The sequence below is a fragment of the Mesoplodon mirus genome (assembly GCF_964341445.2).
Source record: "Mesoplodon mirus genome assembly, contig: SUPER_3_unloc_7, whole genome shotgun sequence".
In the NCBI taxonomy this organism is placed as follows: domain Eukaryota; kingdom Metazoa; phylum Chordata; class Mammalia; order Artiodactyla; family Ziphiidae; genus Mesoplodon; species Mesoplodon mirus.
In genome coordinates this window covers 293,019-365,107 of record NW_028295713.1, presented here as the reverse complement: position 1 = coordinate 365,107, position 72,089 = coordinate 293,019, and the positions used below count along the sequence as shown (strand labels likewise).

General features: G+C 38.0%; 1 pseudogene across 1 annotated transcript; it reads left to right on the top strand.

Annotated features, from left to right (window-relative positions):
- Positions 1–17,784: 17,784 nt before the first annotated feature.
- Positions 17,785–60,566, top strand: LOC309801733 (ferritin light chain-like; annotated as a pseudogene). Its single transcript has 2 exons — positions 17,785–18,047; positions 60,042–60,566. The product of its transcript is annotated as a ferritin light chain-like (transcript).
- Positions 60,567–72,089: the final 11,523 nt, after the last annotated feature.

Sequence of the window (72,089 nt, the reverse complement as noted above, 5' to 3'; positions counted from 1 at the left end):
TATATTTACATACCAAATTAAGATTCCTAAACTTGTATTACAATTGATGCAATGTTTTTATGAAATACTACCTATATAATATTTCATTAAAATAATAAAATGAGAACAATATAGAAATGTCATAAATGTTTGTGTCCTAGAAAGGATTTAGAGGGAATTTCTGGTAGTATAAATTAATACATGATTAATCATATTACTTTTATTTATAAAGCATCCAAACATACACATCTGTAATCTTATATGTCTTTACCATCAAGAGAAATATATTTCAGAATTAATTTTAAAAACACTGCTTTTACTGTGCTAATGTTTTCTAGTTGAGAAGTCTGGACTTTAAGCATTTTTAAATTATAGAACTCATCAGAAAGCAGGAGGAAACCAACAATACAACTGATGGCATTTGTTAATATAAAGCTTTGTGTAAAAATGTTATGAAACTAAGAATGGAAAAAGAATAGAATTATTAAGCAACAAATGGCTGTTTTAAAAAATCTAGTTAATAGTATATACTACCTGGGTTATTCTTTTACTTGAAAAAATTACAGTATATTAGGTTGTCCTAATTTGGAACTATGTAACTGCCACTCTCATGTTTCTAGTTTTACTAGAAGAGTGCCTTTTTTTGGTATAAGCGTAAGAAAAAAAAAAAAAACTGGAACGTTCCATACTGCAGTTTCCTTCCTCCCTTTCCCCAACAGAAAAAATAAGAAATACTGTACCTAACCAACAGATCTGATGATTCCAAAAGGGACAAGTCTCTATTCTGAAACACTATTCAAGTCAGAACATTCTAAATTATGATTTTGTGAGACACTGGAAAATTATGGCATGAAAAATTGAAGAATATTTCTAATGCACTATAAAATGTATTCCTCAAAGCAAAAGAGCTAATGGAAGGCCAGAGCACTTAATGGATAAAATATAATCAAATGAAACAGAAGCATGTTCCAAGCTGAAAGGCAACAATCTCACTATTCTCACATAATTGGATAGTAGACATAACCCAGTAAGATCAGGTTTAAAAACATTTAAATATATATAAATACACATATGTATAAATAACATATATAGCACCTGAAGTAAATACATATTCATATTCATATATTAAAGAATCACTTTAAAATTTAAAAATATTTTTTTAACTATTGAAAAATAAACAGCTAGTGAAAAAATAAGTTTTCTTTGCAAAACTTGACTCTGGAAACAAAGATTCTTCAAATGCTTCTCCAAGAACTTGTCTGTTTATTTTAAATATAACCAAAGAAAAAAAATAAAAATAAATAAATATAATCAAATATTTGAAATAGAAGGCAAATGTTCATGAAAGCAGACATATATACATGCATATATATGCATATATACACATAATTGGATAATATAATGAATATATATAATACACATAAAATACAGATCTTCCTTAACTTACTATGGCATTGCATCCTGATAAACCCATCATCAATTGAAAATATCATAAATTGTAAATGCTTATACTACACCCAATCTACCAACTGTCATAGTTAAGCCTAGTCTACCTTAAATGTGCTCAGAACACTCACATTAGCCTAAAGTTGGGCAAAATCATCTAACACAAAGCCTATTTTATAATAATCTGTTGAATATCTCATTTGTTTTATTGAATACTGTACTGAAGGTGAAAACCAGAACGGTTGTAAGTGTGTCAGTTGTGATCGAGTCGCTGAGTGGGAGGAGTGGCTTGCTGCTGCTGCCCAGCATCACAAGAGAGCATCATGCTGCATATCAGGAGTCTGGGAAAAGTATAGTTTCTACTCTGAATTCAAAGTATACTTTGAAAAAGTGAAAAAATTCAAACTATAGTTTCTACAAAACGAGTATCACTTTCGCACCATGGTAAAGTTGAAAAATCAGTAAGTCGAACCATTGTAATTCGGGGAATGTCTGTATATAAATCTTTGTATAATATATGTGTATATGTGTTTGCACGTGTATATTTAAAACTGGAATTTAGACTGTTTGCTACATCTCATCTTAGAAGCAGACTAGGCCCAAAATCTATGCCTCAAGCCTTTGGTGAATAGCTAATGAATTCAGTATTCAAACAGGGATTAAAAGTATTGACTTGGAAATTCAGGACACACTTACTACTAAAAATGTTTTACACTTTTTACTTAAAAGAACATAGTTAGGTACACATGATTAGACTCTACCAACTAAAATAAATTATTGCCGATTTGGCTAGGGTTGTTGATCACCACAAAATACTTTCTTGCAGACAACTATGGCTTACATATTAAATGGGAGGCTTTAGGCAGTTTTTGTACTTGTTTCCTTAGACCTAAATGGTCCACATAATGATAAAAAGTCAAATAAGAAAAAAATGTAAAATTATGTGCTTTTCAAGCCCAACAAAACTGTTATCATACTAAAACTCGCCTGTGTACTAACAGTGTAGTTTTTATAGGCAGGTGTTTCTGCTACTAAAGTTTTCACGTTAATTGAGGCTTTATTTTTGATTTCAGTTTAAAGGTGTTGCTAGTGATTGAATCTACTCAGTAGTGCACTTTTATGAATAAGACTCTGAATATTAAAATTCTTACATGTACTCTCTCAATTCATTGAGATTCAGTCAAATAGAAAGATATCATATACCAAGAAGATTCCTTTGTATATGATGTACAATGGAGTAACAGATTAATTTTCCTTTTTGGACAACTTAATGATATTGATTAACATTAAAAAACTTCAACAGTTACATATTAAAAAAAAAGACTGGGGTACAAGGCAGATAATTAGTAGTATTACCTTTAAAGGCTTTTGTTAGAGGAAGTGAATGTTAACAACTCTTTATAAATTAAAGTTGCCCTCTCCCAGGAACTTCAATACTGTACCAGAAAAAAATAAAATAAAATTGTCAACTATTGCTTTTAAGAAAGGGAACAATTCCCATTTTCTATAACATTACTTCTGAAATCAACACCCTTGATATCATTTCTGATAATGAGTCAGTGAAAAGAGTGATTAGACAAATGGTACAATTCAGAAAGAAAATAAGATGCAGAAAGAAATTCAGAAAGAAAATAAGATGCCAACTGAGTTTTCCCAGGTCATCCAATCAACTCCTTGCAGAGTTAAAAATAGAAGCTAAGACTAATTCCCACAGCTACTGCCAGATCAGAGCCTGACAACTTTGCATTGTGGTAGCTTCAACCTCTCCTGCTACTGGGATTCCCTGCATTGAGACGTCTTCCTATGAGGTTCAGTCATTTCAAGGTTTGCTTTAAAACGGAGAGGGGTAGGAAAAGGTTCATAATTTTAGGGAAAATCTGTGGTAATGAGATCTCATTGTAAACTGCTCTCGAGAATTAGAAAGATAAAAACTGGAAATATTTACTAACCCTTACTATGTCTCAAACACTGCAGTAAGTTCCCTTTTATGTTATCTTCTTTAATCTTCGCAACAACCCTGTGATTTTCCTGTTTTAAATATCCAGAAACAATTCACAGTGGTTAAGTAACTTACCCTAAGTCATAGAGATAGAAAACAATAGAGGTAGGATTCAAACTAGGTGAGGTTCAAAGTTCAAATTCACTTCCTGAAAAACATGATTAGAACATAAATGGTAGCCAAAACTCCCCAAAATAAATTAAAAAATTAAAAGAGAGAAAGGAGGAGAGGAGGGCCTAGTGATCTGCATACCTTAAAAATAATGTTTAGAACTTTTTGATTGATCTTAAAAATGACCAAAAGCTAGCTGCCTGAGAGCTCTAAGAATAAAATTATTAACAAACTAAACAAAAAATATTGATTTTTATACTCACTCACTTTGAGATCACCCAATTGCTTTCCTTTCATAACACTGTACTGCCATTTTATTTCATTTTCTATTATATTTATTAAGGGATAATTTAAAGACAAGTATTTTGCCTAACAGGTTAATGATTCTTTTTTCTTCTAAACGATGACCAAGATGCCGATCCTCCTCCCCTTATTCAATGGACTAATTAGTGTCAGATCATTTTAGTGTCATATTTAATTTCTGTGGTGAAATAGTGATTTCACAAACCCTGTGAAGATGTTACACATCCACTATAACATGCATGCAGGTGGAAAAAATTTTCAACTGATGTAGATTTTGCTTTCTCTATGATTGTATTCTTCACAATCAATGAGATAGAAAAAGACACAGAGATAAGAGAACTGTTGACTAATATTTTCTTATTAAAATGTGTATCTTGGGCTTCCCTGGTGCAGCAGTTAAGAATCCGCCTGCCAATGCAGGAGACATGGGTTCGAACCCTGGTCTGGGAAGATCCCACATGCCGCAAAGCAACTAAGCCCATGCACCACAACTACTGAGCCTGCGCTCTAGAGCCCACGAGCCACAACTACTGAGCCCATGCGCTGCAACTACTGAACCCGACGTGCCCTAGAGCCCGTGCTCTGCAACAAGAGAAGCCACCGCAATGAGAGGCCCACGCGCCACAACGAAGAGTAGTCCCCACTCCCCGCAACTAGACAAAGCCCAGGCACGGCAACAAAGAACCAACGCTGCCAGAATTAAATAAATTACTTAAAAAAATAAATAAACCCTGTATCTTGCATTTTCAGTTTTCTAGAAGTTCGAATCCATGGTGGTTGAAAAAAGAAGAGTAATGTCATATGTTTTCTTGTCCTGGGTAAATGGATTGTGCTTGGTTGAGTGACTTTTTTTTTTGCCAAAATTTCTTTTTTATTATTTTTATATCTACTATTACTTATTTGAATTCTACTCACTGTTTTTTGTTTTTTCATCTTTATTGGAATACAATTGCTTTACAATGGTGTGTTAGTTTCTGCTTTATAACAAAGTCAATCAGTTATACATATACATATGTTCCCATATCTCTTCCCTCTTGCGTCTCCCTCCTTCCCACCCTCCTTTTCCCACCCCTCTAGGTGGTCACAAAGCACCGAGCTGATCTCCCTGTGCTATGTGGCTGCTTCCCACTAGCTATCTATTTTACATTTGGTAGTGTATATATGTCCATGCCACTCTCTCACTTTGTCACAGCTTACCCTTCCCCCTCCCCATATCCTCAAGTCCATTCTCTAGTAGGTCTGTGTCTTTATTCCCATCTTACCCCTAGGTTCTTCATGACCTTTTTTTTTCTTAGATTCCATGTATATGTGTTAGCATACGGTATTTGTCTTTCTCTTTCTGACTTACTGGTTGAGTGTCTTGAACTGCTCAAACTTTAAGGTCCATCATCTCTAATTTCCACCTAACCAAAACCTCAGACAAGAAACAGGAGAGGGCTTCCCTGGTGGGGCAGTGGTTGAGAGTCTGCCTGCCAAAGCAGGGGACACGGGTTCGAGCCCTGGTCTGGGAGGATCCCACGTGCTGTGGAGCAGCTGGGCCCGTGAGCCACGGCTGCTGAGCCTGCGCGTCTGGAGCTTGTGCTCCGCAACGGGAGAGGCCGCGACGGTGAGAGGCCTGCGCACCACGATGAGGAGTGGCCCCCGCACGCCGCAACTAGAGAAAGCCCTCGCACAGAGGCGAAGACCCAACACAACCAAAAATAAATAAATAAATAAATTACTTAAATTAAAAAAAAAAAAAGAAACAGGAGAAAGGGTAGTGCCATCCATAATTCATTCCCACCACACCTACAAAAATAATCACAAGGAACTTGTGTAGAATACCAATTCTTTTGTATTAGGAAGGCAGTTTTCAAAATTAAATGGTATTGGCTCATTTGGTTGTTTAATAAATATCTTGCAGAGGCCTATCATAAAGCCAAATACCAAACTGACCATTTAAGTTGCAGGAATTTGTACGGTCTTGATATTTTACTATTTTAAAGTAACAGTTTACATTTGAGTGCTTACCACAATATGTAATACCAATGAGCTCCCTAGAAATCTAAACATTTATAAAATACACCAGATGCTACTGTCTCATGCCTTGCTTTGCAATCCTGGATTGCTTTCTCCTATGGAGATGATGTAAGAAATATAAGCTAGATATCTCTTCTATGGGATCACCAGCCATGTCTCAACTAACTTTTATCAGTGGAGACTCTCAGTACATACATATTTATTTATTATAAAACTCTTTGGTACTGATCATTAGGTAATTCCGGTAAATGTGGGCACGTAATAATAGTTAAGAATGTCAGCCCCATTTCATTTCAGCTTGATCCACTGCAGGAAAGCACAAATTAGATGAAAGCAATTTCCCCAAGAACAACTCACTTCCTTGAGATGAGACATAAACTTGGGTGAACAATGATTTGTCACAATTTATTTTTGAGGGTAGTGGTTTAAAAAAAGTGCTAATGTAATCTTTTCAGAATGAATCCTTTTAAAAATGCATTAATTCTCCAGTGAATATAGCTTATAATTAAAAACCTATACATGTAATTTTACTTTTCTAAATTTTTACATATGACCATATATAATAAATATGGAAATCTTAAAATCTTCATTATCTTTAAAATTTGATGGCCTTTAAATCTGAATTTGGATTTGGTGAGTCTGACGGATTATTCTTAGTGACTCTATTGGGTACCACCAATTCAGATTCAACATTGTTTCTGCAAGTCTCAGAAGCATTAAGTTTTGTGAATGGATAGAGGGTATTAACATCCTGGTGGTTTTTCACTACATTGAGATGACCAGAAAACCTGAGTGTGAAAGATCATGGAGAGGAGTGTAAGAAATGGCACTAAAGGTATCACTGACTTCTCTCTATTTACTCAGATTCTGCAGTATACAACAGAAGGAACAAAGCAGGTTGTATTGCTGCTACTGTTGCAATGACCAAGGATCCTCAGTCTCATCGCCACTGCAGTCCATTGTTTAAGATGTGAGCTTGTTGTTGCTTATTCAGGCAAAAGTCAGAATGCTTATTTGTTTTATGTCTGTTTTTTAATGAGGGTTTGATTAGACAGCAATAAAGACAAAAGTAAATAGGAGAAATGTTTATTAATAGGTCCCTCCATCCCTATCAACCAAAGAAAAGGCATACCTTAAAATATTGTAGTGAAATGTCTAGGGTGTGTCTGTCTGTGTTCTTGCCACCCTTCACCTTTAAGTAGCTTTTCAAAAATATGTTATAAACATGTTGCTTCATCCTTGCCCTTTTAGCCTGTTAATGTCTAATTTAAGTAAAGCAGGATGCAATCCCCAGCAAGTTATCTGTTTCTCCTTTCTTGGACCATGCAAATCAAAACAGTCTTCTTCTAAGGAGGGTAGTGAAAAGTTGTGCCAATTGTGTTCATACTTCAGCTATTCCAACGTCCTTTAGTTTATCTTAAATGAGACATTCTCATCTTTGGGCTTTAATTATTCTGTTTAAAAATAAATTTTAAAAGATACTCTGAAGAGAAACTAAGAAAAAAAACAACAAAATAAAAGATTTACCATAATGCAGGTACATAAATATGAACTAAAATACTTTTAAATTAAAAATTAATCTTTTTATTTTAAAAATTAATCTAATTAAAATTACAGATTAGGCTGGATAGAATTGATCCATTGCTGAAGCTTAAAAACAAACTAGCTATAAATGTTACTAGTTTTCTACACTGTTGTTACAAGACTTGACTGACATCCGTGATGTACTCTGCAATATTTTTGAAATGATGAAATGTGTGATCCAGAGACTTGAAATATTTCAATACTTGTGTATAGGAATTTTCTTCCATGAACTAGAAATGAAAAAAGTGAGAATGTTTCCTTGCTCAAATCACATTAAGTGGATTCCCTTACATTACTTGCATTCATTTTTAAGATAGTCATAAATGGTTACATAAAATACAGGAATATTATCTGTTGAAGAAGTTGATGGTTTTTATAGTCAATGTATGTATTCAAATGATAAATGTTTCTGCATAATCTCTGATCCAACAATACCATTCCATGCCACTCCAAGAATTCTTCCCTCAAAAGTAAAAGCTCCAGGACATAAAGACATGAACCTCTATGTCCATTACCACATTTATTGAAATCATAAAACTGTTTGGAACTTAATAAATGTTTATCAATGGGTTTTGACTGAATGAAATTATGGCTCACTCATAGTACACATTACTGGGCATCTACTAAAGGTAATATGGTAGTGATATATGCTAGATATCATTAATATAATAGAAACACAATGTACTAAAAGTGTTTTGCAACTAAAAATCACTATACATTGTATGGCTTTAAAAAGGAATGAAATGCTGCTACATGCTATAACATGGATAAACTTTGAAAACATTATGTTAAGTGAAAGAAGCCAGACACAAAAGGACAACTATTATATGATTCCACTTATATGAGGTAGTTAGAATAGGCAAATTATAAACCCAGAAAATAGAATAGAGTTAACCAGAGGCTAAGGGGAGGGGAGAAATAAGGGGTTATTGTTTAGTGAGTACAGTTTCTGTTTGGGATAACAAGAAAGGTCTTAAAATGGATAATGGTAATGGTTGCTCAACATTGTGAATGTACTTAATACCAATAAATGATACACTTAAAAATGGTTAAAATGGTAAATTTTACATTATGGGACATTTTACCAAAATAAAAAATAAAAATATACTATAAAATAAAGTACAAATTTACCTCATACTAGGCATACTATGAAGTTTGCATAAAATTGCACTTATTTTAGGAGCTTATATGGTTATTATCATATTTGGGGACATGTAAAGAAAGCAACAGCTTAAGTAGTCCTCTTGAGTTCTTTCTCTCCATCTTTCCAACCTGGTGTTTTCTAGATTAATGGTTTTGTCATGCCTCTCTTTGAATACTAGCATCAGTAGGAATGCTAGCTAGTACTGGTTTCCTTAAGTATCAGCTAAAAAGTTTAATGTATTTTTATGCTGGTAATTGTTTTAGAACCTGGGAGGGATGTCATTGTTTTCTTAACTTGCCAAAAGCAAATATAGTACTGTAGACAGCATTACTAGAAAGAAATAGTAACTTTGAAGTAGACATATGTCCATCCTAAGCAAACTGAATATATTTCAAAGCAGACCACACCACTCAACTGCTGGCAATGTTCTTCCACATACTTGGCAGTATACTACTCGAAGTCTGAGAACTGTTTCTTTTTTGTAAAAATGATTTTGATTGGGAAACTCTGAATAAATCCTTTGGAATGTGTAACGTTTAGAGCTCCTTCTGGGATTCCTTTTCCATGAATCAAGGTTCTTTGATTCACTATCCTCCTTGGCACTTGCTTCCTAGTCATCTCAGCAGCCTTTGTGCCAGTGCTAATGAAGAGCTCCCAGTTTAGGTCCTAAAGCAGGGAGAACAATAAAAGGAGAACCTCATTTCAAGTACCAGAAATGTCTGGGCTATAAAGGACACACATATTGTCAAAGTAAGCCCAGAGTGGGGTGACATCACCAAGGTCATTCCTGGCTCCACGTCCCCCACAGGAGGAACACCTAACAATTATTTGGAAACAGGACACTATTTGAGAGAATCCTAGAACATGGAGGTGAGGCTGAAGCACCCCCGTGCACCACAGAGACCAAGACAGACTGCATTAGAAGGGTGAGAAAAGGAGCTACACGTTGACCACACTGCCCCTCCCCCAAGCCAGTGGGGCACCATGGGTGAGGTCTCCCCTGAACCTCTGGTTCCTCCAGTAGGAGAAGAGAACTGGGGGACAGCAAGCACCACCACTAGCATTGGGGTTGCTTTGTGGGAGCCACTGCTCTAACCTGCTCCACTGGGATTGCAGGGGAATCTGCAGGGTTTGACCACTAAAAGTTGGACTGTGATGAAGGGGGAAGGGGCATGCAACAGCCAGCACATGGATTGCGACCGATGGAATTCATACCTGCAGTGCCCAAGTAGTGATCACAACTGGCACCTTTGCTTATCTACAGAGCCAGGTTGGTGGGACACTACAACCGGGGAACTCAGCAGGGTACAGATCCACCTGATACGCATCTGGCCCTTGAACCTGGTTTGCCCATACCCAGGGAAAGAGCAGAGTCACAGCCCACCCACTGTGGAGAGTGTCTTCTGGCCATCTGACCAAAAGCGCTGGCAATAAATCCTGGAAGCCATTTGGCCCAGTCGTGCTCCAGCCAAGAGGCAGGCAGCCAGAGCTCATCACTGGCTCTGGTACAAAGCAGAGCCAGTATCAGGTGTGGAGGGATCCTGTACCATGCACAGGCAGGGAGATTAATTCATATCCAAGGCTGAGAGGAGCTCCCAGCTCCTCCCAACTGGGGAGCCTGTTTGAGAAATTAAGAGTCGCCTGGAGTGGTCCCTCCTCATCCCACCCAGGCAAAGGAACTGGGACTAGCCCCATCCCATCTGCTGTGGAGAGTGTCTTCCTGGCCCATCTAACTAGAAGGATTGGTGACAAATCCTAGAAATTGTGTGGCCCAGTAGTGCTCAAGCCTAGAGAAGGGTAGACAGAGCTGATAGTCTGCAAAGCAAAGCCAGTGGCCTTGTTCAGCCACAGAACGTGGAGTGTGGATCAGCTTGAGTTAAGACAACAAAGAGTTTTACTGGCTTTAGAGTTGCTTCTCCTGCTGCACCCAGGCAGGAAATCTAATTCATAGCCCTACTCATCGCTGAATACAGCCTTCAGCACGTCCAACTGGGGAACCTAACCAGAGAACATGGGAAGCTGTACAGCCCATTAAACAGCCCTAGATACAGTGGCACTTGAACAGACAGCACAGCCTGTGGCCTCCCCCTTCTGCAGGGCAAAACCAGTGCCCTCACCTGACCAGGGAATTAAGTGCACACTCTGGCCTGATTTGGGTTCCCAAACAATGAACTATACAGGCTCTGGGTCCTGTCCAGAGCCAGGTCCTATACAAGCTCTGATTCTCTGCCAGAAAACTAATTCATAGCCCCATGTACTACTACTACTGAATATAATACCCAGTTAAGTCTGGAGGAAGAGCCCAATTATTCAGATATGCAGATACCAATGTAAGGAATCAAGGATCACAAAAATTAGGCAAATAGGACACCACCAAAGGAAAGTAATAAAACTCCAATAACTGACCTTAAAAAAATGAAGATCTGGGCTTCCCTGGTGGCGCAGTGGTTGAGAGTCCGCCTGCCGATGCAGGGGATGCGGGTTCGTGCCCCGGTCCAGGAGGATCCCACATGCCGCAGAGCAGGCTGGGCCCATGAGCCATGGCTGCTGAGCCTGCACGTCCGGAGCCTGTGCTCCACAACGGGAGAGGCCACAACAGTGAGAGGCCCACACACCACAAAAAAAAAAAAAAGAATATCTATGAACTGTCAAAGAATTCAGAATAATCCTCCTAAGGAAGTTTAGTGAACTACAAGAAAACACAGACAGCTAAGTGAAATTAGGAAAACAATGCTTGAACAAGACAAGAAGTTTGACAAGGAAGTAGCAACATCAAAGAAACAGGAACACTAGATTTTAAAAATACAATAACTGAACTGAAGAATTCAATAGAAAGTTTCAAAGGTAGATTCGACCATGCAGAAGAAAGAATCAGGAAACTGGAGGACAGGACTTTAGAAATTACCCAGTGAAAGGAACAAAAAGGAAAAGAATAAAAAGAGTGAAGAAAGCCTATGGAAATTATGGGACACAATAAAGTAAACAATGTTCATGTATGGGAATCCCAGAAGAAGAAAAGAGAGAGAGAAAGGGAAAAAAAGTATATTTAAAGCAATAGTGGATGAAACCTTCCCAAACCTAGGATGAGAAATGGACATCCATATCCATGAAGTCCAAACAAGCCCAAATAGGTTGAACTCAAATAGGGCTACTCTGAGACACATTGCAATTAAATCATCAAAAGTCAAAAACAAAGAAAGAATTTTAAGACCAGCAAGAGAAAAGAGAGAAGTTACATACAAGGGAACCCTGGGATAATTGGATATTCACATGTAAAAGAATGAAATTGGACCAATATCTTATACCACTCACAAACTAACTTGAATTGGATTAAAGACTCAAATGTAAGACCTGAAACTATGCAACTGCCAGAAGAAAACATAGGAATAAAGCTCATTACATGGGTTTGGTAATGACTTTTTGGATATGACACTGAAAACACAAACGACAAAATAAAAAATAAACAAATGGAACTACATCAAACTAAAAAGCTTCTGCACAGCAAACAAAAGCAAAAACAAATCAACAAAGTGATTGAAAAGACAACCTATAGAATGCAAAAAACATATTTGTAAACCATATATCTGATAAGGGTTACTATCCAAAATAAATTAAAAATTCATACAAATCAATAGCAAAAAAGAAAATTACCCAATTAAAAAAATGAGCAAAGGACCCGAATAGACATTCCTCCAAAGAAGACACACGAAAAGCCAACAGGTACATGAAAAGATGCTCAATACCACTAGTCATTAGGGAAATGCACATTAAAACCACATTGAGATATTACCTCACACCTGTTAGAACAGTCATCCTCAAAAGTGTCAAGAGATAACAAATGCTCGTGAGGCTGTGGAGAAAAGGGAAGCCTTGTGCTGTTGGTGGGATTGTAGATTGGTAAAGCCAGTATGGAAAACAGTATGGAGGATCCTCAAAAATTAAGACTAGAACTACATATATCTAGCAACTCCACTTCTGGGAATATATCCAAAGAAAATGAAAACACTAACTCAAAAAGATATCTGCACCCCCATGTTCATAGCAGCATTATTTATAATAGCCAAGACATGGAAACAATCTAAGTGCCCATTGATGGACAAATGGGTAAAGAGGTTGTTTTATATATTTATAGATATATACGTATTATATGTATATACACACACACACACTGAAATATTATTCATCTGTAAGAAAACAAAGAAATGCTACCATTTGAGACAACAGAAATGGACCTTGAAGGCTTTATGCTAAGTTAAATAAGTCAGAGAAAGAAAGGCAAACACTATATGATCTCACTTATATGTGGAACCTAAAGAAAAAGAAAACAATCAGAAAAAGAGATCAGACCTGTGGTTACAGGAGACAGAGGGTCAGGGGAGGGGAAATTGGAGGAAGACGGTCAAAGGTACAAGCTTCCAATTGTAAGATAAATACATACTATGGACATAATGTACAACATGATGACTATAGCTAACACTGATGTGTGATATATAGAAACATCGTTAAGAATAAATTCTAAGCATTCTCTTCACAGGAAAGTATTATTTGATCTCATTTATATAAATTTGTGTGTTTGTGTGAGAGAGAAGGACAGAATACAAAAATGCAAAAAGAAAAGTTGTAAAGTACGAAGCTGCTTAGGTTTATATCTCAACTATAACAGATAACAATTTGTTTAATTTTAATAGGTACAAAAATAAATATTAAGCATAGAACAAGCAAAACGAAAAACTGAGCCCAGCGTAGATGTCCTTAAAGCATTTGCAAAGGAGGGCTTTATTAGGTCCGCGAACACCTGCAATTACAGGCAAAATTCTATGTGTGTGTGTTGTGTATGTACTTGGGGAGTGGACGCATAGCCTTTATTGAATTATTAAAGGGGATGTTAAGACCCAAAAGTTTAAAAAGCACTGGAAAGCCTGACCACAAAACCATTTTAAACTACTCTGATTATGTTTTTATAGTTTTCCTTCACTCGTTAACACTTCAAAGAACAGCATGTGAATGTGGAAAGAATCTCTGCCATTTAGGTAAGATCTCTGAGTCTCAGTGTAAAATTAGCATATAGTAGAAGGATGAAATTATACACCATAGATGAAAGTACCTAGCAGAGCGCTTTAAGACTAGTACTTATTTACGCAAGACATCTTCCCCTGCTTACTTGTTTTCCGTAGAATGAAAGCATACTGAAAGCTGGTACAATGTCTTCTTTAAAGTTTTCTTTTGTAATGCTTACTATGCTTTTTGATACGGATGAGCCAATATCCACTTAAGGGCATGTAAGCTCACAATAACTTTTGTTGAATATAACTGTTTGAATGTACTTTCACTATATTATTATATAGGGATTTTAAACTAAAATGTACCTGCACACACTATTTAGAGCCTAACTTGGATATTAGAGTAGGTGGATATACACCCCTGGAAAATAATAGCTAATTTCTTCACTAAAATCAAATTGCTGAACGTCTACTTTGCATATACATAGCTGGGCACTGTATTATGAGTTTCAGGTGATAAAAAGTTGTTAGTCAAAGACTCTGCTCCCTAGGGTTATTTTACAACAGCAAATCATGTTCAAACTAAAGGATAGACCAAAATAGAAAGTGCCACAGGCATTTAGACAAGGGAGAAACACATCTGAAATGAGAAGGAAGGTGGGTATGGGGAAGGGTTCATGGAAGAGGCAGTGTATGCTGTGAGCAAGGTTTCAACGTGTAGCAGGGTGAGTGAAAGGAACAAATGAAGACATATAGTCGTGATATCATGAGGCACAAACTAGAAATAAACAGCACTTGTTCTAGGCTGGTCATGAGGTAATTTAAGGGGATTAGTGAGAAACTAGATAAAGAGATATCTCTTTATGTATTACTTATTAATAATACTTTTGAACACAAGTATTTAATTTTTAAAAAAAGAACAGTATAGGGATAGGAGACTAGGAGGTACAAACTATTATTATAAAATGAGCTATAAGGATATACTGCATAGCACAGAAAATATAGCCAATATTTTATAACTATAAATGGAGTATAACCTTTAAGAATTGTGAGTCACTATATTTTACACCTGTAACTTATATAATATTACACATCAACTATACTTCAATTAAAAATGCTATTTTAGTGAATAAAACACTAAGCAGTAAAATTTTTAAAAAAGAACTTAGAAGAGAACTTAAAAATAAAGGCATAAAGAGCAGGTTGAAACAGCGCAGAAATCTGGCAATTAAGAGGCCATTGATAACTTTCAAAATAGCACTTTTTCTACCCATTCTCAGTGGAGGCAAAGCCTTATGAATCCTACTATTTCTTTTTCTGTTTTTCAAAATCTCAGGATAAGTCTATTTCAATTGTAGCTAATGGCAGTAATGCAGCACCAGAAAATGCCTTTTGTAAAGAGAGGGCAACTTTGTGAATCCTAAGTGGGTACTCAAGTCTTAAATTACTGATAACACTGACCACCCACCAGACTACATGTTTTTTTTTTTTTTTACGTGATTGGAAAGCAGATTGATTTCAACTCTATCTTGTCATATCTACAAAAATGTTCCTACAGTTCATTTAGCAACTAATAGAATACATCCTTCTATTTGGTATTACTCCTCCTTAACACGGGGCAATTAATTTTTCCTTTCTCTGGGAAACGTTTTTAACAAAGGAAATAGAGTCATAAATTAGTTTCGGTTAGGAAATCATACAACTATTTCTACCTAGGGCTTTGAATTTAGAAACTTTCCTCAGAAATTGTTTAAATATAACGAAGTCCAAATTCAGAAATACCTTAAATTTAATTATCTTAGTTGCACTAAAATAACAAATTCTATTTTCTATCTTGTTTTCTTTCTTCCCCAGAAGGCTTCTCCAACCCTAATCCATAACTTAATGCATTCATCTCACCTATACAATCACTGGCAGGTATGATGCCGGCTTTGGCGGCTCCAGTCCCCTAATCCTGACCCATTTCTTGCCAAAGAGCTCAGTTTCTTCAGAAACCAAGTAACAGACATTTCAATTTCTAACCATCATTAGCATATTTTCATGTACTAATACTCAACATAAAAACACCTTTCAAAATTACAGAAATTTTTACTGTACTTAAGATCAATTGCACTAACCTGTATTTCATAAACCTTGGGCTACTTTCTAAAAAATGAATTATTATTTTAATATGTTTTTCACTTATTATTCAGAATAATTATTCATATAATTAAATATTTTACAATTAGGTAAGAAAGGTGGAAAATAGTTTTGCTATTCTTGTTCTTTGTTCTCTCTTCTAGTTGGTGTGCCTGAGTCAAAATTTTAGAATATTGAAAATTTACTATTTCAAACCCAAACCACATTTAAAGATAATAATAACAACCAGCCAAAACAATATCGGTCCAGAGGTTTGCATGGTCCGGGGAACAGTTCTCTGAGGGGGCCATTTGGAGTGGGATTTGCCCACCCCCCTCCACTCCTTCTGCCTCATATACTGAAGATAGAGACAAAGAAACCAACTCAACTCTTTCCAAAGTGTATCTATAAATAGAGAATTTGTAATCAGAAAAACAATAACGATATATAATAGAAGTAACATGATTTTTCAGAACCAGTATCTTGTTCTAAAGCAATATTTAAAAAAAGAAGGTAAGAAGGTTAGCTATAAACCCTGGACCTCTTTTTCATTGGTCTCCTATTTTAATTTGTTAAAATAAAACCCATGGCCTTTTGAGTCAAACTGTCTCTTTAATTTCAGATTTAAAGATAACAAATCTCTTTTTAAATGGAATATTGGCACACAGACACCACACAGTCTGGCTTATTGCAACTGTTCTCTGTTGGTGAAGTGGCACATTTGTAATCCCCACCATAGCAATCTTCACCATTTCACAGAATATCATTCAATTGTACATCCCTAGGTGAGCAACAAGAATGGGCACTTGAGCTCAGCAGCAAAGCGTTTGTGGGGAAATCCTAGGTCAGAACCTCCAAAAGGGGAGACTAACTTGAGGATGCCCAAATAACCTGAGGTTTACCTTGGCCACCTCCCCTGGCTTTCTGACTGCCTGTGGGAAAAGCCTCTCTGGAATCTCTTTTGAGGTTATTGGGGGAATCCTAGGACAAACACACTGCTTGCTTTTGCAGGAGGACTTGCCCCATACCCTACCCAGCTAGGTGTCTCACAACCTAGCTGGACTAAAAAAGCTTCAAGAAAAACGGGACAGACTGACATTTGCATTTCTACTTCCACCTATTCTTATGCACGTGGAGCAAAATATGTAGGTATAGCCCTCTTTCTCACACCCCAACAGATTCTGCTGTCCTCGAAACCCATCTGGTAGCTGCAGTGACTACAATGAAGGGAGTTATCGGAAACCATGTTGGTACTGGGTTTAAAGGATTTTTCATGCCATGTATTTTGGGGAAGGACACAGATAATAGTCCAAACATGGTATAAGGCAATGTCCTTTCTGGGTCCTTGAAAAATCAGTCACGGAACAGAGGTGGTGGACAGGAGCTGACAAGAGCTGGCTTGTTAATGAGCACAGCATCCCCGGGGTGGGGGGTGGGGGAATCAATGAAATGACTGACAAGAGAAGATGGTAAATGAAGGGAGAAGTGGGGACAAGTGCTGCTCAACCCAAGCTGAACTCCAGGAGGTAAGTTTCTCCTCTAATTTGAGATTCTTTCTAAAGGTTCAGTACTGAAGTGGGTGTTTGACGTTGAAATGTGCAGACCCATTCTAATAACTGGAAAGGGAGAAGACTGAGGAAGGCAAAAGGAGAGGGAAGATTTCCGATTACTTCTCTAGGCTGCTGACAAGAACCTGCTGCTCGCAAACCAGAAATTAACCAAGCGAAGGTTGAAGGTAGCAACGTAAAAGTGAAACTCAAATTATTTTCCATTCTGAATCCTCTTCAATATCGAAGCGAGTGTGGCACAGCAATGGTTGATTATCTTAAGATTACAGAGGCTGACCGCCTTCTTTGTTTGCCCAGTAACACCGCTCCTCCAATCATCTCAAGCACTTGGCTGATTAATATTTCAATTCCAGCTGCTGCTCCTTTTCCCATTGCAGAAGGTGGCAGGGATATTCCCCTTCTTCCCTCTGTATTACAAACCCCATTACTAACCAAGCAGAAAGCACCGCGCAGTGTGGCTGAGGCTAATAATAGCCGGGCTGCTTACCTTCTCCGGAGGGATCGAATCAGCGCATGTCCCCGCGCCGGCTGCCCCGGGGCCGCAGTGCCGCCGCGCCGGGTCTGTGCTTGGTCAGTTCGGCCGGCCCGCACCCCACCTGCCAGCTGCAGCAGCTGCTCCCGCCGCTCCCGCCGCCGAGCTCCGGCCACAGGAAGTCATCCCCCGCGCCGGGCCGGATCGCCACATTCCGCGCCAGCCGCGGGGGGAGAGGGGCCTCTCCCTGCTGCGGGGACCGGCTCCTGGAAACTGCACTCAAAGATCGCTACCCTTCCCGGTTGTAGGGTTATTTTCTAGGAATGCTTTTACAGAAGAAGCGTCGCCGGCTGGTGGACCGAGAGAGAAGAGCCAGAGTGACTTTCTCTGCAGAGCGCCTTACCTCTGAGCGCTCCCCTGTCACTCCCGCGGCATGGACAGCTCCATTCCGCTGTGTGGGTTTTCCACCCTCTTCATCTTCCTTATCTGTATTGTTCATTTCGCTGAATTTGAGAGTGGGATTAGCTTTGAAGATATCATTCAGACACTCCGAAAATATTTTAAATTGGCGACTAGTTTTTCTAAGCCCCTGTAGCAAGCTCCACTTTCCCTCAACACACACACACACACACACACACACACACACACACACAGTTACTCGCACGTACACACCCAGCCAAACCACTCACAATTAGGAAAGCTGGGACCTCTCGCCCTCTTGCCTACGTAATGGAACAGGAAACTCCCAAAGGAGTGGGGAAGTAGGACCGGCTAGCGAAAGCACTCGAGGAAAGAGAGAGGGGTCGCCCCAAGATTTTGTTGCTGTTCAGTAGTGTCCTTAGTGGACAGATGTTCCCCCTCTAACCCCCTGGCCCCGCCCCAAGTGGAATGGCTGGTCTGGTGACCGCTGTAACATTTGGAAACAAAGAAGCTGAAGCCACATTAACAGGTGGCTGCATCTCTTTCTTTCCCGAAGGATTTATCAGAATTGGCTTTAGGAATAATATTAGCATATACGTATATAATAAACCCTTTCCTTCTCTCTTTAAATTGGCACCAGCTATTAACAGGTTTCTCTCTCTCTCTCATTTTCCTCCCTCCCTCCTTCCCTCCCTCCCTCTCCTAAGCTGACCAGATCATCAGTTTCCGGACTTAAGGGGGAAAAAAGGCCAAGGATGTGCTCTCTTTACAGCTGAACCAGGGCTTATTTTCCCGGTGTTCAGCCATTCCCAAGTAGAGAGGCTTTTTGACACTAGGGTTCTCTGTGAGTGAACTTCTCACATTCAGCTTGCTTTTGGAATTGCCCATCACTAGGTCCAGGCCAGTTTTATCCTTGGATTTGTCCAGCAACCTAAACAGTGTAATTGCACAAGGCCAAGGCAGTACTTTTAATCTAGGAAGAGTTCCCAACTCTCTGTTTAGCAGTTCCAAAATTAGGAGGTAGTGTAGCAAACAGTTTCAACAAGGCTCAGTAAGAATTCTTGACCCTAGAATGCGGGCTTTTTAAAAGCTGGAACAACCTAATTCATCTCTCTGAGTTTCACTTTCATAAAATTAGACCTCACCAAAGAGCAGGGGATTCTTAATATGTATCAAAGTGTATGTGGAATCTGGATGGGAATATTACATCTTTAATTTCACTAACCTCTAGCTGCAATTTAGTATTTAGCATGTCCTTTAAATCTAAATGCAGACAACAAACCACAATAATATTAGGAGTACCTGTGACTATATCCCCAGCAGATACCACAGACAATTTCCTAAGGCAGTTTTTATAGTTATCTCAAAGTATCACTAGTCTGATGTTACAATCAAATCATCATTACCTTTTTTGTTTTATCTAATAGACTATATCTATTTTAGAATGGTTTTAGATATACAGAAAAATTAAGGGGATAATACAGAGTTCTTATATATCTCATTCCCACTTTCCTCGATTATTGACACCGTACACTAGTGTGGTACCTTTTTTACAATTAACGAGCCAATATTAATACAATAATATTAACCAGAGTCTGTACTTTATTCAGATTTCCTTGGCTTTTGCCTAGTGTCCTTAATCCCATTTCAGGCTTCCATCCAGGACACCACATTACATTTAGTTATCAAGCCCCCTTAGGCTCCTCTGGGCTGTGGTAGTTTCTCAGGCTTTTCTTGTTTTTGATAACCTTGACAGTTTCTTTTTTAAATGTATTTATTTAATTTATTTATTTTTGGCTGTGTTGGGTGTTCATTGCTGCGCGTGGGCTTTCTCTAGTTGCGGAAAACGGGGGCTACTCTTGGTTGCAGTGCGCAGGCCTCTCATTTCAGTGGCCTCTCTCGTTGTGGAGCACGGGCTGTAGGCGCGTGGGCCTCCGTAGTTGCAGCACATGGGCTCAGTAGTTGTGGTTCACGGTCTCTAGAGCGCAGGCTCAGTACTTGTGGCGCACGGGTTTAGTTGCTCCCTGGCATGTGGGATCTGCCCAGGCCAGGGCTCGAACCCGTGTCCCCTGCATTGGCAGGCGGACTCTCAACCACTGTGCCACCAGGGAAGCCCCAACCTTGACGGTTTTGAGGAGCAGTGATCAAGTGTTTTGTAGCATACCTCACTAATGTAAACTGTCCAATGCTTTTCTCATGGTAAAACTGGGATTATGGTTTATTGGGAGGACAACCAGATAAAGTGCCTTTTTTATAACATCTTATCAAGGGTACATGCTATCAACGTGATTTGCCTGTTGATGTTGACCTTGATAACCTGGCTGAGGCCGTGTCTCAGATTTCTCCACTGTAAAGTTACTCCTCCACCCCTTCCACACTACACTTGTTGGAAGGAAGTCACTATGTGAAGCACTAACCCAAAGAGTGGAGAGTTATGATCCACCTCCTTGAGGACAGAGTATGTACATAAAGTATTTGGAATTCTTCCACACAGATTTGTCTATTTTCCCCTAAACATTAATTTATTCAATTATTGATATTTATTTATATCAGTATAGACTCATGGATATCTATTTTATCCTTTGGGTTATAATCCAATAATACTTTATTTTGTTGTTTGAATTGTTCCAGCTTTGGCCATTGGGAGCGTTTCCTTTTGGCGCCTGTGCTCCTTTGACATACTCCCTTTGGGGTGTGTGAGTTTGTGTGTGTCTGTGTATCTGTGTTTAGCATGCATGTTTGTGTGTGTGTTTAACACTTCCTGACTTTCTGGTACCACAAGATGCTCCAGGCTCATTTTGTGTATTTCCTGCCCCAGTCCTAGAATCAGTCATTTCTCTGAGGAGCCCTGATTCCTTTTATTGGAGAGTAGTAATAGAAACCAAGATCTGGGCTCTAGATGTGCTGTTGCTAATGGGCTATTATTTGATTAGGCTCTCTTGACTGAGAGAACAAAGAAATATATATGTATACTAACCCATGTATATACACATATCAGTAAATATTTCTATATATAACTATCTATATCTATATTGAGCTGAGTGTATACTGATGTCTGCAACTATAATGCATTAACGCTGAGATTAGTTTAGCCTTCTCCTCTTGTTTATCTGTAAATTCATACTTCAATATTGAGAAATGTGGCTACCACCATCCACCATCTATTTATTTAATTGTTCAATTTCAGTACACATGTATCAGAGTTGTGAACCCATCTCCCCAACATCACTATTTTTAAGTATAGTAGTTAATAGAGTCTCTGTTGTATCTCGTTATTTAATGAGTTTAAATACCCATTCGTTTCTATATCACAAATTTGGTTTTTAAAATATTCTAATGACTGCACTTAAAACATAGTAACTAGTTTCTTTTGAGATTCTATGTATTATATTTTATGAATTTAAAAGTGTTGTTTTAAGACTCTTTAAATGGGCTACTCCATATTGTCAAAGGGATCCACAGTAAAAAGAAGGTTAGGACCCCAACCTCACAAAGATTATTGTCAGTTTATAATGAGATGATGTGAAATTGTCTGGTGCAAATGTTGGGAGCTCATGCTTGATAAGTGTTAGCTTTGTCCACTTGGGCAGGCTTCTTTCTCCTTTAAAGTTCTAAATACCTTGGAAGAGAGAACATGCTAAACCTTATGGTTAATAATTTATAATGTAGTGGAAGGATTTGCTAGGTATCAGGGTTGGAGGTAAAGGTCCATATAAGGTTGACGGAGGATGAGTGATTCCACTGCAGAAGTTTGTACTTGATATAAATTAATATAAGTGCAAGCAATGTATTTTAAGTTCATTCTAGAGGAGTAGTTCAGAATAGCTTCACAGAGGAGAAGACCTGAGCTATCTTGGGAGATGTTTAAACAGATGAGGAGTGGAGCCGGAGTTGGGAAGGCAAAGGCAGTGTAGCCTTAGAATGCAAATGTTCACAGACATGATCTTGTGGCTTATTCACCATCCTTACCAACCTAATAAGGACACCTGCTGGTAGCTGCATCATCATCATCATCACCATCAACATCATCACCATCATGTTAATAAAGAATGGATATATTTGCCAGGTAGTCAAACAAGCTCTTTGCACGTAGCACCTAGATGTTTTCTACGATCCACCTTATGAGTTCAATCATTGTAATTATTCTCATTTTTCACATACAAAAATGAAGACTTAGAGAGATTAAGTAATTTGTTCAAATCTTGGTGTGTGCCCTCTCAACTCCATGCTCTTTACCTCTGTGCTTAACAGGCTAGGATGATTTGCCCATATTAAGGGCTCAAATATTGGTTGACAAGTATAATAATCTCATAAAAGGAAAAGTGAAGTAATCTACTTTGATGTTTATGATGCAGTTTGGTGAATGCACTTAAGTGCCAATAGATGAATAATAAAAGTTAGAAACACACAAACATAGAGAAGAAAAATTCATATGTGTATGTCTGCTGGGAACAAAAAATCCTCCTGAATGTCTAACTTCTTAGTAAATATCAGGATATCACATACACATCATTAGGCAGCATCAATGGAGGATCCTCTGTACCCTGCAAGAGGGCACTGTTATAGATGCACAGAAAGAAAGTTCATATTTCCTGTACATTTTAAATAAGGACATACTATGATCACTCTTTAAGAATGAAGTAATTTGACTTTTCAAATTTTCCTTATCAATTGGTGTATATGAATCATGTTAGGTGAAGAATTATTGGTTGATTGGACACTTTATGTTTTAATTCTTTACAGAAAACAGTAAACAAATCCTTTTAGGCTTAAAATATCACATTCAGAAAATGAGTTATTATACTGAAGAAAGTGATGAATTCAGTAAAGTGTCTGGAATCTAAAATAAGAAGTAATTGAAGGAACTGGGAATAGATGACATGAAGCAAGACCAGGAGAGAAGTAGGTGGTCGCTCTAAACGATTTTAGGAGTTGTCCTATGAAAAAGGGTTTAGACTGTCCCACACTGAAGATTTTAGACCAAGTAGACAGGTTTAGGTTGATAAAAGGATGAATATTTTGACAAGTAGGACCTTTCAACTATAAAATGGACCGACTGCATTTTAAACTCAAGAACTCCCTGTTACTGAAGTGCTTTAACAGAGGTTGAAGTTAAGCAGTTGGAAAAGTAAGAGCCTTTACAGTGAGAAAATTCTATGATTCTATGGTTTTCAACTCATAAATTTGTGTAGTTCATCCATTTTACTCATTGTATACACTTAAGTATATTGTTCCTTGAAATGACCATTCAAAGTTGTTTCCTGTGCCACACACTATGAATGTTAGGGTTGGTCCTGTGTAAATCTTACCCCCATTGAATTAGTATTAACCCTAAACAAGCAGCTTTCTTACATAAGGAAACAAAAAAAGAGGTTCAGAAATGTCCAAACTAAGTTTTTATGAAACTGTGTTATCAAATCTAATTTATCAAAAAAGTTCAAACAGGGGCTTCCCTGGTGGCGCAGTGGTTGAGAGTCCACCTGCTGATGCAGGGGACATGGGTTCGTGCCCCAGTCCGGGAAGATCCCACATGCCGTGGAGCGGCTGGGCCCGTGAGCCACGGCCGCTGAGCCTGCGCCTCCGGAGCCTGTGCTCCACAACGGGAGAGGCCACAATGGTGAGAGGCCCGCGTACCGCAAAAAAATAAAAATAAAAGGAAGATGCAGACCTGTATGCTTCAGGATTTTCTCACCAAAGCCCCACACAATTTCTTTACTATTCCAGCCAAGTATGGCCTATCCCTACCCTCATCCCTGTTTTTCTTGGTTTAGTAATAAAGAAAGAGATGGGAATAAAGAAGATATATCAGGTAGAAAGATATAAAATAGTGGGGAAAATAATATAAGTGAAGTCAAGTACCACCATCATTTACTAGAAGTGAACTTTCAGCACCAGCATTAATATTTTTCCTGTTATATCTGTAAATGATAATAACTAATATGTACATAACAATTTTCAATTTAAACAAATCTCATTTTTATAACTAACTACTTCGCAACAAGTAACATGCTAAGGCAACATCAATAGATGAAAAACGGTAGTCCCTGGCCCCAAGGAATGTTGCCCAGGAGAACACAGATATATGTAAACAACACAATCACAATACAGTGTAGCGAGTGCAACAATCAGGCATGCAGAAGTGCAAGGGTAGCAAAAAGAAGCATGTGATCACAACACTAAAAAGAAGACTGCACAAAAGACATAATATGTAAACTGAGGTTTGAAAAATGAAGTGGGTTTCCCAGGTGCCCCATAGGGAGAAAGGAATTCTTGGAGGAGGGAAAAGCATAAATGAAGACAGTGAATTGTTCATATAATCCAGAAGTGAAGTAGGCAATGGCAGGAGAAATGATTGGACACAGGCGTCATGAATACTTGCATGTCTGCATTTTAGCAAGTCCATTCTAAAGGAAACTTTGAGGATCAACTCGGGGGTGGGGGGCCGCGGAGGGGACAGAACTAGTCATTGCTGCCAGAAACACGGGAACCACTTTCTACCAACCCACCAAAATAACGACTTCAAAGGCAACATGTTATCACAGAAAAGGTTTGTTTGTTTGTTTGTTTGTTTTTAGTTCATTAGGTCTCACTTAAAATTCTGATTCCACAATGCACTTGCTTTGGGATCTTGAACAACACTCATAACCTCTGCAAGTTTCAGTGTAGTAAGTTTATGTGATTACCTTCATCTGTAATATCCCTGTGTTGCAATCTTAATGGAAACTCAAGTTCAGGTCAAAGACAAGTTTCTCTGTGACCTCTCCTCTGAATTGATTCAAAAGCCGTCTCGCCCGTCCTCATTTGGCTTCTCTTATGGAATCTCATAAAAACTTCTATGACCTCTTTCGGGTTTTTTTGTTGTTGTTGTTGTCTGTCTGTTTGTTTTTTAATTTAAGTACAGTTGATTTACAATGTTGTGTTACTTTCAGGTGTACAGCACAGTGATTCCTTTTTCACATTCTTTTCCCTTATAAGTTATTACAAAATATTGAGTAGAGTTCCCTGTGCCAATAAGGAGATCCTTGTTGTATCTATTCTATGCCTTATTTGAATGACCGTAGCACTCGTTGTCTGTATCATTTTTATGTCTCTGGTTGCTTTGTGACTGAAAATGAAAAATGTCTATTTGTTCATTTCCTTCCTTAAAAATGTGTTCATTTATGTATTTCATATTTATTGACTACATCTTAGACACCGTGTTAACTGCTGGTTCTAGATGTTAGTAAAATATAGACCTTCCTGCTCAAAAGGTCACAGTATTTGTGGGAAAACGAAAAAATGAACAACCTATATCTCAAAGAGCTTTGTACTTCCCAAAGAGAACACACCTAGTAGGTACAATAAATACATGTATCATACATAAATGTATAAATAGTTAATGGGATTAAAAACTAGAGATAACTGCTTTTCGATTCTGAGGAAATGATGATTATATTTCACCAGGAGCTCAATACCACTCTGAGAATGAGGGCTTAACCCCCGTCCTGACTCACTGCATTGCTTTTCTGTATAAAAATACACAAGTCTGTATATGCACTCTAGAAAAAGGCTTATCTGGCATGAATTTCAGAGAGCAAGAGGAAAACTTCAAGAAGTTCAGAGAAGCATCCAGAAGCTCAGATGATTGGCACTAATACAACTTGCTTGACAGGAAAATTGAGCTGTAAATCTCACAAAATTAGATGATCTTTGAAGAATTTCAAAACCTCCTGCTATTAATTGGAAATCCTAGAAGAACCGCTTCTTTTAAAGCATACTGATAATATGGTTTACAGCTTAATATTCAGAAGGCTATGTTTTGGCTAAGTGAGCTTCAGGAAAGAAGGAAACTTGTGGTTCAGTTCCATCTACTCTGCAACCTCTGGTCAAGACATCTACTTCTGTGCTCAGCCATCTTATCATCTGTAAAATGGAGGCAACTCTAAGAAAACATAGTTACAGAGATGTGGCACAGTTTCATGTGTCATTGTCTTCATTTGTTTCAGAAAACCAGTAACATCTAAGCTACTACTGCAAAGAGTGCAATGTTACTTGGGGTCATCTAGTGCAGCTCTGTCAAAGTAAAGAAAAGGAAAGGGGCCTAGAATAACTATAATTTTCCCAAGAGGACACTTTTATTATATGGTAACTCTGGGACAAGAACCCTGATCTCTTTGATGCCATTCCATTGTTCTTTCGTTGGGTTCTGAACAACCCAGAGAAAGAAAGAGAAATGAAACTCCTATGTGCTGTGTCACTGGTACAGGACGTGGCAAGATTGGAATTGGAGCACTACATATTAACAGGTATTTGGGGAATTCTTCAAACTAATTAAGATATATACCAGGTCCATAAAAAACAGTATGTTTTCTGAAGATGATTCTGTGGCATGAACAGAACTGGTAACTGAAGGTGTCTGTGTGCTGCAGTTCCAAACAGCATGGATGAATGCTTGTTTTCTGGCACCTTGAAGACTCCATCCCAACATACACATTAAAATAAAATTAACATTTCAACTGGGTCATATTTAATTATGCATGCTCTTGTAAGTCAGCAAAATATTCCATATATCATTTAAGTTGTCACTCACTTTCTTTTTTTTTTTTTTTTGCAGTACACGGGCCTCTCACTGTTGTGGCCTCTCCAGTTGCAGAGCAGAGGCTCTGGACGCGCAGGCTCAGCGGCCATGGCTCACGGGCCCAGCCACTCCGCGGCATGTGGGATCTTCCCGGTCCGGGGCACGAATCTGTGTCCCCTGCATCGGCAGGCAGACTCTCAACCACTGCGCCACCAGGGAAGCCCCATATCTGATTTTCGTATTAGGACTCTTCTAATTTTTTATATATATTGGAAAATAACTGATGTCTTTCTAAGGTGTATATCTTTGATTATGTTTTCTATTTTCATAAAGCTTCTTGTATTCTCTACTCAAAACAGGAGTAAATAATGGCTGCATATAACTAATCATAATCAGCCATTTTGTCCAGATTTTTAGATGTGTTGGTATAAAGCTACCATAGTATTGTTTTGTAATTAAAAAAAAATTCTCTCTGTTTTATAGCTAGTCCCATCTCTATCATATTTGCCAAATATGGCTTATTTTATTGGTGTTTGTAAAGAGCAAGCTTTTGGTTTTCTTTGTCACGTTTACTGCTTTTCTTCTCTATTTTTGACTTTTCTCTTGATTAATTTTGTCCTTCCACTCTTTGGCATTTACCTTGTTCTTTTTCTATGTCTACTGTCCATTTCCTGTAGCTTCAAGAGCCATTTTCCACAACTCAACGAGCTCTGCCGGCTGTGTCATGGCCACTTCATCATATGCCATTAAAACTTAATCTCATACACTGGGTGAAGACTCGGCAGTTTTATTTTGCTTTCAGAATTGTTCTATAGTCTTGGATCCTTCTTCTTCTCCTAAATTAGCACTATCATCAGGGAAAATTCTAGTGGGCCTAGAATTCTAGGCTTCCTTTCCTGCAGTTTCATAATCAAAGAAAAAAACATTTCCACCCTTTTTTTGATGTTGATCGAAAATTTAGCAACACTTCTTTGCACTGTATTCAAATCCCAAAATATAAGCAAGCCTTCATGCACACAGGCTCACTGAAATGTCATAACTTTAAACTATGTATGACCTTGAACAATGACCTTTCCAGATACTCCACACTCTTTCTAGGTGTTCAGACTTTTTCATTCCTACAACATCTTTTACATATGGTCGATTTGTGTCATAAGTTCTTCCTCACTCCCACTTCTGAGTATATATCCAAAGGAAATATCATCATAATTTGAAGAGATATCTGTACTCCCATGTTTATTGTAGCATTATGCACAAGAGCCAAGGTATGGAAACCACCTAAGTGTCCATAGTAGATTAATGGAGAAAGGAAATATGGTATATATATAGAATAGAATATTATTCAACCTTAAAAAAGAAGAAAATCCTATCATTTAAGTCAACATGGATAAAACTGGAGGCCACTATGCTAAGTGAAATAAGACAAAGACAAATAGTGCATGATGTCACTTATATGTGGACTCTAAAAAAATAGTGAAATAAATCAACTCTTCCCTCCCTGGACATTTTCCTCAGCAGAATCTAGCAGCCTCTACTATGAGTCTTAGCTCTTTTCTTTTTATTGTTTGTACCAGATCACAACCCCAGGGAACCTATGTATTTACTGATGTATATCTACATTACAGTTTACCATTGTTCTTTTCCTTTGTAATTCATTCCTTCCACTTCTGGCCTCAGAACCTCATTTTTACTTTGGAGAAGTCCTTGTGATTCAGGTAGGCTGTGTGTCTCCTTCCTAGGCTGTGTGACTTGGGGCTGGCTAGACACAGTGTTTCACATATACTCTATATGTCTTAAGTACTTATTTCTCTGTTTTCCATCATTTTCCCTCCAAATTTTTGTGTAGTTATTTTTTAATTGACATTTGTATTCCTTTCTTTTGTTTGACTAAGGTACTGTTCAACCAATCTTCTGAGTGCTTAATTTCAACATTTTTAATTCTAGAAGTTTCTTTTGGTTGCATTTCACAGATAATTTTTGCTTAAATTGTACATGTTGCCCTTCTTTTAATACATTAATCATAATTTTAAATAATAGTTTCATTGAGATATAATTTACTTTCCATATTATTTAAAGTGTACAATTTAATGTGTTATGCATCTACCACCACAATCAATTTTAGAACTTTCATCCACCCACCAAAAGAAAAAGAATCTATTATAGGTCACTCACTCCCCCATTTCTCCAAACCCTAGGCAGCCACTAATATACTTTGTCTCTACAGATTTGTCTAGACTGGACATTGCATACAAATGGAATCATACAATTACTTAGCATGTTTTCAAGGTTCATCCATGTTGTAGCATGCATCAGTACTTGATGTCTTTTTATGGCTGAATAATATTCCATGGTGTGGATATTACTATGTTTCATTTATCCATTCACAGTAAATGGCCATTTGGTTATTTCCACTTTGGGGCTCTTATGAATAATGCTGCTGTGGTTGGATTTACGTGCAAGTTATGTATGCAGGTCTAGATTTGTTTTTTAAATTAACAGACTATTTCGGAGCAGTTTCTGGTTTACAGAAAAGTTAAGCAGAAAGGACAGAGTTCTCGTACCTCCTTAGCTCTCTACCCAGTTTCCCCTATTATTAACATCTTACATTAGCGTAAGATGTTTGTTATAGTTAATGAACCCATATTGATACATTATTACTAACTAATGTCCATGGTTTACATTAGACTTCACTCTTTGTTTTGTACATTATATGATTTTTGATAAATGTGCAATAACCTGTATCCACCATTACAGAACCATACACAGGAAGTCTCTTTGCCTTTAAAATTCTGCGCTTCACCCATTCTTTTCTCCCTCCCCGCAACCTCTGGCAACCATTGATCTTTTGACTGTCTCCACACTTTGGCCTTTTCCTAAATTTCATATAGCTGCAATCATATAATATGCATGTAGCCTTTGCAGATTGGCTTTTTTTTTCACTTAGCAATATGCATTTAAGCTTCTTCCATGTCTTTTCATGGCTTCATAGCATTTTCTCTTTATTGCTCAATGCTATTCCTTTGTACCGATATACCATAGTTTGTTTATCCATTCACCTATTGAAAAACATCTTGGTTGATGTCAAGTTTTGGCAATTATGAAAGAAACTGTTATAAACATCCATGTGCAGGTTTTTATGCGGACATAACTTTTCAGTTCCTATGGGTAAATACCAAAGAGCATGATTACTAGATCACTGTATGGTAAAAGTATGTTTAGTTTTGTAAGAAACTGCCAAGTACCCTGCTAGCAGCAAATGAGAATTTCAGTTGTTCTGCATCATCAACAACTTTGGTATTTCATTATTTGGATTTTAGCTATTTGAATAGGTGTGTAGTGGTATCTCGTTATTCTAATTTAAAATTCCCTGATGACATGGAATGTGTAGCATCTTTTCATATGCTTATTTGCCATGTGTCTATTTTCTTTGTTTAATCATAGTTGTTTTCTTTTGTTTTTTACCCAATGCCTACTCACTCTTGTCCTCCTGTGTCTATTTATATTGTCTTTTTTCTTTCTTTCTTTCTTTCTTTTTTGAGCTTTTGATCATTTAGTCTTTTTCCTGGTATGTCCAATTATTTTTTATATTAAAATTGGGCTTAACTTATTTTAGGAAACTATAAAGATACCTCCACATTCTGGATGGTGTTATTGTTCTCTTGAAAAGATTTCCTTTTGCCCATGGCAGACAGTTACTATAGGGACTGGAAACCTTAGTCCATTCTCAGTTTGAGCTCATTAAAAGCCTTTTTTTTCCGTCTGTGTGAAGGGTGCTCTATTTCTGTCTTGTCCTTCCTCTATGGGTGTTGCCCTTTGGGATTAACCGTGTGAAAGTTTGGATTCTCCCTATTCCCAACTACCCTTGTATTTGTTAGGCTTTAAATGTAATGGTTCCTGCAGCCCTGTGAGACTAAGGATACGCGTAGCTTGTCATTCCATTAGTTGTTGCCTTTAGCTTGAGCTCTTGCCTTTTGGCTTCTGTGGTTACAGTCTTTTGAACTCCTTGGCTTTTCAGCTCCTAGGCTGTAACATTTGAATCAGCAAATGCCCCAAGGAGAAAAGCTGCACCAAATGTCAGGCTTGCATCTGTGTTTCCCTTCTCTCCAGAACTTGGCCCACATGTCTTGGTGTCTCTCTAACATTCGGATGCTGGTGAACAGATGTTTTCTTACTGTATCCAGGTTTTCTAAAATTTCTTTAGACCTCACCTGATCTTATGTTATTATTGAAGTATCATCTCAATTAGCCCTAGGAAGAAAGTTTACAATTTTATTTTTTTTTAATTTTCTATATTACCTCAGTTTCTGTAGAGACCTTTTACCTGATAGTTCAGTCTAGTTCCTGTGTTACCAGTAAGATGGAGATAGGTGGAGGCTAAGAATATTGGGGAGAAAATCACTGATGAATGATATGGCTCGTTCTTTTGTTTTTCCTCTCCTTATTTACTCTGGCAGCCTACATTTGCCCTTCTTGATTTGACCCAGTTGCCCAGATAAGCAACCCACTCTGGCAAAGACATGACTTTACTCTCATAAATGTCTGCATGTTAGGATAAGTTAGATGATGAACACCATGCCAAAGTTTTTTCTGTGACCAGTCAGAATGGCCATCATCAAAAAATCTACAAACAATAAATGCTGGAGAGGGTGTGGAGAAAAGGGAACCCTCTTGCACTGTTGGTGGGAATGTAGATTGATACAGCCACTATTGAGTACAGTATGGAGGTTCCCTAAAAAACTAAAAATAGAACTACCGTACGACCCAGCAATCCCACTACTGGGCATATACCCTAATAAAACCATAATTCGAAAAGAGACATGTACCACCATGTTCATTGTGGCAGTATTTACAATCGCCAGGACATGGAAACAACCTAAGTGTCCATCGACAGATGAATGATAAAGAAGATGTGGCACATATATACAGTAGAATATTACTCAGCCATAAAAAGAAATGAAATTGAGTTATTTGCAGTGAGGTGGATGGACCTAGAGACTGTCATACAGAGTGAAGTAAGTCAGAAAGAGAAAAACAAATACCGTATGCTAACACAGATATATGGAATCTGAAAAAAAAATTCTTCTGAAGAACCTAGGGGCAGGACAGGAATAAAGACGCAGACGTAGAGAATGGACTTGAGGACATGGGGAGGGGGAAGAGTAAGGTGGGATGAAGTGACAGAGTGGCTTGGACATATATACACTCCCAAATGTAAAACACAAACTAGTGGGAGGCAGCCACATAGCACAGGGAGATCAGCTCGGTGCTTTGTGACCACCTAGAGGGGTGGGGTAGGGAGGGTGGGAGGGAGACACAAGAGGGAGGAGATATGGGGATATATGTATATGTATAGCTGATTCACTTTGTTATAAAGCAGAAACTAACACAGCATTGTAAAGCAAATCTACTCCAATAAAGATGTTAAAAAAACAAAAAGTTAGAGAGTAAAAAAATTCAAAAGAATTGGCCACACTCCTCCAATAGATTCTCTAACATTTAGCAGAACAGAATTCACACTGAATCTGGTTTATGAGTAAAAGACAAGTCAACTTTAAAGTGGATCAGAGATGACAACATTTCTTTTCCATGTGGCTGCCTTGGAGCCATATTTCTGCTGACCACTCAAAACCTTCCTCTTGAGTATTCTGTGATATATTAGAACCAGGAATAAGGGGTGTTAGTGCTGGAAGGGTCAGACAGTGGTCTGCGATTTAATTCACATATCCTTTCTGCACCAGACTCTTTAAGATCATTGAGTTATCCTAAGAATTTTGAAGCTGTAGAATTCACGACAGTACATTACAATATGCCAATATTACTATTCTCCTGCTCTGACATTCTCCACTGATGGACAGATGAAGGAGAAGGAAGGGCAGTCAGCAGTAACTGAGAGTAAATGAAACTGGAATATTATAATTCAGTATCATTTGAGTGACTGAATTGGCTGGCAGAGTGTTCTCCAGTTAAGGGTGAGGGAAGATTAATTCTGCACATGACACCACTACTGTATTTATACAAGTCTACTGGGACAGTTGTTTGCCTTGATTTGTTTTCTTCATTCATTTCAGTCAGACAACTGTGTTGACTGATTTTCCTTTTTGATGTATGAAATGACTGTTTGACTGAATTTACCATTTACTTTACACTAGTGCACTGGAAAAATGATACATTCGTCAAATTGGATTGGCAGGTATGAAAATGTTTACCCCAGAACTAGACAGAAATATAATATTGCCTTCTACAGAAATGTAAGTCATATGCCCTGGATTTTGGGGAAATGTTCCAACTTTAACTATTTTGCCAAATTTCAAAAATGTAGGGTAACTGATCCCATAGTAAAAATAAGAAGATCTGTGAAGTCCAGATAAAAATAGTTTGGTGTGACTCTGACAATCACATAACACAAAAGAAAAAAGAATTATGAGATAAATTTTAGTGATTTTCATACTTATTAAGAGGTGTTTCTATGTTAAACTTTTGAGTCTTATTCTAGAAGTTCTGTAGGAACAAACACTTCAAATATATTCATAGAAAACCCTCTTTATTTATAATTCCATTCTTCCAATATTTATAGTTACTATGACAGGCCATTTCTCCACATCCCATCCCATGATTCTCTGCTCCTATTGAACATTTGGAAATTGGTGGCATGAGCAGGAAAGTGAAGCAGTTTTTGAGAGTACTGAATAATGCTGATTTTATAAAGACTGCTGTCTTCCATTGTTGACAAACTTATTATGGTACCGATGGTTGGATACTACTCTTAGAGATGAAAAAGGTCTTAAGGAATCTTCCATATTCCATTCACCAATCTGTGTTCTTGTTCAAAGCAAAATTAATTCCTTTCAAAATTAACATATTAGCTTAATAATAATTTTTAATCTTAAAATAATCTATCTGTGAGAATGGGAATTTTTGGTGGGAAAAAGTGACAGAAGATGGGACGAAAAGAGAGTTCATAGAAAGACAAAACAGCATTTTTTAAATGGTGGTACGAACTTCTGTTTCCAACTATATCAGTTTACCTTAGGAAAACATACTAGAAAGGCCAGATAAATCATAAGCAACATTGGACTGTGAGCGTTAGAAAGCTACTGAGGTAGCCATGACCTAGAAAAGTAAAATAGAGAAAGAAACTCACTGAAGTGAGAACAATATTCTGCACATGCTTTTCTAGCCCAGTCATTTAGAAACTACTGATGAAGAGCAAAAGGCTGAGAAACCAAATGTGGCTCCTAAGAGGTAGAAAAGCCAGTAGATCTTAGGACAATGCCATAGGACTAAGGAAACCAGAATTGGAATTGAGAAATAACAAGGCAGCTAGAATTTTAAGGACCAAAATCACAGAGAGAGTAAAGATTCAGAGAACGGAGCTGGATTCAGCAACAGTGTTCCCTTGCAGTGTTCCCTTTCCATGTATAATAGGTAGACAAGGCAAGATGCTAAGAAGTCAAACAAAAGCTAACTGAAGTCAAAGCAAAGACTTAGTTGGTTCATAATGCTGAAGAGACAAAATTGGGGTTCAGAACCTATGAAAGATTTGTGGCCCAATGGTAAACTAATGATATGAATTAGGACATTGAAATCTCTACATGTGTGTGTGTGTGTGTGTGTCTGTGTTTGTGTGTGTGTGTGTGTGTGTGTGTGTTAGGAAGGTTGAGGCAACATCTACATTGAACCTTATAAAGAAGGAAAATGAGTATGAAGTTGGTCCAGTGACTGAGGTGATCTTCCCCTCTGCTCCCTACCTAAGAATAGGAAATTCTCTCCTCAAGAAAATACAGTTGACCCTTGAACAATGTAGGGATTAGAGACACTGACTCCCTGTGCAGTCAAAAATCCACATATAACTTTATGGTCGGCCCTTCTTATCTGTGGTTCTGAATCTGAGGATTCAACCAACCACACATCATGTAGTACTGTATTACTTATTGAAAAAAAATCCATGTATAAGTGCATCTGTGCAGTTCAAACCCAGGTTGTTCAAAGGGCAACTGTAATGTCATTCAAATTCTATACAACTTGTCATATCCCAAGTCTGGTATTCGCTGAAGAGCCACCAAGACTACCAAGAAAAGGAGAATTAGAATAAAAAACAAAACAGAATCAGAATCATAGATGACCTAAACATTAAAGTTCATACATATTTTGGTAAATATTATCAAGTTCAAGAAAATAGATGACAAGGTGGAGAACTTAACTTGACGACAAGAAACTATAAACTGATTGAAGTTGAACTGATAGAATTAAAAACTATACGAAATTTAAAACTCGGTACTGGATTGGACACAGGTAAAGAGAGGTAAGTGAACTGGAAGATAGAGTAGTAACAATATTAAGACTAAGGCATGGGAAACGAAAAGAATAAAAAGTAGACAAAAGCACATTTGAGACACATGGGCCACAGTAAATATTTTTTATCATATGTGTAAACTGGAGTCCAAGGAAAAAAGGAGAGATTGGGATGAAAACAATATTTCAGAAATATTAACAGCTGAGAGTTCTCTAAAACTAAAAAGAATATATGGAGCCATAAATTCAATAAGCATTAAAAAATGCAACAAGAACAAATCCAAAGAAAACCACACCTGAGATCACCAGAGTACAATTCATGAATAGCAAAGAAAAACATGACATCTTAAAAGCTGCCCCACGAAAAAGAGAGAGATTACTTTCAAAGGAACAATAGGATTAAGATTACAGCTTTCTTCTCAACGAAACTGACTGGATACTAGAAAATAATGGAATAACATTTTTAAGTGCTAAAGAAAAGAACTGCCCGTTGGGAATTCTAGAGGCAGAGAAAATGTTGTTTGGAAGGAAAGATGAAATAAGGAAATTTGCAGACAAACAAAATTTAGAAAATATGTTCTCATCAGAACTGACTGAATTAAATTATACAGGGAGACCCACAGGCTGAAGGAAGATTATCATAGACGAAAATAAGGACTTTATAAAGAATTATGTATAACAGAAGGAATAAATAAGTGGATAAACCTAAATAAAATCTAACAGCACAAAAAAGTAATAATAAAATATATCAAAAATTAAAATGCATTAAAACAAATGGAAGAGAAAAAGTAGTAAAAGATATTTAAGATCTCAGCATTGCTTGAGAAGCAGTAAAAGAGCTAATAAGTCATGGTACATGTGTAACTGCTACTTATGTAAAAATAACAAGCTAACACAAGGGAAAATGGAATTTGAAGAAATCTAAAAGGAAGAAAGAAAAGCAAAAGGAACATAACAAGGTGGGACAGAGAGTAAACGAGGAGTAAACGGTCTACAAGAAAATACCTTAACTGTAAATACTCAAATTAAAGGACAAGGATTATTAAAACAAAAAACGTAATTCTATGCCACCTACAAGAGACAAGAGTCAGATTGAAAATTAAAGGATTCAAAAATTATGTCCTAACAACAATAAGTAAAATTGAAGAAGATTTTTTAATGTTAACATAAATTTGAAAGCAAAAAGTATCACTGGCGATAAGGCAGGATAATAAAACCCACTGTTACTTTACAAGCAATATATTATAAATCTAAACTTCAATGCAATAGATGAAGGGAAATTCCAAAAAACTAAGTAGAAATAGAAAAATCTAAATTACCTAGATCAGTAACATAGAACCACAACAACAAATCAGCAGATTAGAGAAGATCTGAATACCAACATTAAAAACTTTGGCCTAAATTTACATAAAACACTGCAACAACAATGATGGAATATATATATTATGCAGAAAATTTTAGGTGCACATGGCACGTTTATATAATTGACTATATTCCGGTTATAAAACAAGACACCGAATAAGGAAGAAATTTAAAAATATATAACCAATATTTTACCAAATAATTGGATATTAAAAACATACTTCTGATCATTATGTAAGTCAAAGATAAAGTCACAATGGGAATTAGAATTTTATTAATTGAATGATAATGAAAATATGCCATAACCAAACCTGTGGGTTGCAAATAAAGCTGTGGCCACAGAGAAGTTTATGTATTCAAATTATATTTTCCAAATGTAAAAGGGAAAGGAATAAAGCAACTAGAAGATAACCTATCACCCTGAGGTAGGCAGCTCCTGAACTGTACCTGGTGGGGAAGGCAGGGCAGAACTTCAGGAGGCCAGCTGAGAGCACGGTGAACGCCACGTCAGGAGCAGTCTCCAAGAAAGAGCATTTAATGTACAAAGGGATGACTGAAATATATTTAAGAGCTAGCACCCTGACTCCTCTTAAGGATGACTTAACTTTGCTGGGGAAAAAATAAGAAGTGCTCGATGTAGAAGGTGAATAGCTTTATAATTCCCAGGAGAATCTTGGTACCAGGACCACATAATGAAGAACTTGGAGTCCCCGTGGCTAATCCAGCAGAGAGAAAAGGAGAAACAGAGATGCGAGAGAAAATAAAGGGAACTCTTGGTGCAATTTGGTGCTGCTGCAGGCCCAAGTCCAGGTATGTGCTCTCTAGCTCCCCATCTTAAATAAAAGCCACCATGTTCCTCAGTCTTTCAGGTACTTAGAATTTCTCTTTAGAACCTGAAAATGGGGTCAGGTTTCCTGTCTGCATTGCTACAGTCCAAAATAGAGGCAGGATGGTTGAAATAGTTCTCCATCTGGCAGAGGAGGCCTTGAAGCTGTGAGCCACTCACTGCAAACCAGCAGGGCATGAAGGATTCTTGAGCAGATCTGAAGCTACTGGGAGAACTTTCAGGAGTTAACTCCCTTAGTATATACTGTACCTCCAATTCTCCCTCTCTGTCCAGTCTTCCTCCACTCCCATGGGGACCCAAAGGGGCTAAATGAGCACTCTTTGACTTGTACTTGGTGGTCCCAGAACTTGACTTGGGCTTGGAGACTTCCATGAAAAGTCTGCCTTCCACCTACTGGCTTGGGTTTCTTGGTCTCTCTGCTCCAGGCTAATCCCTTCAACCTGCTTTTTCCATTTCTGCCAATAAGCCCCCTCTCCAGACCTTCCTAATTCTCTTCTGGAGTGGGAGGAGACATACTGAAGGCAATGTTTATTTCTAGAAGGAGAGGTGACCACATGACCTCACAGTGGTCATCCCCTTGATTACTCAGTTTCTGTCTAGATTAGTCATGGGTGTCTGTGCACCCCAGCCTCACCCCCAGGAGGCTGTAGATCACTGTCCTTATCTCAGCCCTGAGCCTCTCTCTATCCTCCTTCCCTCTCTCTCCTTACCCTTCTTTACCCACAGACTCGCATGCTTTCTGGACCTCTGAGGACGACAAGCACTTCACAGAACCTCTGCTACAGAACCAAACATACTGAAATGAATCTTTACAAAGCTATTGAAACAACAGAAAAAGAATACATGAGGATTGTTTCTCCTGAAGGTTCAATTACCTAGGGGGCCTTTAGCAAACTTTGATTGATAAATCTCACCTTTCCTTCCTTGGCAATAGTTGATCACACTGTGAGGAAAACAAGTTAGAGAAAGGAAAAATAATATTTGGATTTCAAGGAAATAATAAAGATGCAGTGGCTATCTTTGACTTTTGCAAGCTGAGAAGAGGTTTACATTTTGATTATTTGATGGCAGGAATCCCTTTTAAAACAGGGCCAGTCTCCATGATGCATTTAAAAATCAACCTTTTCAAATAGAGCCATAACCCCCACAAGATTTCCTGATTTCTCTGGGGTCAGATAAACCATCACATTTCACAGTGGTGCCCTGTATATGAAAGTGATAAACATAATCTGGAAGCATGGCAGTGGCTAAAAATATGGGGCTGGAAGGCATTCGTTGAAATGATTTTTTGCTTTTAATTCATTGCATAAAATGCTAATGTCCAAATTCAGGCAGGTAGATCTTACTAACCATCAAGAGCTTCAACCCTGCTAACAGCTAAGTGTGCACTTTTAAACCCTACTTTGACTGCTCCATAAACTTACTGGGTTTCTTTAATGCCTCTGTTACTATTTCCTTTGTGTCATTTTGCTTTTCTTTAAAAACATAGCTGTGTGACCTTGGGGAAGTTATATTATTTCCTTGAGACTTGGTTGCCTTCTCTGTGAATATCTGGGTATAATTGTAGTATTGCTCAATAGAATTTTTGGTGATAATGAAAATATTCTATATCTGTACTATGCAAAGCAGTATTCAATAGCTACATGGAGCTAATAAACATCTTTGAAATATGGCAAATGCAACTGAGGAACTGAATTTTTAACCTTATTTTAAAATTTGTTTCCATATAAATAATGCCACGTGGCTAGCATCTGTTGACAGTACAGATCTACATAATATTTTAAGAACACTCTCCACTCAAAAACTCTACCATTCATTAAGTCAACCTAAATAATTTTGCCCTCTGACAAACAGAAAATAATTTATGCTTCCCTTGAAATTATCTCTCAAGACCTTTATCAGTTAGGGGACATTATATTCTTAAAATTGACTTTGCTTTATGAAACTTTAATAATGTTGGAGTTCTCTGCCCTTGGTACCACCTTTGTGATGATGGGAAATACTGTGGATGATCAAGGACTATTTCAAGAGATCATGGAGAGAAACCGTCTGGATTCAATTTCATTATGAGGATGTCAAAATGTTAAACTACTTAAAATAAAACCCATACTGTTTTTATGTTAAGTTATATTCTACATGTAGCTGGAAAAATGTTAAAAATATTTTTAAAGAACTACACATCTGGGCTTCCCTCGTGGTGCAGTGGTTGAGAGTCTGCCTGCCGATGCAGGGGACACTTTTTCGTGCCCCGGTCCAGGAAGATCCCACATGCCGTGGAGTGGCTGGGCCCATGAGCCATGGCCCTGGGCCTGCGTGTCCGAGCCTGTGCTCTGCAACGGGAGAGGCCACAACAGTGAGAGGCCTGCATACCACACACACAAAAAAAATTAGAAGTATCTGAAATAAGCCTAAATTCAGAGTTAATCAGATCGGCCTGCTTTCTCAGGGGGACTGGAATTCACTGCTCTTTCCCCTCAACTCCATGATGTCAGGGGCACTTTCCACAGATGAGGTGGCCTTCTCTGCCTACTGCAGAAGCTCAGTTCCCCCAGGCCGACTCCCTGTTTGAATCCCACCCTCGAGGCCAGGTGCCACCCTTCCCAGAACATTCGTGGTCTCATTTCAGTTTTTGACCTGCTCAGATTGAGTCCCTGTAGACTCTTTCTCAGCTTGAAACCTGATCTTCAACCCCTTTCCCTGACCTCGATGGTTACCTTCCTACTTTAGGTCTCAGGTGCTTTAGCTATAAAATGATATAGTTGCCCTTAATTCTAAAGTCTTCTTTCTAAAGCTCTACAATGTGGTGGCTCCTTGAAAATGTTTCTCTTTGCTGGTTTTAATTTTGTAGAGAATTAAAACCACAGCTACTCTAAAAGACATTATGTTACATTGGATAAGGAAAGTGTGTTTTTGTAGTTAGATTAACAGGGATGGAAGATGACTTAGTATGTTTTAAGATACTCATGATCCATTCTCGTGAGAGTCAGGGGAAGAAGGGGAAGGGAGTTAATAAAATACCAAACCATTGTGACAAATTAAGTTAACAAAGATGTAGCTGATTAGTTACTACTTGAATAAGCCACACATATCCAATTCAAGTTTCCCTTTATTTTTCTAAGGAGGGATCCCAGTGAACTGCGTCCCATGTTCAGGAACTCCACATTCAATGGCTTAGTCTTTAAAAACTGTTATGTTGCTGGAAGAAGAAATATTTCCCATCAAGTCCTAATTGATGTTTAGCTATCACGCACATTTGAAATAAATTTATTACTTTGCCTGATCTCAGTGTAATGCATTCCAAAGGGCCAAAGAGCACACGGAAATTTATGGAGTCTCCATCTTCTACACTGAAGTGTGCAATAAATTACAAAATATTGGGCCGTGAAATTCACAAGCCATAGAAACCACACCATTAGCAATGTATACAGTGGTAAACAGCAGGTAATGATAATCATATAAAACAAAATAGACTGTGTGTGTTGGCACTGCTGCCAATAAAGCAATCATTAAATGCATTCATATGCATCTACGCTAGGTAAGCTCTTTGAGGGCAATTGCTATGAATTCTACATACCTGTCAGGATATTATATAGAGCCCAGTTTCTATGGCCTTTATTCAGAGAGGCTGAGAAACGGTTACTGTGGGTAAATTCAGACCTTTTCTCAATATAGGATTTGGTCAACATGCATTCTGAACAGCAAAATTTCACACTGCTTTCAATTTTCCTACAGTAATTGCCACCTCAACAAATGCAGGATTAAGTATAATGGATTATAAGAAGTTAGAAAGGAAAGATGGAAGAAAAGAAGGAAGGTAGAAAAAAGTTGCGTATGGAGTACATCAACATTTACGTAAAGAGTGGACCTAAAACTAACCTGAGGTTACCCTAAACTATTAGCGTATGATATAGAAGCGTAAGTGAAAAAATAAAAAAAAAAAGCAAGGAAATCTCAAAGATTCTTTGTTTTTTCACTTTACTGCATATACACGTCCATCTTAAACAATCTATATGCTTATATCCAATAAGAGCATTGTTTTGCAAGGCTATTTGGGTTCTATCAGCATGTAAAGGTCGGACAACTCAACTTTAGCAGAGTTAGCCTTCAGGTGAATAATTGCTTCTTTCAGGTTGTGAGCATTTCAATTTTCCAGAAATGTTCCCCAAAAAATGAAAACTAAAAGAGCCCTAGGACAGCGTCCTTTAGAAGTTTTATAGTATCAAGGTTTTTGGAGGAAGAGTATCCTTGTCGATTATCAACACAATGATTCCAAGCAGGTCAATTTATGCTGAGAATATTATATAACAGACCCCACTTCACCTCCATTATACTGACAATGATCTTCCTTACTTCAACCTTGTGCTTCTTAGTAAAGTTGAAAATACTGAGCCAAGAACAGACAGTGACAATGCCAGAGACTCAGATGTACCTATAAGGTGCCTTCAGACAACATCAGCCACCCAGGCTAAAGTCCTGGTTTAAAACATCCCAACATGAATGAATCTCAAAAACCATATGCTGAGCAAGTGAAGCCAGATCAAAAGGGCACCTACTGTATTATTCAACTTACATGAAATTCTAAACTGGGCAAAATTCATCTCTAAAGATAAAAATCAGATCTGTGGTTTCCTTGGGGTGGGAGATGGGGATACTTTTGCAAAAGCCTAGGAGGAAACTTTCTAGGGTTTTAGAATTGTTATCGATCTTAATGGGGGTGGTTGTTATACAAATGTGTACATTAATTAAAAGTCATTGAACCGTTGACTAAAAATGTCTGCATTTTATTGTGTGTAAATGATACCTTAATAAAGTTGATTACAAAATGAACCAAAAACAAAACAAAGAAGAAGAAAAACCTCTCAAGACCTCAAAGGAAATACACTGTTTTCTTTCAGGGTACCAGATTGGAAATGAGGCACTGGTCTGTTCTACCCTCAGATTATCTCGAGGATTATCTAGTCTATTTTAAAGCACTAGAGTCCCCTATCAGAAAAACTCACCCCATGTTTAATTACTTTGATTTCTTCTCTGCCTCTTCTCCCACACGGTGAAGTCATTTACGGAAGAAAAACCAGCTTTTTCCAACTTTGCATCATCACATATTCTTTCCAAAGCTACTATTTATGAAACAAAATTTGGCTACACTTTGTAAAAATCTAGTTTTTTGAGCCTTACAAATCTTAACAGTTAACCTATTGCCTCCTTTGGAATTTGGAAAAAAAATTAGTTTGAAAATGAATAGCTGAGATTTGACATTTTTGTGTTTTGTGATTTTCTCTTCCCCTAAGAGAGAAGTGAGTAGGAATGAGAAACACATACATAAAGAAAAAACAAGTTATCTTGCTGCCTTTGCATGGTTATAATTTATAGGAGGCCCTTTTCAACAATAATCTATTATCAGAATCAATAAAAATAATCTCCATGAAGGCCAGGCCAGGATATTTGTCTCTTTTTCAGCAGATTGCAATACAAACCACATTCATGGATATGCTTCTTCATGATCTTTGTAATACTGTAACAGCTGACCATTTCCTCATGCCTCTTCACCTTAACTTAAACCTGGTTTTCATTAATGACCTCACATTTCCTTCTCTATCACTTGGTTGTCGGCCTCTTTTCCAACTCCAACTCCAACTCACATTTCACTCTGGAACCAAAGGAAGACTCATACCTTCCTGCTTTTTAGTGGTACCTCAAGGTCATTACCATATTGTGATCACCCTGAAGAACAGCCAGACAATTGTTATTGCAGAGCCATCTGACAGTTTGTAGCTCTAAAAATTAACTAAGGACCGCATTTGTCAAAAATACCCTAGTTTAAGATTTTGGTAATATAGCAACAGTAATTCCAAAGTCATTTATGACGATCAGTGTGGGAAGCACCCTCCTTCGGGAAGATCCTTTGCCATGCAATACACTTACCCTGTCAGGTAATAAGGAAGCACGGCCGTGGAAATTAAACTTTTGTGGAAAGAAATACTTGGCTTGAAGTTCATACATTTTTCTTGAATTAGATTCCCCATTAATTACATTATCCACAGAGAGGTAATTATCAGAATTATGTAAGCAATTAAAGAGATGCTACTCCACATTCTTTCAGCTTGTTGACCTTTCTCACTTTATTTCATGTGGCTATCTGAAACATCAGTGATTTACATGTCTTTCTTTTTTTTTAAACAGATTTCTGTGTGTGTGTGTATGTGTCTTCATGATGAAAACATCATTAAAATAAACTATCATGAATAGCCTCTTAAGAAGCAGAGTCTACTTAAAGTCCTGGAAAATGTGAAAGCACTAATATTCATGGACAACTCTACACTCTGAACGCTACTCCAAATTTTATTGATCTCTATTTTGTCTAGGAGTTTTTCAAATTTTCTACCATGATCATTTGTTAGTTTTATAATTACATAATAAAGGCATTACATCATACAATCTTTTGTTATCCATTGCAGTTTTAAAACTATTCCTTTCCTTGTCCTCAGCAGATATGTCATAGATTATTAGTACACAAGCAAAGACTTTCAACGTAACAGTACTTTATAGTGAGAAGAACTATACTGAGCTATCTCTATCCTAAGACAATGCACTAGGAAAGCACTAGGAATTCTTAAGGACTAGGAATACAGAGACAATCAAGGGGTGAGTTCCTTGCCTTCGAGTATACATAATCATTATAGCAAATGCTTAAATAGCACTTAGTATATAACTCACCACAGCAGTCTTATTATACTCCTTTTAAATAGGTGAGCAGAGGAAGCCACAGGGAAGTCATAGGGTAAAGCCAGAATTTGAACCTAGGTAGACTAGTACACTGTCCACGGCTTTAACTACTATGATAAAATATATATATATATATATATATATATATATATATATATATATATATATATATATATGCCATATATATATATATATATATATAACTCCAAGTATTCCAAAGTTACATAACACTTATCTACCATAACTCAAAAAGGAGCACACAAACTTGAATAGAAAATAAACATGTAAAAGGTCATAAATAAACCACAATATAACCTGCTCCACATAATATACTGACTGCAGTGTCCTGAGCCTCTCCCATCCTTAGGTAGCCAGAAATTACAACAAAATAATACTTTTCACTTTTGGAAGCCACACTATCTCTCATACCAACCAACCAATTACTTCCTTAGAGAGAATAGGAAATTAACCTGAATATCATAAAATATATCTATCTATATATATATAAATACTGATGTAGAATCTTTGTTTAAAGACAATAACTTCGATAGCAGAGGGAACTTTACCACTGCAGGCTTCAGATAACCTCTATATTTCTCAAAGTTCATGCTAAATCATAAAATGCCATATTGTGTCTGAAGCTATTTTATCCATAGTCCATTTTCTTCAATAGACTAGCAAAGCAGTAAATACTGAGGAACATTTTGGCTCCCAAATCCTAAAGCCATTCTGATTATGCCTGGGTCATCATGGGGACATCATCCGAACTACCAGAGGACTGGCAGAAATACCAGTGTCCTGGCCAGCTTATAAATTAGAAATTATACAGAATCCAAGTTTATTTTTTTGTTAAGTAATTCCTATGAGGTTTTTGGGATGTCAATGTAAAGTCCTTTCATGTGTAATGTTTATCCATAAAATAGGGAACAATGCCAATCCCCGTCATAAATACTTTCACAATCTGACACAGAAAATCCACTGTAGGGCATAGGACCTGCAAATAGGATATGAATCACACACATCCATCCACTCATTCAGACAATCCACAAATATTCATTTTTAAGTCTACTATATGCCAATAATGTACCGGGCTCTAAGATGCTAAACCATGCTAAATGCTGAAACAGACATACTCAGTTCTGGCCCTCCTGGAACTTATGACCTACAGAAGTGCCTTCATTGTAAATGGTCAGGACTCAGCCGATGCTATTATCATCAGCAGGTGACCAAATGATAGAGCTTGCTTTCTAAACAAGCTCCACACTCTTTGCTTTCAACATTTTTGCTTTCCTTCAAGCCACATAATCCAGTGGTCAGTTTCTCCCAGTTAGTGAGGTTTGGGGAAAATGTACCCAGTGAACAATTCCTTGTGGCCTCACTCTTTCCTCACACTCTCCTCTGTGCTCTTGAGCTAAAGAGACCTGGATTCAAGTCACTTGCTCTAACCTTATTATTTTAAAATAGGGCTGCTCCTGCTTTGAGGATCTCCACGGGATCAACACAGTAGCAAAGCAGCACTGAATCAGAAGCAGGTACATTTCAAAATGACAGCTCTAAAAATATCCACTCTCCTTTTGTTCTCCTCCTATCCCTTTGCTCTGAACACCTCTGCTCTGAGGCTTTGCCTTTACCCTTCTCTGATTACTGCTCCAAAAGGGTTTCCAAGAGCAGGGAGTATTTATGGTTTCACTTGCTCCCAAGTCCTTGGTGGAAAAGGATGCTTGCTTCCTGATTCTTACTAATTCCACACTCACATTGTTAACACAAAAATCATCACTTAAAAAAAATTTCCTCAGCTTCATATTTCATCTGGGCCAACACTGAAAGAATATTTTCAAAGAAACAATATCCTCTCTCCTTTGCTCTTCCGAGTTTCACGTTTTTACCTCCAGTCTCATTTTCAACCCTTATTATGGGATGCATCACGAAAATAGAAGAAAGTTCTTTCTGCTTTCCCTGTACCAGCCAATCATTCTACTTTGTTCTGTCTCTAACGAACAGAATGCGAAATCAACACAAAGCCTGATTATGCGACCTCTTCCAAGGGAAAGGTCTGAGAGTTGTCTATTTACTAATGAAGCTCAGTGTGTATTAAGGGTTGACTGAAGCAATCATCAGGAATTTTCATCCCTTAAATTAGTGTTTTCCACCAGAGGCACATCGTTCATTTCAGATAATATAACTTTTAAGTTCAGGATACAACTGGACAAAAGAAAAGAAAAAAAAGGAACCAACACAACATTTGCAGTAATAACACAGTAACAGCTATCATCCTTCCCTGAGGAATTCAGCCTAATTTATGGACACAATTTAGTACAAACTCATAAGAAAGCTAACAAAGCCCAAAACCACTTCACAAGAGTGTAGAGAGGTAAAGGTCAAAACTTATTACTGCCAGGCCCAGCAGACAATGGCACCTACTGGAAAGAGCACAGGACAGGAAAACCTGGAAGCCTGTGTTCCAGTTTCGGTTATTCCTGTAAGCATTGGTATGATCTGAGTGAACTCAGCCTGCCCTGCTTTTTCCGTTTATAAAAACCTACATCATCCTCTCATTAGAATGAAATGCCGCATCTGAAAAGTTGCAGATCTCTTTAGGAAAGAAACAAAACTCATGTTTCTAACCAAAATGGAATAATTCAGTCAATGGAGACATAATAAAAATCTGCCATAAAGCAACTGTTTACTTGAAATCTATCTTTTGTGGTGTATTTATATGGGTAAGGAGTGTAAGGATATCATAAGTAGAGTTACCAATTCTTCCAGAAATCAAGGTCATTGAGTTCATATTTCAACTTTGACCTTGACCCAGGCTTACAGAGATGTAACATGTGCCAATACCTCATATCCACCATACATGGGAGAAACAAGGTATGCAGACAGATCTTCTTCTAAGTATCCCATATGTAGTGGTTTTAATACAGGGTCTCAGATTCGTTGCCATTCTTCACATCCAGATGTGGGCATTTCCCCTTGAATTTGGGCAGGCTTTCCGTGGCCTCAAACAATAGAGCAGGGGTCAGTAAATTATGGCTGGTGGGCCAAATCTAGGCCTCTACCGGCTTTTATAGATGAAGCTTGATTGGAACACAGCTATGTTCCTTAGTATATGTATTGTTTGTGTCTGTTTTCACATCACAGCAGCGGAGCTAAGTAGTTTCAAAAGAGACTGTATGGCGTGTAAAGCCTAAAATATTGACCGTCTGACACTTTATGGAAAAAGGTCTCCAACGCCTGCAATAATATATAATGAAAGTGATGCTGTGTAACATCTAAGACTAGGTCATAAAAGGTCATGCAGCTTTTGCATGATTCTCCTGGAATGCTTCAAACCTGAACACTCATTCTTGGGATACTCTATCTTGAATCCTAACTACCACGTTATGAGAAGTCCAAGCCACATGGGCAGACATCTATAGGCACTCCAGGCAACAGTCCTTGTTGGGCCCAGTCTTCAAGTCATCCCATCTCAAGGGCCAGACATGTGAATTAAAATTATCTAGATGATTGCAGCCCCAGCCATTTGAATCCTCATGAGCTGAGGTTTCAGACATCAGTCACAGAGTAGAGACAAGCCATCTCCTCTGTGTACTGTTTGAATTGCTGACCCACAGAATCTGGGCACATATTACAATTTTTGTTTATTTCACCACTAAGTTTGGACTTCTTTATTATGTAGCAATAGATAACTACAGCACTGTGTCTGTACACAGGAGATCTACATTTCACAGAGCACATACTTTTATTTATTTATTTATTTTTTTGCTTTAAAACAAATTTAATCAGTTATACATATACATATGTTCCCATATCCCCTCCCTTTTGCGTCTCCCTCCCTCCCTCCCTATCCCACCCCTCCAGGTGGTCACAAAGCACCGAGCTGATCTCCCTGGAGCACATACTTTTAGATGTGAATGTTGACTGCTCAATTTCTAAGAAGAACGTATACACAAATATAGGTACAAAATATTTATGTATATGTAAATATTAGACCTATATAAACTAATCTATATTATCCATAAAATGAGGGGCCCTTGATAATGGCTAACATTTCTTTTCAGTATTTATTGTATTCCAAGAACTGATAAATTCTTGCATTGTATGAATTTTCTCTTTTAACCCTCATAGCAACTCGCTGAGAGAAGTAATGTTATCTCTATATTATAGATGAGAAAACTGAGGCAGAAACAGATAACATGCTCAAGAGTACTCAACAAGTAAATTTTAGAGTCAAGATTTGAACCCAAGTTCTCAAGGTTTAGATCCCTTACTCTTAGTCACCAAGCTATATACTGAGTAAGGAGATGAAAGCTGAAGCCATTACCTCATGCTCAAGAAGTTAGACAGAAACTTAGTAGGCATGGTTGAAAGAAAACAGGACTTGGAGTCGTAAGTCCAGAGCCTGAGTTATGAAATGAATTCTCCTCTCATCTAGATATAGGTTTGTTTTTAGAAAATGAAAAAGATCACTGCATATTTTGATGGTTAATTTCTGTACTTACTGATTACAAAAGAATGGAATTTTACCAGGGAGCTATTTTGCAATGACCTAACTTATTGATTCAAAATCAAACCTTTATTATAAATTCTTGATTCAAAAGCAAATCTTTATTAAGTCTCCGTTGCATCAGAAGTCTTTCCCATTCTTCATTTCTTTTAAAACCCTTTCCTGTCTACTCTTGGCCAAAGCTTGAAGCCTAATTTAACATTTGGAAATAAAATAATGAAATAGTCATAACACAGCAATTCCAATGCCTACTGAAATGGAAGCTCTAAATAATTTTTCAGATAATTTAGGAAATTAAAAATATTTACATCATAGATGCAAAGAGAGAAGTTACTTGTGTAATAAAATAAATGGTGAGACAAAGTTTCTGGTCAAGTAGATTTGTTTAAATATGAACACTAATTTGAGCTCTATCCCGGTGCTAAAACCCAGTGACAGGTTGCATACAGTTTCTAAAGGGATAGTTCAGTGCATTGGGTCAAATTCATGCCCTAAAATGTGGTATTATTAGTAGTACTAGAAGACAGAGTGTGACTGTCTTCTTTGGGACATAGATAAAGACCCCAAGTTAGACAATATCAAGGACAAGTTATGTAGAAGAAGATATTATCTCAGTCCTTGGAACATGTCATCCAGGATTGAACAAGAGGTAGATTTATTATGAAGTACATGAAGCCAGAGACAGTAAGCAATGAGTGGTAGTTGGTTAAAATAGACAGGTTTTAGAAGTAGAGGCAGGGATGTAGAAAACAAACTTAGGGTTACCAGGGTATTGTGGTGGGGAGGCTAAATTGGGAGATTGGGGCTGAAATATACACACTGCTATACATAAAATAGATAACTAATAAGAACCTGTTCTTCTTATTAGCACAGGGAACTCCACTCAATACTCTGTAATGGGCTATTTGGAAATCACTCTAAAAAAATAAAAGTGGATATATGTATATGTATAACGGATTCACTTTGCTGTACACGTGAAATTAACACAACACTGTAAATCAACTATATTCCAATAAAATATTTTTTTAAAAATAGGTTTTAAGAACCATAGTCAGGGAGCAGTGTGGATTGGAAAGACCTGGCAAGAAATATTTCTGCATCCTCAGACAATGTTCCCCAAGCTGGCTATTGCAAGGGTGAGCATTTAAGAGATCTTTGACCTAAGGAGGACAGGAGATTAACAGTCAACCCCAATGTGCATGAATTATTCTCCTCTGTGTTATCAGAAATCAGATGGCATCCTAGAGCAAGGGTCAGCAGATCTTTTCTGTAAAGGGTCAGATAGGAAATATTTTGGATTTTGTGTACCATACCTCTCCGTTGCAACTGCCTATCTGCTGCTGTAGCACAGAAACAGCCATGCACCATATGTTAATGAATGGGTGTGGCTCTGTTCAAGCAAAATGTTATGTACAAAACCAGGAGTCAAGCGAGATCTGATCAGTGGGCCAGAGTTTGCGGACCCCAGTTCTGGGTCAGTGTTCACAGCTGAATGAGTCATGAGGCCTTAAGTTCCAGTTCTCATTGTACTACTTTCTACCTGGGTGAACTTGGGTTCATCCTTTTATTTATATGGGCCACTATATTAGTCAAGCTTCTCCAGAAAAACAGAACCAACAGCATGTGTATACAATGTGCCCATATATATTGATAGATCTAGATCTAGATATCAATATTGATACCTAGATCTATATCCATATCTATATAAAGATAGAGAAAGAGAGAGAGAGATTTTAAACAATTGGTTCACACAATAATAGAGGCTTGGTCAATTCAAAATCTGCAGGTTAGGCTGTCTAGAGACTCTAGGAAGAGTTGCAGTTCAATTTCTGTAAGTCTTCTGGCAGAATTCCTTTTTGCGACAGGGAGGTCAGTCTTTGTTTTATTAAGAGCTTCAACTGATTGGATGAGGCGCACCCATACTATGGAGGATAATCTGCTGTACTCAAAGTCCAACACCAATTTAAATATGAATTTCATTCAAAAACACCATGACAGAGACTACCCTGGTGGCACAGTGCTTAAGAATCTGCCTGCAAATGCAGGGGACACAGGTTTGAGCCCTGGTCTGGGAAGATCGCATGTGCCATGGAGCAAATAAGCCCGTGCACCACAGCTACTGAGCCCGTGCGCCTAGAGCCCATGCTCTGCAACAAGAGAAGCCACCGCAATGAGAAGCCTGCACACCACAACAAAGAGTAGCCCTCGCTTGCTGCAAGTAGAAAAAGCCCACGTCTGACAACGAAGACCCAACGCAGCCAAAAATATCAATAAATAAATAAATAAATAAAAATTGTAAAAAACACGAAAACACCATCACAGAAATATCCAGAATAATATCTGGCCAAATAACTGGGCATGGTGGCCCAGACAAATTGACATAGAAAATTAACCACCTAAGACATAGTTTTGTGATCTTTTACTGAGAAATTTGACTTATCTGAACTATTTTGATAACTAGAAGATACCTTCTAGAGGTAACACCCTCAGGTTTTTACATGGTAGGCAGCAGAGGGAAAGAGCCCATTTGTCTAGTCAGATGACACCTAAAGGATAAAATTCTGTCTTCTCTTTCCAACCCACAAGGATGAATGCCAAAAATACATCACTTATATCTGCTTTAGCTAACATAGGATAGGCCTGGAACAGACCTATGCTCCCAGTAAGCCTCATGAAATGCTATTTCATTAAGGGGAGACTTTACTTGCTAAGATTAGAAGCAAAAGAGAGTGGTGGATGAAACACTGCCCAAGGATATAAGTTCATGCAAGGAAGCAGGAGAGAGAATGGGTATCCGAAGATGTGCACTCTAAGCCAACACTAATTCCACAGCATCAGGTTATAATTCAGGGAGCACAACTGCTGGGGTTTTTTTCCCCCTCTTTTTTTCCCCCAAAGAGGGACAAATCAAGCATACTGACAAAGGAAGAGCATTAGTTACCACAGATAAATTCCTTTTTAGAGGTGATCTTGCAAATAATTTGGCTCAGTGTAGACTATGATTTGGTTCCAAAAACCATAAGCTAGAGCATTTCATTCCAGGTCCCTCCTCAAATATCCATGATAGGTAGAAATTTGGCATCAGTAGTTCTTGAAATCTCCCCAGGTGATTATAATATGCAACCAGGGCTGAGAATCTGGAGATGTAGAGAGAATTTAAATTCAACTTTAGTTAAACAGTAAAACAAGCTCTGAGTCTACTGGCTGGAGCTAGAAAAGGGATATGCATTTACTGGGATGAGAAGATAAAGAAAACCAGGGAGTAAATCAAATGCTTTACACCTGTGCTTAGCTAATTGTTACTCAGATAATTCAGACAATCTTACAGCACCTGAACCCTGAAATTCCTTAGTTCTGTTTAAAAAAAAGTAAATCTTCAAGTAACTGAACTCTGAGAATCATGTAAATCATAAAGAAAAAGAAGAAATCTTATTTTTTGAATTAGTTGATTTCATATATACTGTTTCACATTCATGATGTTAACTAGTTAGCTTTCTTTCCATTTTATGTTTGAGGAAAGTAAGGCTTTAAAAATCTCAGTAATTTTCTCAAGGTCACTTGTTAAGGGTGTGGTAGGGAGCATAATGGCTCCTAAAAATGCCCTCACCCTAATCCCTAGAACCTATTAATATGTTACCTTACATGGTGAAGAGGACTTTGCAGATATGACTGAAGTTATAGACCTTGAGATAGAAAGATTATCCTGGATTACCTCATGGAACAAATCTAATTGCATGAGTCCTTAAAAGTAGAAAACAATTCCCAACTGTAGAAAGAGAAAGAGAGACATGTCCTAATAGAAGCAGAATCAGAGCGATTCAACATTTTGGGTTTTGTAGGTGGAGAAAGGGGACTCTGAGTCAAGGACTACAAGTGACCGCTGGAAGCGGATAAAGTCCAGGGAACAGAAACACCCCTAAGAGCCTCCAGAAAAGAATGTAGCTCTGCCAACACTTTTTTTTTTCTTTTTTAACCATCTATATTGGAGTATAACTGATTTACAATGGTGTGTTAGTTTCTGCTTCATAACAAAGTGAATCAGCTATACGTATACATATATCCCCATATCTCCTCCCTCTTGCATCTCCCTACCACCCTCCATTCCCGATCGCAACCCTGTATGTGGACACAAAGCACAGAGCTGATCTCCCTGTGCTTTGCGGCTGCTTCCCACTAGCTATCTATTTTACATTTGGTAGTGTATATATGTCCATGCCACTCTCTCACTTCATCCCAGATTACCCTTCCCCCTCCCTGTGTCCACAAGTCCACTCTCTATGGCTGCATCTTTATTCCTGCCCTGCCCCCTAGGTTCTTCATAACCATTTTTTCTTTTTTTTCAGATTCCATATATCTGTGTTAGCATACGGTATTTGTTTTTCTCTTTCTGACTTACTTCACTCTGTATGACAGTCTCTAGGTCAATCCACCTCACTACAAATAACTCAATTTCATTTCTTTTTATGGCTAAGTAATATTCCATTGTATATATGTGCCACATCTTTATCCATTCATCTGTCGATCCTGCCAACACTTTTACTTTACGCAATTGAGACCAATGTCAGACTTGTAAGGTAATCAATTGACATTGTTTTGAGTCACTATATTTGTGGTCATTTGTATGAAAGCAATAAAAAACTATTACAGGGATCCTATAGGAGCCAGGCTATATATTTATACTTAAGTATTTCTGAAATGAATTTAACCTTGTGATTGACAGCAGCAGCAGCTTCCAAGGGATCCCACCACACACCTGAGGCAAACGCAGCCTAATACAAAGCAGTGACAGCAGCAGGTCACTGCCCCACACTTGGGGTAGAGGGGGACTCGATCTACTGTAGCAGCAGCATAGCCTGAATGGGAACCCATCCTCCTGTGGCACTAGTCCCATCAACATTAGTCTAATCTGCTAGCACCTGCTGCACCAACAGACCCAACATATACAAACCCTCCAACTCAGCAGCATTAAGTGAGCCAGACTCAGTGTTTCCTGAAACTCATATCCAATGGCACTGGAAAGCCCAGATATCACCTAATGTTATGAAAACATAAAAAAAAACAATAACAGAAGACTGGGAACTTCAGAAAGAAAAGGGGAACAATGGAATGGGTGAAAACAAATGGGGTATATATAAGAGACTATCATTAGCCTCATGAGTTTCTTAAATACTATCCGATGGTCAAAGCAAATATTATGACACCATCTGATGTGGTTCTCAATGTAGAGAAAGGAAATACTACAGAAAATCATACTTTAAAACTGGGGAATATTAAGAGACTAAATGGAAGTAAAATTTTGGAACTTCACTTGAAGTAATAAAACACTGATTCCAGTAGGCTATGGTAAGTTACATATGTATACTGTGATGCCAAAAGCAACCACTAAGAAAACTATACAAACAGTATACACAAATGATTATAAATAAATTAAATTAAAATGGACTTATTAAAAAATGTTTAAGTAACCCAAAATAAGAGAAACACAGGATTGAGAAACTAAGGTAAAAGACAAAACAAAAAATAAAATGGTAGACCTAATCTTTAACATAGCAATAATTACATTAACTGTAAATGATCTAAATAACCAAGTCAAAGACAGAGATTGGAAGAGTAGATTAAAAATTCACAAGCATGATCCAACTATATACTGTCTATAAGAAGTTTACTTTAAACATCATGATATAGGGAGTTCAAAGTAAAAGGAAGATAATGATATATCATGTGAACGTTAATCAGAAAAAGTAGGAATGGCTATATTAATATCAGATAAAGTAGACTTCAGAGCAAAGGAAATTATTAGGGGCAAACAGGGTCATTACATAAAGATAACAGGAATAATCCACCTAGATGACCTATTGATACTAAATGTGTGTGCACCAAACAACAGAACTTCAAAATACATGAAGCAAACACTGAAAAAGTAGTAAAAGGAGAAAATTTTAAATCCACAATTATTATTTGAGACTTCAGCACAGCAATTTATAGAACTACCAGAGAGAAAAATCAGCAAGAATATGGAAGAAATGAAAACATCATCAATCAATAGGATATAACTGACATTTAAAGAACACACTCAGTAACAGCAGAATACATATTCAAGTGTCCATGGAATATTCACTCATATACTATATACTGGGCAATAAAAAGAACCTTAGCAGATTTAAATCGTAATGTGCCTAAGTGTTGGATGCTAAGACTCAGAGGTTTTCTTATTTCTTTCATTTATATATTCATAAAAAATTAGCAGATTTAAAAGAATTAAAATCATAGAGTATGTTCTCTAGCCATAATGGAATCAGACTAGAAATCAATAACAGAAAGACAACAGGAAAATCTTCAATCATGTGAAAACTAAACATCACAATTCCAAATAACTCATGGGTAAAAAAGACAGCAGCAAGGAAATATTTTTTAATGCATAGAATAAAAGAAAATGGAGATATAACAGATCAAAGTTTGCAGAATGAAGTGAAAGCAATGCTGAAAGGGAAGTTTATAGCACTAAATTGGGAAAGAAAGTATTTCAAAGCAATAATCTAATTTTCTATATTACAACAGTAAAAAAGGAAGAGGAAAAGACACTAAACAAGCAGAAAGAAGGAAATAATAAAGATGAAATAGAAATCCATGAAACTGAAAACAGGAAAATAGGGGGGAAAAATCAATGAAACAAAAGGCTGGTTCTTGGAAATAAACAATCTAATCAATAAAGATCTAGCAAGACTGATAAAGATAAAAAGATGGATGGCACAAATCACAGATATCAGAAATGCAACCAGGGATACCATGACATATCCTGCAGGTTAATGAGGGACTAGTTGTTATGAACAAGTCTACATTATAAATTCAAAAATGTAGATGAAATGGGCCAATGCTTCTACACTCAAAACTACCAAAACTCAGCCAAGATGAAATAGATAATCTCAATTTTCCTGTAACCATTAGAAACACTGATTTTTCATTTAAAAACTCCCAAAAGGAATATTCAGGCTTAGATGTTTCACTTTTACCCAAGACATAAAGAATTAACACCAATTTTACATGATTTGATAAGAAATAGAAGTAGAAGGAACAGTTCCTAATTAAATTTATGAAGCCAGTATTACCTTGATACCAAAACCGGACAGGGATAGTATAGAAAGAAGAAAACTACAGACCAATATTTTTTATGAAATTGGCTGTAAAAATCCTCTGCCAAATAGTAGCAAATTAAATCCAGAGATATATAAAAAGAATAATATACCATGACCAAGTGGCATTTATTCTAGTTATGCGAAGTTGGTTAAATATTTGAAAATCAAACAATGTTATCCACCATATCCAATAGATTAAAGGGAAAAGTCATGTGATCCTATCCAATAAGGCAGAGAAAGCACTTGACAAAATCCAATCCCATTCATGATTGTAAAAAAAGAAGAAAAAAGAACTCCAAGCAAACTAGGAATAGAAAAGGAACATACTGAAACTCATAAAGATGATCTACAAACAACCTATACCGAGATTATATTTAACTGTGAAAGACTGAATGCTTTCTCTGTAAGATCAGAAACAAGGCACGGATATCTGCTCTCACCACTTTTATTAAATATATTACTGGAGGTTCTAGTAAGAAAATAAGCAAAAATAAATAAATACATAAATTTAAATGTTAAAGTTTTAAAAAGTTCATTTAAAAGATAAAAGGACTATTCCTACTATGTTGAATCGGAAGGAATATATCCTACTGAATGTTGAAGAGTAATATATCCTATTATATTGCCTAAGGAAAGGTAAAACTGTCTGTGTCTGAAGAGGAGATGATAATCTAAATGGAGAAAATACCAAGGAATCCACAAAAAGCTTGAGAAATAATATTAGTTTGTAAATGTTTTAGAGTACAAGATCAACACAATTTTATCACATTATATATTAATAACAAATGTGTAGAAGCTTAAATTAAAATATGTGATGCCATTTACAACTGACCTAAATAAATACTTAAATACAAGCCCAATAAGACATTTATAGGACCTCTATACTGAAAATTACAAAATGCTGATGAAGAAAAATTTTAAAGTCCCAAACAAATAGGGAGACATACCTTGTTCATGGATTAGAAAACACAACATAATAAAGATGTCAATTCTCCCCAAGTTAAGAGGCTTAACACAATTACACTTAAAATGCCCTCAAGGTTTTTGCAGATATAGACAAGCTTTTTCTAAGATTTGTATGGTAAGAAGAGGCTGAAGAATAGCTAAAACAATTTGTAAAGGAAGATTAAAATGGGAGGAATTAATCCACCCAATTTCAAGACTTCGCAGTAATTTTGGAGGGCAGATACATAGATCAATGGAATGGAATAGAGAACCCAGAAATAGACTGACATAAATACATTTAACCTGTTTTGCAGCAGTGCAAAAGCTATCAAGGAAGAGTAGACATTTCAAAACATGGTACTGAAACAGTTGGACATCCCTCGACAAAAACAAACAAAAAATGAACCTTAACCTAAACCTCCACACCTTACACAAAAATTAAATCAAAGTGGATCATAATCTTAAATGTAAAAGCAGGACATTTTTAGAAAAAGAAATAGGAGAAAATCTTTGGCATCTAGAACTAGGTGAAAAATTCTTAGACTTGACACCGAAAGTATGATCAATAAAAGCAAAAACTGATAAATTGGATCTCATCAAAATGAGTTAAAAATGCTTCATAGAAGATCCTTTTAAGTGGATGAAAACTCAAATTACACAGTGGGAAAACATATTTGAAAATCCCACATGAGACAGATGACTTGTATCTATAATATACAAAGAACTCTCCAAACAACTTAAAAAAATCCAACTAGAAAATAGGCAGAAGACAGGAACAGACATTTCATGGAAGAGAATATACACATGGCAAAGAAGCACATGAAAAGATGTTCAACATCATTAGCATTAGGGAAATGCAAATTAAGACCATAATGAGATATCAGAGAATAACTAAAATTATAGTGACAACATCAAATGCTGGTGAGTACGTAGAAAAGTTATATCACGTCACTGGTGGGAAAATAAAATGGTTTAGCCACTCTGAGAAACAGCTTGACAGTCTCTTTTAATCCTAAAAGTAGATTCACCCTACAACGCAGTAATTGTACTCTTGAGCATTTATCCAAAAGAAACAAAAACTTAATTAAGTTCCCACAGAAACTTACACATAAATGTTCAGAGCAGTTTTATTTATAATAGCCCAAAACTGGCAACTACCCAAATGTCTTTCAATGGATGAATGTTGAAACAAATTGTGATAAAATCTTATGATAGAATACTACCAAGCAACAAAAAGGAACAAATTATTAATATATGCAAAAATTGAAATGAACTTCAAGGGAATGATGCTGAAGAAAACATTTTTAAAAGCCAATCTCCGAAGATTAAGTAATTCATGATTATGTTTACATATTATTCTTAAAATAACAATACTGTGGAGATGGAGAACAGATTAGAAGTTGCCAAGGGTTAGAGATGGGGGTAGAAGGTACAGTGGGGAAACTTTGTGAGGTTTTTGTGGTCCCAGTACAAATAATACAGCACTCTTGGTTTTAATCCCTAAAGATGTTTAAAAACAATTCCTAATAAGAATTGTCCAGATATTTAGCAATGGCAGCAGATTACAGGTATAGCTCCCCAACATGACAACTTCAAAAGAGATTGTACTAATTCAATGCATATGTTAATTTTTAAAAGGCCAGTCACAGTACTTAAATGGTATATATCTTAACGATATTATTCTAAGTATCTAGCTATACCAGATGGACTAGCAGGATTTTCTGTACATTCAATCTTATTTAAGACAGTAAATCTTATAATAAGACAGTTAAAAAAAGAAAAAGAAAAAAAAACAAACCTCAACTACAGTTGGATATTCTCATAGGAAGATGAGGTGAAAATATGTAGCAGTGGTTCAAAAGCTTAAGCAGTGGCACCTAAATTTGGCTGCATATTAGAATCATCTGAAGCACTTTTTAAAAACCCTCACACTGACTGTTGGTCATCCTAGACCAATAAAATAACTTTAAATTTCCTCAGACGATGCCAGTGTCTACCCAGAACTGAGAACCAGCGGACTAAGCAGAAGGGGATGTTTCTACAAAGATTTCTTAACAATAAGTCCTTTCACCCAATCAGATTTACCTTCCCACAAAGGGGTAAAGAAGGCTAGATGCTGTCCATACTTGCTTAGCTTTAATTAGCACTTGTGACTTGCCCAAATCCTAGATCATGTTTCCCCTAAATTTCATGTTATTCCCTAAGTTTTTCAAATCCAGGGCTAAGGGGTTTGCCAGGATGAGATTTTAAGTATTCACACAGGGGAAGTCCCTGGCAAACCAGGACAGCGGTCACTCTACATTGAATTGTAAAGCATCCTAAATAACCCTGCCACTGCTCCCAGATACTAGTCTGTGCCAACCAGTGGAGAAAAGGTATTCTCCATTACTACCACGGCAAATGCTGCTGTACTTGCCTTGGCTACTCCCTATCTTTTCCAGGCGTCACTCCCCTTAACCTGCTGGTGGACGCTTTGGCCAGCTGACAATGCAGATATTTTCAAACTTTAAGGTGAATAAAAATCATATGGAGGGCCTGTTATAACAGAGATCACTGAGCCCCTCTAGAGTTGCTGATTCCATAGGGCTGGGATAGGGCCCTAAAACTTGAATATCTGACACATTATCAGGGGACGCTGGTAAAGCTGGTCAGGTTGTTACCGAATGCAGGTTCATGTGTCTGAAGCACAGTGAGGCCAAACAAACCTAAAGGTTAGAGTCTGGAGAAGAGAAAGGTTTATTGCAGGATCGAGCAAGGAGAGGGGTGGTCCATGTTCCAAAACCCCTGAAATCTCCAAAGGATTTCAGCAAAGCATTTTTAAAGGCCAGGTGAGGGAGGGACATCCCAGGGCATGTGATCAGCTCGTGCACAATCCTCTGACTGGCTGATGTTGAGGCCACAAGGCAGGTAACATTATCCATCCTTAGGTGCCAGAAGGTCTGGGGGCTACATGCTCATGATCATCAAAAAGTTCATTTCTTCCATTGGGTGGTGGTTTTTAGCATCTGAAAACTCAAGAAATATGCCTGAGATACTATTATCTGAGTACTTCAGAGAGAAACTACAATAGAGGATATGGGGGATGGGTCTGTCCTAGGAAGGCCCCATAGGGTACTGCTTGGTTACAAGGTGACCATACTTTGAGAACCACTGCTCTAGTGGCTTGGAATGTTAAGAAAGTAATGGAAGAATCCCTTCCCAGATCTAGATTCTAGTATCACCAGCTATTTTGGTGGGAGGAAGGGTAAGTTTTGTCCTTGCTTGGACTTCTTGTTCATTTATATCAAAGCCTATTTGAGGCAGTGCATTCGGCAGTCCTGCAGATCTGTCTTTTGCTTCAACAGTGTTTGGAATGAACAGACCCAGGGACGCTCCTTGCTCCAGCCCCCGACCACCCTCCAACCTTTCTTCCTTTCGCAACCTTTGGAATCAGACACTCAGCTATCCTCAGCCTCCAGGACAGGCCAACACCAGTTTTTGAGCTTAGCTCCTTATCACTGATCAACCACGAGTTCCCAGGTTCGTCAGAATTATTCCACCGAGGTGGAAGCCGCCGCCCACCGCCTGTTCAACATGCATCTGTGGACACTTACCTCTCTCTGAGCATCCATTTCGACAGCAACAATGGGACTCTGGACAGTATGGGCCACATTTTTTGCCAACTGGCTGAGGAGAAGTGTGAGGGCGCCCAGCGCCTCTTGAAAATGCAAAACCAGTGCTGCGGCCGCGCCCTCTTCCAGGATGCACGGAAGCCTTCTCAGGATGAGTGGGGTAAAACCCAGGATGCTGTGGAAGCCGCCATTCTTAGGGAGAAGAATCTGAACCAGGCACTATCGGATCTGCGCGCCCTGGGTCCTGCCCGTGCAGACTCCCAGCTCTGTGACTTCTTGGAGAGCCGCTTCCTGGAGGAGCAGGTGAAACTCATCCAGAAGATGGGCGACCACCTGACCAACCTCCGCAGGCTGGCTGGTCCGCAGGCTGTGCTGGGCGAGTATCTCTTTGAAAGGCTCACCCTTGAGCCAAACAGGAGTCTCTGAAGTCCAGCCGCATCTGAGGAGACCCTCTGGCGTCAGAGCTTCTGCCTGAAGCCCCGCTCTGCAGCCACTAGGCAGCTTTGTAACCGCCCTGGAGCCCTCTCCCAAGCCTTGGACCAAATGGAAACAGTAACGCTTTTTGCAGAAGGAAAAAAAAGCCTATTTGAAATACAAACAGAATAAAGCGAAAAAAAGAAATATATACATATATTCACGTTCTTTTAACATATGAATTGCCCCACTTTATCTGTGGGAAATAAGTTTGTTCCCATTATTGGGCTGGTTCTCAAGCTTTGCTGCTCGTTTGAATTACCTAAAGAGCTTGGAAGAAAAACATTGGTGTCTGGGTCCCAGCCCCAGAGATTTTGATTCAGTAGGTCTAGGGAGGAGCCTGGGCACGGGGAGGTCTCAGAGTTCCCCAGGTGATTCTAATGTGCAGCAACTTTGTGAACCACCTCTTGGCTTCAATGCAGCTAGTCATCAGATATTAAATCTAAGACACATGGACTACTAGTGCGTGAGCTCTGTTGCTAGGTGTATTCCATTTTCTTCCTCCTGGAAGATTCGTGCCAGGGAAAATGATTGATAGTTGTGTTACTTCTCTGAAATGGATGGAAATTTCCAATTAGCGTGAACAGGGGAGGGTGAATGGGTGAATGCAATAAGGTGTATCATTTACGTATTGCCCTATGTGTATGGCTAGAAGCTTTTGCAACTGAGGTCTGCCCTACTTTTCATGCTAATGGTAATGCTTGTCCTCCTAATGCAGCTGTAAACCTTATAAGCCCATAGGTAGACAGCATCACAAAATATTTACCCCTCCCCACTGGCCCACTCTCAAGCTTCACTCCCCTTCCCCAATACACAAATGTGCATCAATGTGCTTGAGACCAATATCAACATACTGACCTTCAATTCTTCTACTTTGCAGCTTCCCTCTTATCAGGAGATGTCAGCATTTAGTGCAAGGACAAATGCTTGCCTCTTGAGGAGTAATGTAGACAAAGCCTCCAAGAGACAAATAGGCCTCAGGGAGGGGGAAAAAGTCTTTCAAAAAGGTTGATGCCCAGAGGAGGCATTTTCAGTCATCTCAGCTTAGAGGTCAAATATCCAAAATTAAAAAGGTTAAAAAAAAGAAGAAGAAAGCAAGGAAGAAAAGAAGGAAACAATTTTCTTATCTCATAGTAATAAGGCAGTTTTCCTTAAAAAAAAGACTTAAGCCTTAAATTCTCTTTCCTAATCAAAATGTGCTTTTCCATCTTTAGACTATTCCTCTTATATCCTGTATTATTCATGATGTTTAATTCTTGAAATAGCACATGGCTGAAAACAGAAGCTAACCTCTTGTTCACTATGAATTAAATCTTCTTTTCCTAGGACCCATCTACAATGTACAATTTGGGGTTGGCCAACATAATTATTTTCTCTGAAATACGTTACAGCATTTTGCCTTTTCAATATATACTTATACAATACATTGTTAACACAACATACTTAATATAGTCAATATAGTAAATACAACTATAACACACATGATATGATGCCACTTTGGTGATTTTCTTCATCCATGTAATTCTGAAATTTGACAGTATAGTTTTCATATTCTAATGAGCTGAGTATTACCTTTGCAAGGATAGAAAAATAAAATAAATTCATAATATTCTTGTGTGGTTTGCCCCTGGGGTGGATTACCCTAATGGGGGGATATTTGAGCCTTTCCCTAAGTCATTAAAAATCCTCCAGCGAGCAGCCCCTTGTCCTCTCCAGGGAGTGGGGGGAAAGGATCTTTAATCATAATAATCCTGGGGGGAGAAATCTCGGAAATAAGACATCTGCTTCTGTGCCTTGTTGTTTTGCAGAATAGCAATGATTGCCTTAGCAGCTTCTATTGCCATATGTATACAATAAGTAAATGAACAGAAAATTGAATGAACGCATAAAAGAAGGATAAACCCACCCAGCTTAACAAACCCACTCTCTCACTTGCTGTGCCCCGAAACATGAAAGAAAGAATCACGGGATCATAAGGATTAATAAAATAACAGTCTCTGTTAACAATATTGACAGGAGGTATAAGGATAATTTGTCTGATGTGGGACCAACAGCTTAACTAACTGCTTAAATCTTTTTTTTAAGGGCAATTCATTCATTTATTGTTTAAAGATTGCAAGACAACATCTGAATTTTTGTAGCACAATTTAAATGTTTTACAGAGTAAAACAGAGTATAAGCAGAGTATAATAGCAAAAACAATTAGTTTCCAGTAATATCTGTATCTCTATTCAGAATTAAGTCTTCCACAGACATGTAACCTGGAAACAGAAGCCTGTTACAATAAGCAAAGCTTCAACGGAGTGGCTACTTTTCGGGCTAGGGAAAGGTTCATCCCTATAGGAGGATGATGTGCTATGTAAAATGGCTGCAAGGTCACAGCCTTGAGGGCGTTGGAAGTCTAGTATCCTATTCCACATTAAGTAGTTCGGGGAACTTCAAACGTCCGTTCATCTGCAACCAAGCTGGCAACCTTTAACTGATATTTCAAGCAGGTAAGAAATAAATGAAAAGAAATCCCTACATTGATGTTCCTTGATTTACACTGTTAAATGGTTCATTAACATGTAATTCTGGCTAAGAATTACATTTGAGACTCCTTGCCCAGATTTTGGTTAACAGTACAAATCTTTCAGAAATTCATGTTTTCATTAATCAATAATTTGTCAGCTAGGATACGTTCAGGCATCAGCTGCAACTTCAAAATAGGTGCACTGCCTCAGCGCTTTGGAAAGACATAATCTAAAACACTAATAGCAGACAAAATATCTGTTACTAGACAGCATGTGTGCAGGACAGCAAGACAAAAACATATTCATATGTGCCACGGACCAGCCTCAGAAAGAGGATTTCACTGCCCAGGGTCAGAAGGGACGGGGTAAGGAACTGAAGTAGCACCGACGAATGGGGTCAGAAGGACCAAGACAACTGATGGTTGCAAGGCAAGTTTTATTATGCTACAGTTGCAGATTATATAGACTAGAAAAGGGAAGGTTGCCAGACGGTGGTTTACATTATCTAATGACTGTCTCGGCTCAAGGTTAACTTCCCTGGGAGAAAACCCATAAACCCAGAATCATCCAAAATAACCTGCACGTGCAGGGTGGAGACAGATTTGCTTGTCTCATTTTACATTCTTTTTGATTTCTGGGCCCTGGTGATTTATCTCCCATGGAATGGAACAAGGAGGGGAACAAGTAGGGACAGTCCCTTCGAGCAGCGGTGGCATGCCTGGCATGTCTGTAGCCTGCTCTCAAGGCTGACTGCTTCCCACAGGTCCCCCTTTTTTATTTTTTAAGTTTTGCTGCAAAATAATTCCATGAACCTTAGTGCCGAGAGTAGTATACTGTTGCATCAGGATACGAAACAGACATGAGAAGATTATTATCAATAATAGGCAAATTATGGCCAGGGTAATAAATCCTGACAACCCTCTAGTAATCCACGACTAAGGGTTTAACCACTTTAAATGATCCAGTAAAGTTTGAATTACATCTTCTGGTGAAATATCATCAAGATGTGCATTTTGTATATCCTGAATTTCAGCATTTAATTTCTTAAGATCAAGACTAATATTATCTGACCAAACACTCAGCAGATGCATTTTTACTTCTTCCCATTCCCAAACACAGTCATTGTACTTGTAAGGAATATCACAAATCCACGTATACTTTGCATGATAAGCTAAACGCATCCTCAATTTTAATGCTGCCATCTGATCTCCAATCCTCAAAATTGCGTTTTTAAATTCATCTAACGTGTTATTAATCTGTAAATCTATGTGACTTTGTAAAGATTAAGCAAGACTGGTATTTTGAGATAATTGATTAGCAAAGTGAGCATGATTAATACTCTGTGAAAGAGCAAGACAGGCAGTAGCCGCGGTAGCAGACAGAGCAGCCAAGGCAAGTAAACTTACTATTAGCCACCCAATAAAGCGTCTCCTTCTCTGCAAGGCTTTGGAGAGTTCCACCCATGCCTGTACTCCAGTATCTTCATACCAAGGTTCTCTCAGATGTACAGGCACCATAACATATATGGGTTGCCTTAGTATAAGCACAGATTGTGTTCCTGCAGAAGGGAACATACAACTGCTAAAAATACAATGAACACAGCTAATATTATATCCTCCTTTGGAAGAATTACCAATGTTAATAGAACCAATTAAAAGTGTATATGGAGGAGCAACACAAGTTATAACAGGTGTATTGGAATAAGTTAGAGCTAGTTTCCATATATCCCAGTTCTTTTGAAATGTGATAAACCTATCTATGATGGGAATAGAAGAGATAAGAATTGACCCCTTGGTATGATCTGTAGTACACCATATTTGGTTATTATTCCAAGATGCATTGCAACATTCAAAATTGGATCCAGCAAAGTTAATGGTCATAAAAGGAGGAAATTGAGTTTTTGATTTTCTGTTAAGAATAGTAACTTTATGTCCAACTATAAGTATCCCTTGTCCTCCAAGTAAATGCTTCATACAGAAATAATTTCCTGAATCTTCACCTGGAACCTTGGCTATAGTAATAGCGGAATCCCAAAGTGGTGAGGCATATGAGATTCGACCTCTAATATTAATAGCTTGCCCATTTTTATACCAAATGATGGTATCCTTAAGATCCTCTCATCGGCTGGTAGCCGGGCCTGTAAGAGTAATGTTGGTTCCTGTAAAATGAAGGTTCATGAAAGCAAAACAGTGTAATAAATGAGTGATAACATGTTTAGTAGCTTCTCGGGTCTGTGCTGTAGCACAGAGGAAACCAGAATAAGTATCAATAGTGACATGAACAAATTGTAATTTCCCAAAAGACGGGATATGAGTAACATCCATTTGCCATAAATGACTAGGTGATAATCCACGAGGATTAACACCATAATGTGGAACAGGAAGGTGAGGTAAGCACTGTGGGCATTGCTTAACAATTTGTCGGGCGGCTTTATGAGTAAGGGAAAATTCTTTGTGTAACGTAGCCTCCGACTGATGGTGTAAAGCATGCGATTGCTGTGCTGCTTGTGAAGCAGTTTGATCATAACTTACCATAATATGAGGGTGTCCAGGACATGGACCATGAGTATCAACAGTATGAAGATAATGAATGCAATACCTTAGCCATTCTTGACAGCTTGACGAATGGAAAGGAGGAGGATGGTAAATTGGGATATGTCCTGCTTTAGGGAAAAGAGATTGAGGAGGAAGAGGAACTTTAACTTTATTGTTGGGAGGAAAACGCACAGGATAAAGATCACGTGTAGATCGAGTTAAAACATCTGCAGTCGCATTAAGTTTAGACAATGGACCAGGCAAGTTAGAATGAGCACGGATATGCAGAGCTGCAACACGACCAACGTGGGAACCAATAAGCTGTTGAAGCAAACGAAAAGAGGATGATAATTCAGGGTCATTCGTATGTCCTCTGGTCGCAGTCTCCAGAAGAAATAATAAGCTGATAAGATATTTACTATCAGAAAACAAATTAAAAGATATAGAAGGCAAATGTTTAAAAGCCATAATGACAGCATACAGTTCAACACGTTGAGCTGAAGTCAAGGAAGTTTGTTTAATGAGTTTGGTTCCGTCGTCAATGATTACAGTAGCCACTCCTGAAGAAGAACCGTCTGTAAAAACCAAAGGTACATGAGGAATAGGCTGTTGCCTAATTATAGAAGGAAAGATATAACAGTTAAGTTTGTCGAATTGGATCAATTTATCAGCAGGGTAATGGCATTCCAAGGTACCTGAAAATCCTGCAAGAGCAAGACCCCATTCATTACTATGTTGAAAAAGCCAATTTTGTTGACCAACTGAATAAGGGATAATAATTTGAGAAGGTTCTATACCCAGAAGTTGTAAGCATCTAGTTCTACCTTGCATTATTAGTTTACTACTAAGTTCAAAATAAGGGTTAATAACCTTAGAGGATGTAGTTTTCATATGAATCCATTCAATAATTCCAACAGTTTGCCATAAGATGGCAGTAGGTACAAGAGGTGTTGGACAAGCAATTAAAGAAATTGGCAGGTGAGTATGCATTCGAGTTAACTGTGCAGAGCTGATAGCTCTATTAACTATTTGTAAAGCTTGAAGTGCTTCTGGAGTCATAGAGCGTGAAGTAGAAGGATCTGAGTCACCTTTAAGAATATCAAACAAAGGCTCTAATTGAGCAGTAGTAAGTTTTAAGGAAGGCCTTGGCCAATTAATATCTCCAAGTAATTTTTGAAAATCCTTTAATGTTTTTAAATTATCAACTCGAATTTGCAGTTTTTGAGGCCTAATGGTAGTGTTATCAATATATTTTCCCAAATAGAAAAATGGAGATTGTCTTTGAATTTTTTCTGAGGCAATGACCAAGCCAAATGATTGTAAGGATTGTTGTAAAAATTGAAAAGCAGTCTCTAATAAAGAAATATTATCTGTGGCTAAAAGTATATCATCCATATAATGTATGAGATATAACGTTGGAAACCTTTTTCTCACAGGAGTTAAGGCCTGAGCCACATAGTTTTGGCATAATGTAGGACTATTTGCCATGCCCTGAGGCAATACTTTCCATTGAAATCTCCTCATGGGTTCCTTAAAATTTAAGGGAGGCAAGCTAAAAGCAAAATGTTTTCTATCTTCAGGAAACAAAGGAATAGTGAAAAAAACAATCTTTTAAATCTATAACTAAAAGATGATAATTGTGTGGTATGGCTGTTGGAGAGGGTAGGTCTGCTTGAAGAGCTCCCATTATTAGCATAGTTTTATTAACAGCTCTTAGAGCCTGTAATAACCTATATTTTCCAGATTTTTTCTTGGTAATAAAAATAGGAGTATTCCAAGGACTATTGGAAATTTCTAAATGCCCTAATTGTTCCAGTACTAATTGTTCTGCAGCTTCTAATTTCTCCTTTGTGAGGGGCCATTGGTCCACCCATACAGGGTCATCACTCAGCCAAGTAATTGGATCAGCAGTGAGTGGAGGAGAATCCAAGGCCCCTAAGAAAAACACAAACCTTGTCTATCATTTTTTATTTTCACATCAATAGGATAGACAGTTCCTTGTTGATTTGTCCCCAGTCCTTTTGTGGGAAGAAATCCTTGATCCAACATCATATTAGAGACTTGAGAATTTGGACTATAAAGTAATACTCCCATTTCTTTTAATATATCTCGGCCCCAGAGGTTTAAAGGCAGCCTAGGCAAAACATAAGGCTGGAAGTATCCTGAATGGCCCTCACTATCTTGCCATAATAATAACTGACTGCTTTGCATAGGAGAAGAACTCTGTCCTATTCCTTGAAGTTCTGTAATAGTAGGACTAACGGGCCAATGTTTATGCCAGTGAATCTGTGTCATAACAGAGACATCAGCTCCAGTGTCTAACACACCTGAAAAAACCTTTCCATTAATGGTTCATTTCCTTTCTGGACGTTCTTTCCCTATCTTCTGAATCCAGTAGGCAGCATTAGATGATCCAAAAGCCTTTGTGTCTCTCTTTTGATGTTGTAAAATTTGTCCATGAGGTACAAAGGGCAAAAGTAGCAATTGTGCAATTTTATCCCCAGGAGAAATCATTATTATATTTTTAATAGTTTGTGCCATGATTTTTATTTCTCCTTCGTAGTCACAATCTATGACTCCTGGCATAATAGTTAAACCCTTCATGGTGACGCTACTTCTTCCCAATAATAGTCCCATCAAACCCTTGGGTAAAGGTCCATAGATGCCCGTAGAGAAGGCCTGAGGACCCATTTCAGGAGTTAATACATATCACGCAGAGGTACTGTGGTCCAGTCCTGCGCTTCCTGCTGTTTCTCTGGAGAGCAAATATATGGAATGTTTTTGTTTTTGGTTAATGTCTGATTGATAGTTTGAGGAGGATACACAGACATTGCCCCTATTATTTTTTGGGGCCGGGGAAGGCCCCGGGAGGAGTTTCCCGACAGTGGTGTTCCATCCTTGTGGGCCACTGAGCGACAATCTCGTGCCCAACGTTTTCCCCTATTGCATTTAGGGCATAAACCAGGGATTTTCTGACCATCTGGAGGGTTTTGAGTAGGGAAGGAAGGACCAGGGTTACAGTGAAAAGATCTACATTCTCCAGCAAAATGACCTGCCTTTCCGCATTTAAAACTAGTCTTTGTTCTCTTTGGATTGTTTTTAAACCCCACTTTAGTTAATGCTGCAGCCATAGCAGCACCCTGTATATAAGCAGGCCCAATGTCTGCACAAAGGCGAATATAATCCTCCAATGTTCCCCGTTTTCTCCAAGGTCGAATCGCAGCCTGACATGCATTATTAGCGTTTTCAAAAGCAAGTTGCTTAACTACAATTGTACCAGTGAGTCCATCCACAATGAGCCTCCCCACCGGCTGTAACAATCTATCTGCAAAATTAGCATATGGTTCATCAGGTCCCTGTCTAATTTTTGAAAGATCCTCAGTTTTGTGTGTAGAAGATAATTTCCTCCAGGCTTGTAATGCCAAATGATTTATTTGAGGATAAGCAACAAAGGGATAAGTTAATCGATCTTGTAAAGAAATATATGGTCCTTCCCCAATCAGCAGATGATAATCAACTGGAATATCATGGGTAGCATTCTTTTCTGCTTGTTCAGCAGCCCGTTCATAAAAATCAAACTTCCATATTAAATAATCTCCACCATTTAAACAAGCTCGTGCAATAGACTGCCAATCAGCAGGGGGAAGAGCTTCTCCTGTAATAGTGTCAACCATAGCAGTAGTAAAAGGAGCAGTGGGCCCATATTGAGCACAAGCAGATTTTAAATCTTTCAAAACTTTAAAAGGAAGAGCCTGATGCTCCCTAATAGCCTGTTGAGGATTATTAGGATCAGGTCTTTCCGTGACAGGACAACAGAAAATAGAATCTTCTCCTCGTTTTATTGCTGCTTGTACAGCACGTTGCAAGGGACTGAGCATTTTTACAGATGGAGAATTTTGAGGAAGACAGTCCTTACTAATTTGCAGCTTTTGCACTGACTTATCTATTATAGCCATTAGAAAATCATCCTCAGGATATTTCTCTCTTTTATGTTTAAAAGCCTCATCTGTTAAGTCAAAATGTTCCTCTTCATCTGAAATATTTAAATTAATTAGCTCTTTCGGTTTAGGAAGTGGCCACACAGTAGCTGATAATACAGGCTTTTCTTCTGTCAGAGGCTTATGTTTTTCTGACTTTACATTCAAATCAACACTATCATGAGAAGAACCTAAACATATTTTTATCAGATTCCACAAACTAAATGTAACAACAGCAGTATGAGTAGGCCCTCGAGACTCATAATAATTTTTTAAATCTTCTCCAACTTTCTGCCAGATTTCTATGTCACAGAGCCGCCATAAGGAAACCAGGGAGATACATCATGGATATGCTGCAAAAATTCAGTCAACTGTGAGGTAGAAACTTTATTACCCCGAGCTTTAAGCATCAAAAGTAAAACCGGAGCAAATAATTCACGCTCCTTTGAGCCCTTTTGCCCCATCTTATTTTACTTCTGACTGTTGCCTTATGCCTCTATTAGTTTCACTTTTACTCGTGTCCACACATATTTTGCATAAGGGTTCTCTTACCTTCACTTTCTTTTTCTTTTCATTGTCTTCACGCTTCAGGTCCCTGTTCAGGTGCCACTTGCCGCGGACCAGCCTCAGAAAGAGGATTTCACCACCCAGGGTCAGAAGGGACGGGGTAAGGAACTGAAGTAGCACCGACGAATGGGGTCAGAAGGACCAAGACAACTGATGGTTGCAAGGCAAGTTTTATTATGCTACAGTTGCAGATTATATAGACTAGAAAAGGGAAGGTTGCCAGACGGTGGTTTACATTATCTAATGACTGTCTCGGCTCAAGGTTAACTTCCCTGGGAGAAAACCCATAAGCCCAGAATCATCCAAAATAACCTGCACGTGCAGGGTGGAGACAGATTTGCTTGTCTCATTTTACATTCTTTCTGATTTCTGGGCCCTGGTGATTTATCTCCCGTGGAATGGAACAAGGAGGGGAACAAGTAGGGACAGTCCCTTCGAGCAGCGGCAGCATGCCTGGCATGTCCGTAGCCTGCTCTCAAGGCTGACTGCTTCCCACACATATGTTGGCTTGTTTAAGCCTCAAGCCCTCGATCCTTTGTTGAAATACAATAATTTCATTCCTATGGTTTTCAATACCAAAAACTCAACCTCCAGGAGGGCTAAAGTCTAATTTGTACTCCAAACCAAGTAGCAGTGCAGTTCGCTACTACTGAGGCTGAATCCATAAAGACTTCAAGACCACGACCAGAAGACAAGTTATTATATATAATACCCTAGAAGGCCTGAAACATAATTATCATATACATAGCTGGTCCTTCAGAGCTTTTTACCTATAACATGTTTTTTGATGAAAGTTATTTAATGTACTGGAGATAACTGTGACTTACTGATAAAATATTTGAATACTTATACTTACCTGGGATTTCATTTCTGCTGAAAGAAAAAGGAAGAACAGGACTCACCTAAAAAAAACAAACTTTAGAAATGAAAATAAAAATCTTATCACACACTCTCACTTTTGGAAGCAGCATAGAGGGGCAGTCAACGGTAAAACACTGGTGAAATAGGTCAAAACTCTAGGCCAAAAATCCATTATTATTATCGTCAGTGACAGTACCACAACTGTGCCCTTCATAATTAATAAGCACTCCTAAGAATCTTCATTTGGCACCAGATGATGTGTTGAAGAGAAACACTCTGGGAGGTTGTGAATCACACTTGGTATTTTGTTAGCCAAGTTACAGGAGAATTTTTAAAGTGGGGGGAAGGGAAGAAGGAAACGGACCAGAAAAAGAATTGAAGCCATCATCTACAAACCAACAAAGCACTGAGACTTCCAAACGTTATGTCAGACACTAAAGTGACTGATATAGGCTCAAGTGGTTTATAAAACCTATAAAAAGACTACACCAGGAAAGTCCCCATTTATCGGTAGAGTTCAGAAACTAAAACAAGGAATATTTTAGCTTAAAACCTTATCTCAAGAGAATCATATACACTTCACATGAATAAAAATACCTGAAACCAAACATTTTTAAAAGCTCCAATACCCAAAATATAAAGAAAAAAATTAATTCAGAAGACTCAATCAATCCGTGATAATCACAAAACGGCTGGGCAATCTCTATCTCACTTCCACACTAACCATCCATCCCCTGGGAGACCAAGGGAGATCAGACCTTCCAGACTTACCTTCCAGACCCTCCAGACACCTGGCTGCTGCAAAATTCGATGGAGACTCCTTCTGGAACAGCCGTTTCGCATCTCTTGGGTCTCTCCCTATCGTGATCATGCAGGAAGCAAGTCTGGCTGTGCTATTTCTTATCATTGTCTGTCACCCATCTGCACCATGATATTGAAAAAGTAGTTCCCTTTCCCCCAGAAGGTTGAGGCTCAGCTACAGGGGTAATTCTCCTGGGCACACAGCCATTATTTAGGCCGACT